The following is a 72,089-nucleotide window of genomic DNA, read 5'->3' as shown; positions in this document are numbered from 1 at the left end:
GAATGTTGTTTTCTTTCCCCTTTTACTGTGATTGTGCAGGTTAGAATATTCTGTGAATCAATAATGTTCAATAACTGAACATTGAATAGTTTAGACTCTAACAGAGCAGTTGCCTTGTTTTCAGCTAATTATTCATTTTTTTTATTTCCTGGTTGTGTTGAATGTTACAGAAACAGGCTCTGAGCAATGTTTCCATTCACTTGTGTTGGAGTCACTGACAGCCACGTGGTCAGTCAGTTTCAGGCTGATGGATCAGTTTCTCTGTCCTATTAGATGGTGCTCACTTGCTCAGTTTCCGATGGCTCACCTCAGCGTCAGTCCATCAGCTACTGAAACCCTGTATCCAGCATTTGTTCCCTCTCACCGTGACTATTCCAATACAGTCCCAGCTTGTCTCCCACATTCTACCTCCATATCCTCATGATCCCCTCAGATTCTACTGTCTGTGTCCTTGCAGCAAGTTGTGTCAGACACCTACCTCAGTTTAAACCCGATCTACATTATGTTCATGAAGAAAATTTCAAAATTTGGTTCACTGCTTTTAAACCTACCCGGGCCTTCACCCTGTCCTCCCTGTGTAGTTCCACACCTCCCTGAGGTATCTGCACTTATCCAATTCCAGCTGTGTGAGGGTTTCTTACTTTGTTCTCCTCCCTGTTGGTGGCTTTAGTTTCAGTTGCCTTGAACCTAAACTTGGTCATTCTCTTCCCCCATTCCCTTCAACGTTCCTTAATTCTCCCTGTTTGATCAAGGTTTTGGTTCCCACCCTTTGTAGCTCGGGAACAGTCCTGTGGTATCATTGCTGAACAGTTAATGCAGAGACCCAGAGAATATTCTGCGGACCCTCATTCGAATCCCACCACGACAGATGTGGAACTTCAATTTAATAATCATCTAGAATTATGAGTCTATTGATGAAATTATTCTCGATTGTCAGGAAAAACCCATCTGGATCACTGGTGTCCTTTAGGGAAGGAAGCTGCCATCCTGACCTGGTCTGGCCTACATGTGACTCCTGACCCACAGCAATGTGGTTGTCTCTTATTTGCCCTCTGGGGAATAATGCTGCGCTCAGCCAGTGGCACTTACATCCCAGTAAATGAATTTTAAACAAAGCTCTCAGTCCGGGGATCATGTGAGAGAGAAGCAGAAGGTGACCATTCAGCCCCTCGAGCCTGCTCCACCATTCAATAAGACCAGGCCTGATCTGTTTGTGATTTGTATTCCATCTTCCACCAACGTCCCTTAACAAGAATCTATCAACTTGTGTCTTAAAATACTCAGTGCGCCCACCTTCTGGGGCACAGAGTTCCAAATTTGCACAGCCCTCTGATGGGAAACAAATATCATCATCGCTGTCCTGAAAGGGTGAACCCAATTTTAAAGCAGTTCCCTCTCGTTCAGGAATGACCCACAAGTGGAAACATCCTTTCCACATCCACCTTATCAAACCGTTCAGGATGTTAGATACTTCAGTCATGTCACCCCTCACTCTCCCAAACTCTAACTATAACAAACCTATCCTGTCCAACCGATCCACATTTTATTTCTGTCACTCCGGGTGTGAGTGGGGTTGAAATGTTATGTTATGTTTATTATGCAGTGAATGTGTTGCTTCACTGTGTGGGGTCTTAGAGTCAACATGAGCCATACTAGCTTTCCTGTCTCACTGTATTACATATATCTTACATCACTGTCGTGTTTCCATCCCTCCCTACCTCATCTAACTAAAAAGAATGACAGAGATCGAGAAAAGTTGTTAGAAAATTTGTTGTTGCATAAAAGGTATTTAATCTGTTTGTACAGATTGCATTGTAATTGTAGTAACCAGTTAATTAAAAGTTACTGACAAAATATTTTAAGAGGATCTACGGTTGGTGGTGGAAATGCTGCTGGTTCATATAAGAGAGGGCTGGGGTGAATACTGTACTTGGTTTTGATGAGAAAGTTGAGCAAGGACAGATTCTTTTATCTTTGTCAATAAGGGGCAGAGATTGCAGCTAGGACAGCGTGGAGCTGTTTTGATCTTGCAGACATTATAATAATATTTATTTGATGTGATGTGGGTGTCACTGGCTGGGCCCAGCATTTATTGCCCGTCCCTAGTTGCCCTTGAGAAATTGGTGGTGAGCTGTCTTCTGCATTCTACCTGCTGTGGGTCTACAGCACAAAACTGTGAGGAAAGGCTGAGGCACTTGGGTCTGTTCTCATTGGAGAAAAGAAGGTTTAGGGGAGATTTGATAGAGGTGTACAAGATGATTAGGGGTTTAGATAGGGTTGACAGTGAGAACCTTTTTCCGCTAATGGAGTCAGCTGTTACTAGGGGACACAGCTTTAAATTAAGGGGTGGTAGGTATAGGACAGATGTTAGGGGTAGATTCTTTACTCAGCGGGTTGTGAGTTCATGGAATGCCCTGCCAGTAGCAGTGGTGGACTCTCCCTCTTCATGGTCATTTAAGCGCATTGGATAAGCATATGGAGGTTATTGGGCGAGTGTAGGTTAGGTAGGCTTTGGTCGGCGCAACATCAAGGGCCGAAGGGCCTGTACTGTGCTGTATTTTTCTATGTTCTATGTAATACCTTGGGGTGGGGATTTTCAGGATTTTGACCCAGCGACAGTGAAGGAACAGCTACATATTTCCAATTCAGGGTGATCAGTACCTTATCGGGGAACTTGAAGATAGTTGTCTTTCCATCTAGCTGCTGCTCTTGTTCTTCTCGATGGAAGTGGTCATGGGTTTGAAAGGTGCTAGTTAGTGATTTCCTGCAGTGCATCTTGTAGATAGTATACACTGCTGCTACAGAACATCAGTGGTTGTGGTGGGGGGGGGGGGGGGTGGATACTTGTGGATGCTGTGCCAATCAAGCCGGCTGCTTTGTTTCGTATGGTATCAAGTTTCTTGAGTGTTGTTAGGGCAGCAATATCCAGGCAAGTGGGGAGTATTCCATCACACTCCTGAGTTGTGTCTGGTAGCTGTTGGACAGGCTTTCAGGAGACAGCAGTTGAATTACTCTTGTAGCCACCGTGTTTATGTGCTGAGACCAGTTCAGTTTCTGATCAATGATTATTCCCAGGATGTTGATCGTGGGTGTTCAATGATGGCAACACCAGCGAATGTCAAGGGATGGTGGTTAGATTATTTCTTATACGTGATGGTCATTGCCTGCATTTGTGTGGGATGTATGTTACTTGCCCCTTGTCAGCCCAAACCTGGATATTGTCCTGATCTTGTTGTACTTGGACTTGGACTGTTTCAGTAGCTGCGGAGGGAATTAATTATTAACGTTCAATAACCATGTAATTATGCAAATTCCTTTTTCTATCAAATGTCATGGACTGTATCTTGTGGTCACTCTGATATTCACTTTGCTTATCTCCTTACTTCCTTCCTGATTCAGACACAAATGTTGGATCATCGATCAGGATAAAATTACATCAATTTCTCCTTCTTCACGGTGCACTGATAGATTTTGAAAATCTAAGTGTTGCTAACATCTAATTATTGTTCCGTTCAGTCGGGGGTATATTTATGCTCAGTAAATGCAATAACGGCTCAGTACATGAAGTAATGTGAAGTTGCGGCAGTATACAAACTCACAATGATTGTGAATATCAATTTTTATTTTAACCATATAAACACAGTTGAATTGTTTTAATTATATTTGACTTCAATGCTCACATTCATTGTATTTCTGATCACAATAAGAGTGAACTATTTCTTGTGACAAAATTATTTAAAATTCATGTCACTTTTTTATGGACGCAAAATAGAATCAACACCCGTTTGTTCCCTCCTTTACCCATCGCAGTCAAGTTTGAATTGTACTATGCTAGCTTGATACAGCACGGAAACAGGCCATTCAGGCAGCCCGGCCAGGTTCCCTAAACTAAACTAGCCCCATTTTCCTGTGTTTGTTCCATATCCTTCTGGACGTTTTCTATCCATGTAACTGTCCAAAAGTCTTTTAGATGTTACAATTGTACCAGCCAACGCCTTTTCTCTCACATCTCATTCCGTGTGAGCCAAACACACTTTGTGAAAAAAGTTGCCCCTCAGATCCCTTTTAAATCTTTCCTCCTTACCTTAAATATAATTTACACTGTAGAATCTTTATGACTGCAATGTTATTAAAAGTTGAGAGGTACTTAGAAACAGCATAATAACATTCATAGTTTAGTCAGTGAACGGAAGCAAATAAATTCAAGATATAGTGAACATTACAATGAACAACGGATACAAGTAGAGAAAATGTTGGATTGAAAAATAATTCAGTAGACACTTAGATATTTTCTAATCAACTCTGATGTGCTTTGACACATCTCTGTTGAAGTTTAGAATTGAATCCATACCTCCTGGTCTTTCAGTACAGACATTACCAGAGCCCTACATAATGTTCCTATGCAAGAAGGGCAGGACTATAATCACATACTTACGGTGGTTACTCACAGGGAAAACTGCTCAAATATTTATTGTGATAATCAGACTGGGTTGTATTCGACAATTCCAGTGTGTAATGGACCAATAAAAGGAATTAGTAATTTCTAAAAATGTTGGAACGAAGCGACAATGATCTGAAATAAATATAAATCTCACGATAATCAAGTAATTAAATATGTTTGAAGCAGTCATTTATGTACTCAAATTTAAACTGCTTTGTAATGCTCATGACTTGGAAGTAAAGCATTAGTCATTCAATGTAACTATTAATCGAAAGATAATTTCCCTCATTTTCACAAAATTGTGATTTCTAAGAATTCAAGATTTATTGTAAAAGAATAGAGCAAACATTTGTTAATTCTGGTTTGCATACACAAGAAACACGTGAAATTAATACAATGTTTAACATGAAAAATACTTAGCTCTTATTGTAATAATTAGAAATATAGAAATGTTAGCATTGAAATGAAATACAATTAATACAAGGACGCAAAAAAACTGTGGATACTGGAAATCAGACACAAAAATAGCTGATAACAAATTTAAGAATGATGAGAAACCCTTACTGCAATGTAATTGTACAATATGTTGGAAAGAACTGAAATATTGATGTGAAAACTAGTTAGTCATCTCTTAATTGATAAGACTGATTAATGATCATTTAATTAAAATGAGAATTCAAATGGAAGAGAATGAGATAGCTACTATGAGTGTTGGGTGAGAAAACTTTGCTTGATTGCAGGTGTGTTGACCTGAAACGAGTGTAAATATTTCATCATGATACTGGCACTAAGAAATAATAGATTCAACTCTCATGATGGTGAGATAATTGAAATTACAATTAAAGAATAATTAATATTGGAACTAAACACTTAAAACGATTCAATATTTTCACAGCAGTTTGTACTAGATATTCAATAAGATCAGTAAACTGAGAATTAAAATATTGGGTTAATTTCAAAACAAAAATCACACCTTCAGAGATTATTCATCAGAATAGTTTTGTCATTGAAAGAAACCTCATTTATTCAAGAATTCTGCATTTTCCTCATTTTCTGTCTTTTTCCCACAGGGATCTGCACTGGAACCCTTCTGTTTGCGGGACAAATATATATAAGTGACATGGATTAAAATCTAATTTGGTGAGTTAATAAGTTTGCAGATGATAGAAAGTTCAGTGCAGTTGTGGATAATGTAGAGGGTTGTCAAAGAATGAAGCAGGAAAAAGATAAATTGCAGATATGGGCAGAGAAATTAAAGGCAAAGATTAATCCATACAACAGTGAGGTGTCTCACTTTGGGAGCTCAAATATTAAGGAAAAGTAGGTAATGGCAGGACCCTGAACAGCTTTGTTGTTCAAAGGGATCTTGGCGTTCAAGACCATGGCTCCCTGAAAGTGACCATGCAAGTAGATAGGGTGGACAGGAAGGCAAATGGCATGCTTGCCTTTATTGGTCAGGGAACTGGTTACAAGAGTCAGGATGGCATGTTGCAACTTTATAAGACTTTGGTTAAGGCATACTTAAAGTATTGTATTCACTCCTATTCGCCACATTATAGGACGGGTGTGGTGGCTTTGGAGAGGGTACAGAGGGCATTTACCAGGATGCTGCCTGGATTTGGAGACGTGAGAAAAACTCAGGTTGCTTTTTTGTGGAGTGGCGGAGGATGGAGGAAGAATTGATGCAAGTCTATTCAATCAGGAGATACGTAAATAGGGTTGACAGTCAAAATGGTTTTCCCAGAGTTGAAACGTCAAAAGTATGTGACATGCGTTTAAGGTTAGGGGAGACAGTTCAAGGGGCATGTGAGGGGCAATTTGTTTTTTACAAAGGGAGTGGTAGGTGTCTGGAATGAACTTCCAGGGTTGGTGGTAGAGGCAGATACATAAGGGCTTTTTAAATGTTCATTTAGATAATTTGGAAGGATATGGACCAAGGGTAGACCGAAGGGGTGAGTTTATTTTGCATTATGTTCCGCACAACGTTATGGGCCAAAGGGCCCATTCCTGTGTTGCACAGATCTTTGAGAGAAAACTCATGTCTAACACATATGACATTTAATCTAATCAATATTTAGTCACTGGTGTCAAAAATAGGAATAAAATAAGTAGAGAATGAACTTGACTCTAATCTAAAGATATATTTTATCATTTGGTATTGCTTTGGTATTTTTTTCTGAATTATCAGCTTTGATGGAGATGTGTTGAAAATGTTTGCAGTTACTGATCTGCTGATCCAAAATGACCCCTTTTAAACTGATGATTGGACTAGAAACCTTTTAGAAAACTTGCAAATATTCGGTAAGGTGAGATGCACATCATAATTTAATCCTATATTTCTTATTGACAATACTCCAATAAAACTTATTTTTACATCTATACCAAAAAGATTGATTTTCCATCCCATGCTCATTGGAAATATCTGAATGCCACTCATTTCAACAATCAAAGTAACCATAGCCTCATCGATTCAGAGATATCTAATGACATTTCACCAATAATTACTGTTTATTTTAGAACATTGTATGTTCAAACAGCAATGTGAGATTTCTCTTTAATATTCAGTTCACTGACAGCATATTAATAATTTAGTTATTGCTAATATCTAATAACTGATCAATCCAGTAAGGGATATAAAAGTGGAATTATGGCTCAGTACATCAACTGATGGAAAGATATTGCAGTGTTCACTCTCCCAATTATTGTGAATATTGATGTATATTTTGATTTGATTTGATTCCATTTTTCTTCAACGTGAAGGCTTATTGTATTTCTGATCTCAGCAAGGGTTAAATATTTTAGAGCTAAAAATATTCAAATTTGTGACTTTTTTTGTAAACACGAGAAAAAAACGTACATGTGTTTGTTCTTCCCTTTATCAATCAGAGTACATTTTGAATTGTTGGAAGTTGTACATTTGTGTAAGGAAGGGGAGCTGCCTGCAGCTGAATAGTCACAGTGAACAATTTTTGTTTTGGTGATTCCACCTGGTGCTAAGCATTCTAATTATCTTTTCATTATCAGAAAAATTGCTTTAAACATATTCAGCAGTTGTATTTTTCATGAATTTACAATAAGCGCCTGATATGTCTATTTATTTGTCCTTCAATTGTCACGATAGTAATTTTTACGTAAGAGCCTATATACTTAGTACCATCATTATTGTGAATTACCATTTCATTCTCAGTCCATTGCATAGAAACAGTCGAATTAATTGCCAGCCCAATTATAGGAGTGGACACTGATTAGTTTTCATTTGAGTAATCACAATTAATTATAATCCCACCCTTCCTTGGTGGGAACATAATGAAAGGAACCTGTGGAACTCCAGTAGAGTGTCTCCCACGAGACCAGGAAGTGTGCGTTGAGTTCCCATCTTCAACAGAGATGCACCAAAACAGCTTCGAATGGTGAATAGAAAATATCTAAGCAGAGTTTGAATTGCTTTTCAATCCAATTTTGGATTTGCTCTGTCTGTTGTTCATTCCAATAATCACAGATTCTGCAATTTATTATCTTCAGTCATTAATAAATGTATGTATCACATTACATTGTCTCTAAATTTTAGATTTGAGGACACTGTAGTTTTTCAAATTTAAAATATCTCACTACTGACATTCATTTTATTTAATCAAAATACCTTACAACTTCCACTTATCTCACTTTGTGTATGATGGCTTCAATGCATTTTGCTAAGCAATTCTACTCAACATAAAGATTTTGTTGACTTTAAATAGTATCTTTAACACTCGCTTATCAATCTATTCCTAAATCAAAGAATCATGGAGTCATAGAAACCATACAGTGTTGAAACAGGATACTTGGCTCAACAAGTCCACACTGACCCACTGAAGAGTAACCCACCCAGACACATTCCCTTACTCTATTACTCGACATTTCCCCTGACTAATGCACCTAACCTACATATCCGTGAACACTATGGGCAATTTGGCATGGCCAACTCACCTAACCTGTAGACTTGGATACTATGACATTGTTATTGAAGTCAATGCTCACACAAAACACTATTCATAAAGCCAGACAATGGTCTCATGATCATTTAATTACTGTTCAGTGGAATAATCTGAGTAACTGTCTTATTGTTCCTGAGATCAATCACCACAGTAAGCATCTGATTATCATTCACTCCAGTAAATACAATGAGTGTCTTCTGAAATTTCTGTTCTGTAATTACAAAAGATACGTATTGCGTACAGCAGTGTTTATTCTTCATTACGAGTGGCCAAGGATTCTAACAGCCATTGATCTTGATCTTATTGTTACTGAGTGCAGTAACCACAGTAAACATTTGGTTATAATTCTTGCCAATAAATACAAGAGCTATCCTCTTACTTTTCAGCCCAGCAATTACACATGATACTTGTTACTCAAAGTAGTATTTATTCTTTATTACGATTGGCCAAGAGCACTAACAGCAAGACTTGTCAATAGTCCTGGTTTGTACATGTTTTCAAACAGGTTTTCAGTCCAATCATTTCAAATAAAAGAGTCATTTGATTTAGTCCAAATGTAGATGTAAACATTTTCGGATCATTTCCATTCAAAGTATTTATTTGGTTATTTGGACCAATCTTGAATTTGCTTCTGTAAATTCAATTTACTGTGTTTTCCATTCATGGAAGGACTCGTTAATTGGTCCTCATTTGCATCTTAAATCTGATGCAAATTTGAAATACTGATTACAGTGAAGATTATATGAATTGTGGGCGGCATGGTGGCACTGCTGCCTCACAGCGCCAGGGGCCCTGGTTCAATTTCCACCTCAGGCAACTGCCTGTGTGAAATTTGCACATCCCCCCGTGTCTGTGTGGGTTTCTTCCGGGTGCTCCGGTTTCCTCCCGCAGTCCAAAAAATGTACAGGTTCGGTGAATTGACCATAGTGAAGGGGTAAATGTAGGGAAATGAGTCTGGGTGGGTTGCTTTTCGGAGTGTCAGTGTGGACTTGTTGAGCCAAAGGGCCCGTTTCCACACTGTAAGTAATCTAATCTAATCTAATCTATAAATGTGTGATCTCTAAAAGAAAGCCATGGAAGGCAAGATAGAATTCTTGAACAGCCTGTATATTTGAATGAAAAAAACAATTCCTTCCAAAAAACAAAGTTAAATAATCACACAAAACCAGGTTATAGTCCAACAGGTTTATTTGGAAGCGCTAGCTTTCGGAGTGCTGCTCCTTCAACCAACTGATGAAGGAGCAGCGCTCCGAAAGCTAGTTCTTCAATATAAACCTGTTGGTTCATAACCTGGTGCTGCTTGATTTTTTAAACCTTGTACAGCCCAATCCAAATCTGGCACCACCAAATCATTCCAAAAACACTCTACATATGTACCTTTTAACAATTCAACAATCCTGCAACAGGACTACAATTCTCAGTTTATCTATTTTAATAAATATCTAATCAATATCTAACAACAACTGGAAAACATTAATCATTTTATCTGTTAAAACACAAAATTTAATTATCAATTCATTGTTATCACGGTATGTGACCTATATTTTCACTCTCCAGTGATGTGAAGTGACCCTTGGACAGAAATTATACATTCTAAATTCACCTACAGCCAGATAAATCGGGACAAACACAAAATTAATCAAACTAAGTCAAACAGCAGCGAGAATCAATCAGTTCCAGGATGACCCAAATTTTCTTACACCTTGACTTCCAGCCAATGGCTGAGCATTATATATCTCTCTTGAAAATGTCAACAATGAAGGGTTTTGGCACCAACACATTGAATGATTTGAATCCAGCTAATAACCACATGTAGACATTTGTCATAAAGTTATTAATCATTAGGCGGCGCGGTGGCACAGTGGTTAGCACTGCTGCCTCACAGTACCAGAGACCTGGGTTCAGTGCCCACCTCAGGTGACTGTCTGTGTGGAGTTTGCACATTCTCCCCGTGTTTGCGTGGGTGTGCTCCGGTTTCCTCCTACAGTCCAAAAATGTGCAGGTTAGGTGAATTGGCCATGTTAAATTGCCCGTAGTGTTAGGTGAAGGAGTAAATGTAAGGGAATGGGTCTGCGTGGGTTGCGCTTCAGTAGGTCCGTGTGGACATGTTGGGCCAAAGGGCCTGTTTCCCCACTGTAAGTAATCTAATCATTTTCCAAATCATGGAAAATATATCAAAGGTCTTGAACTCAAAGTAATCACTGCACATAAAGCCATAAGATGGTCTTCAAGGCCACCTGATAATTGTTCAGTGAAAAACCTTTTGTCAGTTTCATATTGTTCTCAGGATAAGTAAACACATCAGACATCACGCTATCACATCATCCCAAAGATATGCAAGAGATACCTTCTTATAATTTACACACAACATGTTCCCATGCCAATCATCATACTTCATTATTTGTGACCGAGGATGCTGATAGTAACATGTATCGGGATAAAGGAATTCCTAAATATAGGCGAGGTTTCTGATAAGTTCCCTCCAGTCATCATGTTAAGAAAATGTAATTGTGGCTAAGTACATTGTGAACAGATCCCCATTAAACCTTTTCACGTGTTTACTCAGAGACACGATTGAAACATTTCCTCTATAAATGCTGTTGGCTGTATTTCGCTATAATAACCATGTTCCTTCTCGATTTATTTTCTTTGTAATGCTGACACAAATGACTGAATATTGATGACATGGAAAATTGAATGGATTATATATTGTATTTCTACAGAAGAAAAGCTGAGACAGCAAGTACAGATTGCAGGAGTATCTGAGAATGTTGAATGACAAAACAGTTCTGATCAATAATCACTGCATATCGAATGTAATTTCCAAACCATCATGCCAGCATTCTAGTTCTCAGCTCACTGATACTAATGACTGTGTCATCGATATCAGAGCAAACTCGTTTGGAAACATTGAATCATTTAATGTGTCAGCATTCTAAAATAAATTACCAATTCATTGTTAGACCAACATCACACAATAATTCTGTTTAAGTTTAGCAACAAATATCATGAGATTCACATTTCAATTTAAACCATTATTTCTTCGTGCCAATTTTACAAAGGAAAATGGATCTTTTTTACAGGTCAACACATCCATGAACCAAGCAATGATTCCTCATCCAACACTCACAGGAAATATCTGATGCCTTCTCATTTGAATGGTCACAGAAATCATTGGATTAATATTTGGCATTACAAATGAAGATACGTCTAATTGTTTTAGACTCCAATAATTAATGTTCATTTCTACATGTTACAGATAGCAGTATGAAGTTTCTAATTATTTTAAGTTTGCATTGACCTATTTTAAGACAAATTTTTCCTTATATCTAATATTTAATCACTGATGAAATCCCATATATTTGGCTTTAAGTGTGGAATTAAGTCTCAGTGACATAGGCATATTACACGGTATTGTTCCCTCATGGTAGCGAATGCAGATTTGTATTTTAATACTGAAATCCTGGTTGATTTGCTGTTGTAGGGGTGCCCTGCCCCATCTGGAATAGAATGGCCTATGTTGGCTCATACAAAATGTCCGACACACAAAAAGACGCAACCTGCCTTAGAATTAGAACACAAGATGGTGGAGGAGAGATAAACTAACAGTTTGTTCCAATCTTGATGAAAGAAAATAATATTTTGTAAAATCCTACTCCAACTCCATCAGTATGCCAGTCCAGACAGTAATATTCCAGACAGTAATAAGAACATGCCAGATCAGAAAAACGACCTACCCTGACGTTCATGAATGAAAGAATAATTGTCTCAGTGAATGAATAAACACTAGCTGCAGGATACAGTCCAGTTAACTTTCACAGCAGCTATCAGGGCAACAGACAGGGTTTATTTGTCAGAAACAGTTACTATTTTAAAGTTGCTCAGAACATTAAAAAAGAACTTCTAATTGCAGATTCTTGAGAATTGTGGACAAGGCAGAGTGCGAGGATGGAAGGAGTGTAATAATTAACTTTGTAAACTGAAGAAATAAGATACATTGAGAGATACCAATGCCAGGAGATTTTCGGACCTTTTAAACATCATGAAACAATAGGAAGCTGGGGCTATCCACAACAATGTCCACCTGAGATGAGGTGTTCTCCAGGATCGGGTGTCTGTATAAGGAGGGAAGGGCTGTAACCACATTGCATGTGGCCATTGTAATACAGCAAGTGTGTACAATTGCTGCTTTTACTGTACACTTTACAGTGTGTCATGGACCTACATTCTGAGATTGGCCTTGGGGGATGATCCCTGCAAGGCATTCAAAAAGGTCCCCCACAGTAGGCTATTGCACAAAATGCAGAGGAATGGGATTGTGGGAGATACAGCAGTTTGGAACAGTTATTGGCTTGCTGAAAGACACAGAGGGTGGTGATTGATGGGAAATGTTCATCCTGGAGTCCAGTTACCAATGGTGTACCGCAAGGGTCGGTGTTGAGTCCACTGCTGTTCGTCATTTTTATAAACGACCTGGCTGAGGGCGTAGAAAGTTGGGTTAGTAAATTTGCAGATGACACTAAGGTCAATGGAGTTGTGGATAATGAGGAAGGATGTTGTAGGTTACAGAGAGACATAGATAAGCTTCAGAGCTGGGCTGAGAGGTGGCAAATGGAATTTAATGTGGACAAGTGTGAGGTGATTCACTTTGGTTGGAGTAACTGTAATGTAAAGTACTGGGCTAATGGTAAGATTCTTGGTAGTGTAGATGAGCAGAGAGATCTCAGTGTCCAGGTATACAGATCCTTGAAATTTGCCACCGAGGTTGACAGGCTTGTTAAGAAGGCATACAGTGTTTTAGCTTTTATTAATAGAGGGATCGAGTTCTGGAACCATGAGGTTATGCTGCAGCTGTACAAAACTCCGGTGCGGCCGCACTTGGAGTATTGTGTACAGTTCTGTTCACAGCATTATAAGAAGGATGTGCAAGCTTTGGAAAGGGTGCAGAGGAGATTTACTCGGATGTTGCCTAGTATGGAGGGAAGGTCATATGAGGAAAGGCTGAGGGACTTGAGGCTGTTTTCGTTGGAGAGAAGAAGGTTGAGAGGTGACTTAATAGAGACATATAAGATAATCAGAGGGAATGATAAGGTGGACAGGGAGAGCGTTTATCCAAGTATAGTGATGAGGAGCACAAGGGGGCATAACTTTAAATTGAGGGGTGATAGATATAGGACAGATGTGAGAGGTAGTTTCTTTACTCAGAGAATAGTAAGGGTATTGAATGCTGTTTTGCCACCTCCAAACAGACCCCACACCAGGCATATATTTCCCTCCCCTCCCCTTTCAGCATTCCGAAAGGACCACTCCCTCCGTGACTCCCTCGTCAGGTCCACAAACCCCACCAACCCAACCTCCACTCCCGGCACCTTCCCCTGAAACCGCAAGAAATGCAAAACGTGCACCCACACCTCCTCCCTTACTTCCCTCCAAGGCCCAAAGGGATCCTTCCATATCCGCCACAAATTCACCTGCACCTCCACATACATCATTTATTGCATCCGCTGCACCCAATGTGGCCTCGTCTATATTGGGAGACAGGGCCCCTACTTGTGGAATGTTTCAGAGAACACCTCTGGGACACCTGGACCAACCAACGTAACCACCCCATGGCTCAACACTTCAACTCCCCCTCCCACTCCACCAAGGACATGCAGGTCAGACCATTGCAACATGACGGTTAGAGGAAGAGCGCCTCATCTTCTGCCTAGAAACCCTCCAACCATTTTCTCCAGTTTCCTCATTTCCCCTCCCCCCACCTTGTCTCAGTCAAATCCCTCAAAATCAGCATTGTCTTCCTAACCTGCAATCTTTCTCCTGACCTCTCCGCCCCCACCCCACTCCGGCCTTTTACCCTCACCTTGACCTCCTTCCACCTATCGCATTTCCAACGCCCCTCCCCCAAGTTCCTCCTCCCTACCTTTTATCTTAGCCTGCTGGACACACTTTCCTCATTCCTGAAGAAGGGCTTATGCCCGAAACGTCGATTCTCCTGTTCCTTGGATGCTGCCTGACCTGCTGCACTTTTCCAGCAACACATTTTCAGTTCTGATCTCCAGCATCTGCAGTCCTCACTTACTCCTATGGAATGCTTTACCTGCAACTGTAGTAGATTCGCCAACTTTAAGTACATTTAAGTTGTCATTGGACAAGCATATGGACGGACATGGAATAGTGTAGGTTGGATGGGCTTCAGATTGGTATGACAGGTTGGCGCAACATCGAGGGCCGGAGGGCCTGTACTGCGCTGTAATATTCTATGTTCTATGTTAACTGGTTGCGGCATAGGTAAACATCTCCCACTTCCCAGAGTTCTGTCTGCCATCTGTTGTCTTCATTCAATGGAAAACACTCCTGTAGCTATGATGATACTTCAATTCAATACAAACACTTACTTTGTGTGAAATTATTATTTTCAGAGCAATATAATTTCCATGTTAAAATTGGTTTACTTTTATTGTGTGCAAGAAAACAATGTAGGTACATCCATTTGTTCTTTATTTCAACTAACACAAAATTTTAATTTATTGGAAACACTACACTGGGGTGAAAACAAGGATTCTTCAGCTCAAATCTCTTAAATGGCTGTTTCTATTTTTCAAATCCTATGACCTCCAAAACAATATTTATTTAATTTCATAAGATAAGAAGAAAAAAAAACTGCTTTTGAAATGTTGAGATCGTTTCTTTTTCTTCCAACATGAGTTGTCAGTGAACAATAATCACACAATTATCAGTCACTTGGTACAAAATGACTTCTGGGACCAAATGTCATTAACCCGACCTTTCCTTCACAATAATACTCACCTTCCTGGCCTAATTATTGTCTTCCTAATTCTGACATAAATGTCTAAACATTTATCATGGTAAAAATTACATTAATTAAATAGACATGACTCTACAAAAAAAATCAATTGTTGCTGAGTGTTTTTTAATTATTAAAGCCACCTTTTACATTTTAATTTTCAGTTTATTAGTATAAATGAATATACAATCGACATCAGAGCCAAGTGCACTCAAAATATTAAGTCAATTTATCTATCAGGATTTTAGAAACAATTATCAATTACAGTAATTACACAACACTTTAGCTTAGAATTTGTAACAAGCATGTGATTGTCGCCTTGCCCATTATGGTTGGGAACATTATGAAGGAATCTTGTGCAGCTCTGTTACTGTCTCTGCTACCACACCAGTAGGCACAGTTTCAATTCCCACCTTGTACAGAATTCTGATTTGAAAATATCTAAGAATCAATTGAATTGCCTTTCAAATCAATATTCGATATGCTTCCATCTGTTGTTAATTCCAATGATCACAGTATTTGTTATTTACTTTCTTCAGGTCACTAATAACGGAAAGTATCTAATTCCATTCAATCAATATTCCTTGGAAAATATTTGAGAATGTTGCAGTCATGAAGATGAAATATACAAAGGAATTATTTTCATTGATTTTGTTTTGTTCTGAAGAGCTTAGTTCGGACAACACATAGAACTTGATGCTCCAGTGCTACAAATATTAGAAAATAATATTGTTCTTCTTCAGTAAAATAAACAAATTCCACTTGCTATTATTTATCAATTTTTAGTTATTGATCTGTTTGTGAATTGTGTGAAATGTTTAGTTTTCCACTCACCTATTTATGTTGAATGTAAGATTGAAATGCTGTGAAAATATCAGGTTGTGTTCGTTTGAAAATTGACTTTACATTTCTCACTTACCTCATTTATTGCATGATGTCTTAAGTGTGTTTTGCTCAGCAATTCTAGTAAATATTTAAAAATGTCTAATCTTAAATAAGATCCTTCACACCCAAATATCAGTCTGTTCCTAATTCATGTAAATACCTCAGTTTTATTGAAATCAATGTTAACACAAAACAGTGCTCATAAAGCAACACAAAGGTCCTTATCACCACCTGATTACTGAGTAAATACCTTATTGTTCCTGAGACTAATAACAACAGTAAGCATTTGTCTACCAATCCCTGCAGTAAGTGCAATTGATATCTTAGATTTCAGTCCAGTCGTCAACGATGATTTATATTGTTTAAACCAATAATTCTACTTTATCATGGACATTGACTGTAATACAAGAACATTGGGAACAAAAGTTTTGTCATTCTAACAATTTATAAGCTTTTTGTTGTGTGCAACAGACAATTCAAATTATAACCATTTTTGTTGCAAATTCAACAAACGCTTCATTTCAAATTCTTAAAATTCCTACATTTTTGCAAAAAGGTATGTTTCATATTAAAGGATTGCTTTTTCAATTCATGTGTGCTACAAAATGATTATTGCTTTCATTTCATTGTAAGAAAAGAACAGCTTTGATCAGGTCGATTGTTTTTTGTCGTTTCTATTCCGACGTTATTCATCATTGTACAATAATGACAAAATGATTAAAATTGCTTTATATACCACATGTTGTTGACTACATTGTTTGTTCAATTTCCTGTTTACTTTCATGATCTACTAATTCTCTTCCTAATTCTGACACAAATGTTTAAACATTCATCATCATATTAATCATATAAATCAATGTAACACATCTCTACAAGGAGTTCAGTGAATGGAAATTCACAATTCTTGTAGAATGTATATTTTTGTGTTAAAAAAGAAGAATCTTGTTCAATAATCACTGCATGGCTCATTGTTTTCTTCAGTCCATAAAACTAGGTCCTATTCCTCAGGTTACTGATCTTAATAAATATTCAATCAACATCACAGCAAAGTGCTTTTGAAATATTGAATCGTTTTACTTCTTCATGTACAACACTAATTATCAAGACATTGTCATTTCAATAATGGCACAGTTTTTAAGAAAGCCTTTTGAACAAATATAGTAAGATTCACATTTAAATTTAATTCATTGTTTCTTAGTACTAATACTACAGTGTGAAAATGCATTTATTTTGCAGGTCACCTGTCTCACAACAGAACCAATAACTTCCCATCCAACATCATTGCAAATATCTGATGTTTGCTCATTAGAATGATCAGCCTTAATCTCAGCCTTAAAATAAAGGGAACTGTAATTACTTTACACTGAATTAATTCCAGTTCATTTCCAGACATCGCTCAGTCCCATAGCAAAATGAGGTTTCTCGTTATTACTTAATACATTGATAGACTTTGACGATATAATTGTTGTTGTTATCTAATAATTTTTAATATTCATTCAGTCCAGTACATTGTGCAAGTGTGGAATTACGGCACAGTACGTGAACTGTGTAAAGATTTTGCAGGGTACAATGTCACAATCATTGTTAATATCAATTTTTATTTTACCTGTGGAAACATAGTTGAATTCATTTGATTATATTTCACTTCAATGCTAAGATTTATCATGTTTGGAATCACAGTAAGACTTAAGGATTTTTCATGCAACAAAGTCAAATGATAAAGAATTAGCATCTCTTTATTGTTTCATTCAAAAATAACAATAAATTTTGGATTTTAGTAAGTTATATATTTTTGGAAAGAAGGAATGTTGTCTTCAGTCGAATGCTCGCATGGAATCACTAATTCACAGTATCTGCTGTTTATTCTCTTCGAGTTCTCAAGAAAAGAAACTAACTAGTTCTGCTGGTTCGAAATTCGTGGAAAATATTTGAGAATGTTGTGGTCTTAAAGGTGAAAAGGCAAAGTGATCGTAAGTGATCAGGTTTTTTTGTTCAGAAGAGCTTGATTCAAACATTTCGAACACATCCATTGTCATTCTGCAGTATTTCAAATGTGTAAAACAAGTCGCTTTCTTCATTTGTAAAATAAATATATGACACTTCCAATTATTCATTAGTCAGCTAAGTACCTACGTTTGTTATTAAAAATTGCAATTCGTCTAAATATTGTTATGACCTTTGATCAAATTAAATTTCTAATTAATGTTAATTCGTGAATTTTCTCTTTTTTTGTTTTCCATTCACCTATTCATATTGAATGTAAATTTGACATGCTTTGACAATATCGGAGTGTGTTCATGTGAAATATGTCTTTGGTGGTGCTGGAATAGCAGAGTATGTCAGGCAGCATCTGAGGAGCAGCAGAAACCACGTTTCAGGCATAAGCCTTCATCACCTTATTGAATTCTTTGAGGTGGTGACCAAGCATGTGGATGAGGGTAGAGCAGTGGATGTTGTGCACATGGATTTTAATAAGACATTTGATAAGGTTCCCCATGGTAGGCTTATGCAGAAAGTCAGGAGGCATGGGATAGAGGGAAATTTGGCCAGTTGGATAGAAAACTGGCTAACTGGTCAAAGTCAGAGAGTGGTGGTAGATGGTAAATATTCAGCCTGGAGCCCAGTTACTAGTGGAGTTCCGCAGGGATCAGTTCTGGGTCCTCAGCTGTTTGTAATTTTTATTAATGACTTGGAAGAGGGAGTCGAAAGGTGAGTCAGTCAATTTGCAGATGATACGAAGATTGGTGGAGTTGTGGACAGCGAGGAGGGCTGTTGTCGGCTGCAAAGGGACTTAGATATGATGCAGAGCTGGGCTGAAGAGTGGCAGATGGAGTTCAACCCTGTCAAGTGTGAGGTTGTCCATTTTGGAAGGACAAATAAGAATGCGGAATACAGGGTTAACAGTAGGGTTCTTAGTAAGGTGGAGGAACAGAGGGATCTTGGGGTCTATGTTCATATATCTTTGAAAGTTGCCACTCAGGTGGATAGAGCTTGTAAGAAGGCCTATGGTGTATTAGCGTTCATTAGCAGAGGGCTTGAATTCAAGAGTCGTGAAGTGATGTGGTAGCTGTACAGGACCTTGGTTACGCCACATTTGGAGTACTGTGTGCAATTCCGATCGCCTCACTTTAGGAAAGATGTGGAAGCTTTGGAGAGGGTGCAGAGAAGATTTACCAGGATGTTGCCTGGAATGGAGAATAGGTTGTACGAGGATTGGTTGAGAGTGCTAAGCCTTTTCTCATTGGAACGGCAAAGGATGAGGGATGACTTGATAGAGGTTTATAAGATGATCAGAGGAATAGACAGAGTAGACAGTCAGACATTTTCCCCAGGTACAACAGAGTGTTACAAGGGGACATAAATTTAAGGTGAAGGGTGGAAGGTATGGGGGAATGTCAGGGGTAGGTTCTTTACGCAGAGAGTGGTGGGTGCATGGAATGCGCTGCCTGTGGGAGTGGCAGACTCAGAATCATTGGTCACCTTTAAGCAGCAATTGGATAGGTACATGGATAGGTGCTTAAGCTAGGACAAATGTTCGGCACAACATCGTGGGCCAAAGGGCCTGTTCTGTGCTGTATTGTTCTATGTTCTATGTTCTATCATGAATCTCCAGCTCCATGGATGCTGCCTGGTCGGCTGTACTTTTCCACCACCACACTTTCGACATAAGAAAAAAATGTCTGCTTATTTGGAGCAAATACTCTCTGTTTCCTCGGTAATATAAATTTACTGTGCTTTCTATTCACTCAAGTTCTCATTTTAATAGCTCCTCATTTACTTCTTAATCCGATACAAATCTCAAAACTCCGGGCACAATAAAAGCGATATGAATTATAAATTAGTATCTGGACAAGAGAACCAATAAACAGCTACATAGACCTCTTGAACATCCGAGATATTTGAATGAAAAAGCAATGCCTTCCAAAAAAATCTCTGCACGTCTGTCTCCTTTTTCAATTCAATAATCCTGCAAATAGCTTATAATTGTCAGTTGATCTCTCTTAATGAGTATCTAATCAATGTCATTGTAAACCACGGAAAACATTGAAACTTTCATTTGTTAAAATGCAAAGATTCATTCTCAATTTCTTATTAAAACAATAAGTGAACCATATTTTACCTGTCCACTAAGGTCAAGTGACCTGTGGCCCCTAATTGAACATTCTAAATATTCCTAAAGCTTGAGAAATCAGAGCTAAAAACATCAAACTAAAGCAAACATTAGACAAAATAACCAGTTCCAATAAACAGTGGAAAGCCCGGTTAAAGAGCTCACAACGTTTCTGGAGATCCCGTCACAACCAGCCCGAGAGTTGAGCTTTGGAGAGTTTTAAGCAGACTTCCTGGCACCTTAACTTGCAGCCAGTGCCTGAGCGTTAGACACCTCGCTTGGGAATGACGACAAGTGAAGGGTGTTTGTACAAAAACCTATTGAATGCTTAGAATCCAGAATTTTGGGAAAATGTTGTGAAACATTTCCCAGATCATGGAAATCAGCTCAACATTATTGAAATCAAAGTCGTCGGAATGGTCTTCAAGACCACCTAATTACTGTTCAGTGAAAAACACTTTGTACGTGCCTTATTGTTCTCAGGATGAATAATCACAGCAAACATCACTGTCCCACCGGATCCAAAGATATGTAACAGACACCTTATTATAATTTACACACTATATCTTACCCAGACCAATGATGACACCTTATTACTTCTGACTGAGTTTTTACTGGTAACATGTATCGAGATGAAGCAAGTCTTAAATATAGGAATCTTTTTCTGATAGGTTTCTAATCCAAAAATTATGATAAAAATGTGGTTGTGGCTCATTACATTGTCAACAGATCCCCAGTAAACGTATTTATCTGTTTATTCAGAGACAATATTAAAACAAATACCTTGATAAATGCTGTTGACTGTATGTTTCTGTGAAAATAAATCTTCCTTATTGACTTATTTTCTTTACTCATTCTGACTCATATGTCTAAATATTGATGATATGAAAAATTGCATAAATTAAATACAATGCAGAATTTGTTCTTATTATATATTATATTTCTCCAGAAGAAAAGCTAAGAAACCAAGTACAGAAATCTTGAAGATCTGAGAATTTTGAATGACAAATCATTTCGGATCAACGTTCATTGAATGTCTAATGTCTTGCCACATCATCATGGCAGAATTTGTATTCTCAGCTGACAGATTAAGAAATATCTAGTCAACATCAGAGCAAACCCGTTTGGAAATATTGAATCATTTACTTTTGCCAAAGTTCTAAAATTAATTATCAATTCATTGTCTCTCCAAAAATCTCACAGTAATTCAATTTAGGTTTTGGAACAAACATGGTCTAATTCACATTTTAATTTAATCCATTATTTCATAGTGTCAATATTAAAAAGGAATAATAGTTCTCTCATTCCAGGTCAGCACAAACACAAACTAACTAATGATTCCCCATCCAACACTCCCAGGTAATATCTGTTCCTTTCTAATTTGAATGTTCACAGAAATCATTGGATTAATATTCGGCCTTATATATTAAGTGACGTCTGATTATTTTTTGAGTTTGGATTACTTACAGTGTGGAAACAGGCTCTTCGGCCCAACAAGTCCACACCAACCCGCCGAAGCGCAATACACCCAGACCCATTCCCCTACATTTACCCCTGCCCCTAACACTACGGGCAATTTAGCATAGCCCAGTCACCTAATCTGCATATTTTTGGACTGTGGGAGGAAACCCACGCAGACACGGGGAGAATGTGTAAATTCCACACAGTCAGTTGCCTGAGGTGGGAATTGAAGCCGAGTCTTTGGTGCTGTGAGGCAGCAGTGCTAACCGCTGTGCCACCGTGCCACCCATTACACTCCAACAAAAGCTGTTCATTTTTACATATGACGGGCAGCTATATGAGATTTCTAATCAGCTGTTGTGACAATAGAAGAGTTCGTTTGTCAGAAATAGTTATTATTTTAAAGTTACTAAGAATATTAAACAAAGGTTCTAATTACAGATTCCTGAGAATCATAGGGGTAATTTGTAACATAATTAGATACATGTAACCAATGCCTATAAAAAAATTATAGAAAAGCATTTAGACTTAGATGTGCAGTTAGCTAGTTTTAGAAATTAACTTCAAGGTATGATGTTGACTGCCCATTAATTATAAAGTCCTGACAGTAAGAGTAGCTGGATAATTTCACACAATGTAACGAACATTGTAACACAAGTCATATTACTAATCTTATAGCAAGTAAGTAAATTAAAACTAACTGTCTTTTGTATTTCTTTGTACATATATAATTAGGACAGTGAGCAATATGAGAAGTAATTGACTTTGATAAAATAAAATCTAATGAATAGCAGAATTCAAAATGTCCCAACTGATAAGGCATCCTGAGAGGCCCGAGGGAGTGCAGGAATAACTTTGGAATCTGAATTAGTAAGATGTGTGGAAAGATTGCAAAGCCTGGAGGTTATCGTACCTGTTAAACAACATGAAAGGAATTTGGGAATGTCCATTAGAATGTCCATCTGCGATTATGTGTTTGAGTTGGGTGTCGGGATGAGGAGGAGAGGGCTGTAACCACATTGCATGTGGCCATTGTGATGCAGAAAGTCCATAAAAATGCAGATTTTTACTGTATATGTTACAGTGTGTCATGGATCTCCCTTCCGAGATTGGCCTTGGGGGATGATCCCTTCATTAACTGATTACTACATGAGTAAACATCTTCCACATGCCTGAACTCAGCCTGCCTCCTGAGACCTCATTCCCTGGCAGCTATGATGACATTTCAATTCAATACATACATTTATTGTGTGTGAAATGATTACATTCAGAGCGATATAATTTTCATGATAAAATTGCTTTACATTTGCTTTTTTTGGTGTACAAGAAAACAGTTTGATGATATCCATTTGTTCTTTAGTCCAACCAACAATAAGTTTTAAATTATTGTGAAGACTACAATCGAGGAAACGGGAACTAGTCTTCAGCTCAAATGTCACATGATGTGACTATTTACTTTTTCAAACCATGTGCCCTCCAAAATGTTTTTTAATTTCATTTCATTATAAGAAAAAAATGCTTGGAAATGTTGACAATTTCCCTTTTCCTTCCATGTTAGTTGGCAGTGAATAATAATCACACAATTATGAGAATTCCTTTCCGTACCAAATGTCATTGACGCTACAGTTTGTTCACAATAATAGTCATTTTCATGGCCTAAAACTTTTCCTCCTAATTCTGAAATAAGTATTGCAACCTTTATTGTGATAAAAATTACATTAACAAAATTAACATGACTCTTCAAGAAAGCTATTGGAAGCATATAACTCTTGCATTGCCTGCATATTTGAACAAAATCTGTTTTTTTTTCAATGGTTGCTGAATGATTTTTTCACACCATCCAGCTTAGTTTTACGCTTTAATTTTCAGTTTCTTACCCTTAATGAATATCCAATCAACATCAGAGCAAAGTGCTTTCAAAATATTAAGTCAATTTATCTGTCGGTATTATAAAGGCATTTATCAATGACAATAATTACACAGAAATTTAACTTAGACTTTGTAGTGTTTTTTAAAATTTCTTTCATTATTTCTTATTGTCAATGCTACTATATTAATACCCATTTGTTCAGGCCAATCCAAATACAAAACGACCAATAATATCCCTTGTAAAACTCTTTGTAAATATCTGATTTTTGCTCATTTGAAAGATTACAATTACCTCAACCTTTGAAATTCAGAGAGCTCCAATTATGTTTCCCTGCAATATTATTCTTCATTTCTACATATTACTCAGTCTAATATCAAGATGAGATATCTCATTATTCTCAAATTCACGAATATGATTTTTAAGATCCCTTTGTTGCTAATATATCTTATATACAATAATTGTGCAATCCAGTAAGGGGTATAAATGTGGAATTATGCTTCCGTACAATAAATACTGCAAGGACATTGCAATGTACAATCTCTCAATCATTGTGAATATTGTATTTATTTCAAACTTGGAAGTATTTTTGAATTGATTTGATTATAATTTACTTCGATGCTGACATTTACTGTATATCCAATCACTATATCAGTAGATTATAAGGAGGTATCATCGTTCATTCCAATAATCACAGTATCTGCTATATACTTGCTTCTCTTTCCTGATGAAGGGCTCTGGTCCCAAACATCAAATTTCCTGTTCCTTGGATGCTGCCTAACCTGCTGTGCTTTAACCAGCAACACATTTTCAGCTTCTGGTCACTAATAGCAAGATGTATCTAATTCCACTCAATCAATATTCCTCGGAAAATATTTGAGAATGTTGCAGTCATAAAGCTGAAATATACAAAGTCATGATAATCATTAATTTTCTCTTGTTCTGTAGATCTTACTTAAAACAACACATAGAATTTTATGTTCCAGTGCTATAAATATGAGAAAAGATCAATTAATTCTTCAGTAAAATAAACAAATGTCACATGATATTATTTATCTTTTTTTTAAATTACTGATCAGTTTATGAATTGTGTGAGATTTGATTTTAGCTTTCCAGTCATTTATTTATATTGAATGTGACATTGAAATGGTGTGAAAATATCAGGTAGTGTTCATTTGAAAGTTGGATTTGCCAACTCTCACTTATCCCATTGATTGCATGATGGTTTAAGAACGTTTCACTCAGCAATCGTAGTAAATATAAAAAACTGTCAGATTTTAAATCAGATCATTCGCACCCAATTATCAATCTGTTCCAAATTTATGTAAATATCTCAATTTTATTGACACCAATGTTCACGCTAAACAGTACACATAAAGCAACACAAAGACTTCCATCACCATCTGATTATTGTTCAGTAGAATAACGTGAGTAAGTACCTTATTGATCCTGAAACCAATGACAACAGTAGGCATTTATTTACTATTCCATGCAACAAGTGCAATTGATATCTTCTATTTCAGTTCAGGAGTTAAAGATGATTTATGTTGCTTAAATCAATGCTTCTACTTTATCACAGATATTGACTGTAATACAATCATGCAAACAACAAACGTTTTGTCATTCTAAAAATCTTTAAGTTTACATATTTTACATTTGTGTGCAAGAGATATTTCAAATTACAACAATTTTTGTTGTATAATTCAGCAAACTTAAACTTTGAATTTGGGAAAGTCTCCGTTTTTGCAAAATGGAATTCGTTTTCAGTTTATATCACACAGTAAATGACTGTGTTTTTTTCCAAATCATGCGCTCTACAAAATGATTATTGTTTTCAGTTAATTGTAAGTAAAGAACTGCTTTGAATACGTTGATTCTTTTTGTCTTTTCTATTCCAACATTACTCATCACTGTACAGTAATGACACAATTATTATAATTCCTTTATGTACCAAATATCTGCATCATTTGTTCACTTTCATGCTCACTTTCATTATCTATTAACTTTCTTCCAAATTCTGACACAAATGTCTGAACTCTGATCATGTTTTTAAATTTAGATGATTAATATTATGACTCTATGAGGAAACCATTTGACAGAAATTCATATTTCTTGTGTTACCTGTATTTAGTAAAGAAAAAAGAGTTCTATAATCACTGAATGGCTCATTTTTTCTTCAATTCATAAAGCTAGTTACTATATTGTATTCCACAATTTACCAATTTTAATAAATATTCAATGAACATAACAGCAAAGTATTTTTGAAATATTGAATCATTTTAATTGCTCATATAACAACATTATGAAGTCATTTTCATGATAATAATTGCAGCATTATTTAAGAAAGTCTTTTGAACAAGTAAAGTGAGATTCACATTTTAATTTGACCAATTGTTTCTGAGTACCAACACTGCAATATGAAACGTCATTTTCAGGTCAAATTTCCCACGATGGATCCAAGGGCTTCCCATCCAACATTAATTATGAATGTCTGATGTTTGCTTATTTGAATGATCTCCGTAATCACAGACTTTAAATTCACAGACCTGCAATTACTTTTCACTGCAATAATTCCTGTTTGTTTGCACATATTCCTCAGTCACATAGCAAAACCGGATTTCTCATTATTTCTAAATTCATTGATCGAACTTTATAATTCAGTTGTTGCTCATACCTAATAATCATTCAATCCAGTATTTGCTGTAAATGTGGAATTACAGCTCTTTACATAAATAACTAAGTATATTGTAGTGTACAATCTCTCAATCATTGTTAATATTAATTCTTATTTTACCCGCGGAAACATAGTTGAATTCATTTAAATATATTTCACTTCGATGCAAACATTTATTGTACTTCTAATCACAATAAGATTTAAGTATTTTTCATGCAACAAAATTATGTAAAAATTTCTGCGTTTTGTTAAGTGAAATGAAAAAGAATTAGCATCTCTGTATTGTTTCATTAAACAGTGACAATGCGTTTTGAATTTTTTGAACTTGAGCATTTTTGCAAAGAAGGGATGTTGTCTTCAGCTGAATAATTGCATTGAATAACTAATTCACAGAATCTGCTGTTTATTCCCTTCGAGTTCCCAAGCAACCAAGTTAACTAATTCTGCTGGATCTAAATTCCTGGAAAGTATTTGATAATGTTTGAGTCTTATAGATGAAGAAGTCGATGTGATTGTACTGATTTCTGTTATTAGAAAGAGCTTAATTCAAACATTTCAGGCACATAAATTGCTATTCTGCAGTGTTACAGACGTACTAGATTTATTGCATTTCCAGTCAATGTTGGGGAAGCTAAAGTCCCCCATAATGACCACCCTGGTACTTTTGCTCTTACGCAGAATAATTTTGCAAATCTTCTCTTCCACTTCCCTGGAACTCTGTGGAGGCCTATAAAAGATTCCAAGCAGTGTGACCTCTCCTCTCCTGTTCTAACCTCAGCCCACACTACCTCAGTAATGAAGTCCTTATCAAAAGGACTCTCAGCCACCGTTATACTATCCTTGACTAATATGACTTGCATGGACCCATTGAAGTGCTTCAAACTCCATGAGGCAGCCATACTGTCTCTGACCGACAGATTCAGTCTGGAACCTCCTCTGTCCTTAAGACCTTATACACTGCTTGCACTCCTCTGTTTCCCCTTTGCATGTTCCCTTTCCAACCCACCTCACTTGCATCACTCTACAATTGGAGCTGTCAAGGGCAGAAGTCTGTCAAATAGTCTCCCTAACATTTTCTATTCTCCTTTAAGATTTTTAAAAAATCATTCTCCTTAATCAATGTTTTGATCATCCATGAAGCACCTTAGGAGATTTGCCATTGTGAAAGATTCCATACAATGCAAGTAGTTCTTGTTTTTCCCGTACATTAGGAGAAACAGGAATGATGCATTCAAAATTCTAACAAGGAAGTCACTGATAGGTGCAGTGTATAGGCCACCAAATAATAACATCACATTGGGATGGGCAATAAACAAAGAAATAACTCATGCCTGTAAAAATGGTACGGTTATTATCATGGGTGATTTATATCTACATGTAGATTGTTCAAACCAGCTCAATCAGGGTAGCTTTGAGGAGTTCATTAAGTGTACCTGTGATATTTTACTTGAACAGTATGAAGTGGATCTACTAGGGAACAAGCTATCCAAGATGTGGCCCCTGTGCAATGAGACAGGAATAATTAGTGACCTCAGAGTTAGGGATCCTCTCGGAAGAAGTGATCACTGTATGATTGAATTTAATACATATGGAGAGTGTGAAGAGAAAACCTAATACCTGGGTCCTGTGCTTGGACATGGGGAACTACAATAGAATGAGGAAGAACCTGCATAAAGTAGACTGGAAACAAAGATTTTATAGTGGGACAGTTGATGAGCAGTGGAAGATTTTCAAAGACATTTTACAAAGTCCTCAGCAAAGGTATATTCCAGTCAAAGGGAAGGACTGTAAGAAAAGGTGTTCTCTGTAATGGGTATCTAAGGAAAGTGATCAAATTGAAAGGCATACAAAGTGGCCAAAACCAGCATGAAACTAGAACTTGGAAAACTTTATAGGTCAACAGAAAGCCACAGAACAGCTACAAAGATATGTAAGATAGAACATGAGAAAAATAAACTAGCACAAGCTATAAAGACAGATAGGAAAAGTTTATATTAACATACATAATGAGAAAAAAATGGCTAAAGTAAATGTTGGTCCTTTGGAAAAAGAGGAGCATTTAGTTATGGAGGATACTAATATCTTGCCAGTAATTAACAAAGAAACAAAGGTAGGTGAGGATTTGGAAACTATCATTATTACAGAACAGCTAGTGTTGGACTGTTGGAGGTAATTGAGCTAATAATAGAAAATTCTCCTGGCCCTGGCAGAATGTATCCCAGGGTACTAAAAGACATGCCAGGAGAAATAGCAAATGCACTGACAGTAATTTTCCAAACTTCACTGGACTCTGTGGCAGTCCGAGCAGATTGGAAAGCAGCAAAAGTGACACCACTATTTTAAAAAGGAGGTGGACAAAAAATTGGGGAATTATACCCCAGTTAGCTTCTTCTCTGCATCGGAAAAGATGCTTGGGTCTATTATCAAGGAAGAAATAGGAGGGACTTGATAGAAATTGTCCCAAAGTGCAGGTCATGCTTGACAAATCTTTTGAAATTCTATGAAGACATTTCGAGCAAGGTAGACAATGGGGACCCAATGGATGCGGTGTACCTGGATTTCCAGAAGGCCTTCAATAAGGTGCTGTGCAAGACACTGTTGCATAATATAAGTGTGCATGGCGTTAGGAGTAGAGTAGAGCAAGAATACAAGATTGGTTGACTAACAAGAAGCAAAGTGTGGGGATAAATGCATATGTTTCTGGTTGGCAATCAGTGACTAGTAGTGTGCCTCAGGGATCAGTGTTGGGACTGTGATTATTTAGAATTGATACAGATGATTTGGAGTTGGGGACCACATGTAGGGTGTCAAAGTTTGCATATGAGACTAAGATGAGTAGCAGGACAATGTGTGCGGAGGACTGTGGAAATTTGCAGAGGAACATCGATACATTGAGTGAGTGGGCAATGGTCGGTCATATGGAATATAATGTTCATAAATGTAAAGTCATACTGTTTGGTTGGAATAACATTAAAAAAGAGATTATTACTTGAATTTTAAAAAGTTGCATTATTTGCTATGCAGAGGCACCTGAGTATCCTTTTGCATGAAGGTTTTCACCAGGCACAACAATCAATTCAGAAGGCAAATGCAATTTTGTCTTTCGTTGCTGAAGGGATTGTGCTGAAAAGCAGAGGTTATGTTCCAGCTGTATTGGGTGTTGGTGAGGCCACACCTGGAATACTTCATGTAGTTTTTATCTCCTTCGTGGAGAAAGGATGTACTGGTACTAGAGGGGGTGTAGAGGAGGTTAACTAGATTGATTTCAGAGTTGAGGGGTTTGGTTTAACAGAGACTGAGTAGATTGGGATTATACTCATTGGAATTCAGAAGAATGGAAACATATAAAATAATGAATGGAATGGATAAAATAGAAGTAGAGAGGATGTTTCCACTAGCAGGTAAATCTAGGACAAGAGGGCATCAACTCAAGATTAGAGGCAGCAAATTTAGGACTGAATTGAGAAGGGACTTCTTAACCTCAATGGAATTCATTGCCCAGGGAAGTAGTTGATGCTAGTTCAGTAAACGTTTTTAAAGCTAAGGTAGCTTTTTTTCAAAAAAAAATTAATTAAGGAATACGGTGAGAACATGGGTAAATGGTTCTGTGTCCACGAAGTGATCTGCCATGATCGTATTGAATGGCAGAGCAAGCTCAAAGGGCAGGATGGCCTTAGCCTGTTCCTAGTTCTTATGTTATACATTCCTCCCTCACTCGAGACTTGGAGGTGCTGGTGTTGGATTGGGATGGACAAAATTAAAATTCACAGAACACCACATTATAGTCCAACAGGTTTATTTGGAAGCACTAGCGTTGCTGCTGCTTCATCAGGTGGTTGTGTGTTTTTAACCTTGTCCCTCACTCTTGTAACTTATGAACAGCAGCAAAAGCCACGAAGCAGTGCGCATGCACCAGCCAACAATGGTCCCACGATGATTGATGTCAGCGGCGGACCAATGGAAGGACAGGGGCGGGGCTGGAGGACATGGTGGGGAGTTGGCCTTCCGACCAATCAGAGTGAATGAGAGGCGGGACCTGATTATACCACGTGATCATCCTCGCGGACAGCGCGGCTGTGCGGGCGGAGAGCTGTCGGTAAGGAAAGAAAGAAACAGCAGCAAGCGGGAGGGAAATGGTGTCGGTCTGGGCTGAGAGGTTTTACAAACATTTGGTGCACATCGGAAAATACAAATTTGAAACTTACAGTCTCGTTTTTGCAGTAAACGGGAAAATACCTCATCTCGCAATTGACTCGAGTAAGTGCCGCCATTTTTATTCGGGGCAACGATTCACTGGACACGTGCGGCCGCCATCTTTGTAGGGGGCAAAGTTCAGAGGGGAGGATGTGCAGCTCTCCCTGATAGAGAGTCATAGGGCAGGATTTACACAGAGCACATTCACACCCAGGGAAATTGATGCTTTTTTTCTCCGGATTTATTTCATCATTCACTTAAATGATTTGGATGTGAATAGAGGCGGTGCAGTCAGTAAGTTTGCAGATAATACCAAAATTGTTGGTATTGTGGTCAGTGATAAAGGTTGTCTCAGAATACAATGGGATATTGATCAGATGGGCCAATGGGCTGGGGAGTGGCAGATAGGGTTTAATTTAGATAAATGTGAGGTGCTGCATTTTAGAAAAGCAAATCAGAGCAGGACTGACACACTGAACTGTAAGGTCTTGGAGAGTCTTGCTGAACAAAGAGACCTTGGAATGCAGGTTCACAGTTCCTTGAAAGTAGGGTCACAAGTAGATAGGATACTGAAGAAGGCATTTGGTATGTTTCCCTTTGTTGGTCAGAGTGTTGAGTAAAGGAGCTGGACAGGACATTGGTTAGGTCACTTCTGGAATATAGTGTGCAGTTTTGGTGTCCCTCTTATCAGAAGGAGGCACTGAAACTTGAAAGGTTTGAAAATTGCAAGGGTTGGAGGATTTGAGTTGCAGAGAGAGGCATAATAGGCTGGAGCCATTTTCCCTGGAGTGCCATAGGCTGAGGTGTGATGTTGAAGAAGTTTATATAATCGTGAGGGGCATGATAGCGTAAATAGACAAGGTGTTTACCCTGGGGTGGTGGAGCCCAGAACTAGAGGATATAGGTTTAGGGTGTGAGGGGAAAATTCAACAGGAGCCTAAAGGGCAACAAGAATTGTAACATTTCAAATACGTTTGAATAGGAAGGGTTCAGAGGGATTTCGCCCAAGTGCTGGCAAATGGGAATAGATTAGGTTAGAATATCTAGTTGGCATAGACGGGTTGGACTGAAGAGTCTGTTTCAATGCTAGATATCTCTGACTGTGGGATCATAAAGTGAACGCTGCTCTGATTCGCCTCTGAGCTCCTTGATGTCCACTTGTTCACTATCTAGCTTCCTCAGTCTCTGAGTGTATTTTTGCTCTGTTTAGTATTTTACTATTACGTTCACAGACCTTTCTGTAAATGAATTGTCCACTGCTGCCCGGCTCCTGACCATATTACAGAGGAGGTAGTACTGAATGTCTTAAATCGTAGCAAGGTGGATAAATCCCTGGGACCTGTTAAGGTGTATCCCAGACATTTGTGGAAAGCTAAGAAAATGATGGCAGTGCCCTCTGAGATATTTATATTGTCATTGGTGACAGGTGAGGTGCTGGAAGACGTGCCATTATTTAAAAAGGTAGTAAGGGAAGGCCAGGGAACAAGAGACCAGTGAGCCTGAAGTCAATGGCAGGCAAGTTGTTGGAAGGGATTCTGAGGGACAGGATTTACATGTATTGGGAAAGACTAGGAATGATTAGAGATAGTTAACATGGATTTGTGTGTGGGAAATTCTCTCTCTCTCGAACTTGATTGAGTTTTTTTTGAAGACATGACAAAGATGATCGATGAAGGCAGATTGTGGACATTGTCTATATTGACACTGAATGATGTTCCACAAAACAGAGTAGTTAGCAAGGTTAGATAACATGAAATGTTGGGAGAACTAGCCATTTGGATACAAAACTGGCTTGAAGGGAGGAGGCAGAGGGTGGTGAAAGAGGGTTGCTTTGTGGACTGGTGGCCTGTGTGCTGCAGAAACAGATATTGGGTTTACAGAAGACACCAAAATTGGAGGTGTAGTGGACAGTGAAGAAGGTTAGTTCAGAATGCAACAGGATCTTGACCAGATGGGCCATTGGGGCGAGGATGGCAGGCTGGGTTCAATTTAGACAAATATAAGCTGTTGGATTTTGGAAAGGCCAATCAGGGCAGGACTTATACACTTAATGGTAAAGTCCTTGGCAATGTTGCTGAACGTAGAGACCATGGAGTGCAGGTTCATTGTTCCTTGAAAGTACAGTTGCAAATAGGCAGACTAGTGAAGGTAGTGTTTATATTTATTGGTCAATGCATTGAGTGCAGATACTGGGACATCAAATTGTGACTACACAGGGTATTGATAAAGCAATTTCAGGAATTCCGTTTTCAGTTTGAAATTCCGTGTTCTGGAAAGGATATTGTGAATCTTTTTAAAGAGTTCGGACAAGATTTACAAAGACTTTGCTAGGGTTGGAGGATTTGGGCTACAGGGAGAGGCTGAATAGGCTGGGGTTAATTTCACTGGAGAGTCAAAGACTGAGAGGTGACTTCAAGTAGATTTATAAAATCATGAGGGAAATGGATAAAGTGAACAGCCAGACTTCAAAGTTGTGAAGCCCTCGGTCTCTTTGTTCCCGTATCACTACTCAAGGCCCAACTTTTATTGAGTGTAAGTCCTGCCCTCGTTTGTTTTGCCAGGGTGTTATATTTTGCATTTATTCCAATCCAAAAAATATTTGAGTATAAAAGCAGTAGGAGTATAATTAAGAGGGAGATCAGGAGGCAAAAAATGGACGTGAGATAGCTTTGGCGAATAGGATTAAGGATAATCCAAAGGGCTTTTGTAAATACATGAAAAACAAAAGGCTAACTAGGGAGAAAATAGAGACCTGCAAAGATCAGCAAGGCAGCCATCGTGTGGAGCTGCAGGCGATGGGCGAGATAGGAAACCAGTATTTTGCATCAGTGTTTACTGTGAAGAAGTACATGGGAGATATAGAATGTGGGGAAATAAATGGTGACATCTTGAAAAATCTCCATATTACAGAGGAGGAGGAGATGCTGGATGAGTGGCGAAGGAGCTGGTGCAGGGGAAAAGGAAACACATTTTTGGATCATTGTGATCTCCTCTGGAGTAGAGTTGACCTGCATACGAAGGATGGATTGTACCTGAATTGGAAGATGTGAATATCCAGGCAGGGAGATTTGTTAGTGATACTCAGGAGGCATTAAACCAGTGAGGGAGTGGGTGTAAACCCAAAGATAGTGAGAAAAGAGGTACGTCTGAAGCTGGGACAGGTCAGAAGTTAAATCGTCAAGGCAGGCAAGGGCAAGCCACAGAATGAAGTTGGACTGAACAGTTACACTGCATTTACCTCAACGCTAGTGGCCTGACAGGGAAGGCAGATGAGCTCAGGGTATGGTTTTGAACATGGCACTGGGATATTATCGCAATTACAGAGGCATCACTCAGGGTTGGATAGAACTGGCAGCTTAATGTTCCAGGGTATAGTTGCTATAGCAAGGATAGAAAGAGGGGCAGGAGAGGAGGGGGAGTGGCATTTTTGATTCAGGATAGCATTATGTTTTTACTGAGGGAAGATATTCCTGGGAGTACGCCCAGTTAATTTATTTAGGTGGAACTGGGAAAATAGAAAGGGATGATCATCTTATTGGGGTATTCTGCATGGGTTTCATCGGATTGCTCTGGTTTCCTCCCACAGTCCAAAGATGTGCAGGTTGGGTGGATTATCCAGGATGAATTGCCCACAGTGTTCAGGGATGTGCAGGTTGGGTGGGTTGTCCAGGCTGAATTGCCCATAATGTTCTGGGATGTGTAGGTTGGGTGGCCCTGGGAAATGCAATTTTACAGGGGGAACTTAGGAGGCTCTCAGGGTCAGTATCAATGTGATGGGCTGAATGATCTGCTTCCACACTTTTGGGATTCTCCGGTAATTCTACGAGTTTTAAAATAGTTACAGAAAATGATAGACCAGATCTAAAAGCTAAGGTTCTGAATTGGACAAAGTCCAATTTTGATGGCATGAGGCAAGAACTTTCGTCTGCCCCCTCCAGCCTGCTCTACCATTCAATAAGATCAGGGCTGATTTTTTCATGGCCTCAGCTCCACATTCCTGCTCTCTCACCATAACCCTTAATTCCTTTCCAGTTCACAAATCTACATTTTGCCTTAAAGATATTCAAGTTGATAACATCAAATGCTGCACTCGGCAGGGAATTCCACAGATTCATAACCCTTTAGCTGAAGAAGCTCCTCCTGAACTCAGTCCTAAATCTGCTCCCCCTTATTTTGAGGTAATGCTCTGTAGTCTGACCCACCCCCAGTGGAAATAGCCTCCCTTCTTCTATCTTAACTACTCCCTTCATAATTTTATTTGTTTCCTCTCCAACCTCCCATTCTTCTAAATTACAATGACTATAGAACCAGTTTTCTCAATCTCTCCACATACGCCAATCCTCTCAATTCCCAACTCAAACTAGTGCACCTCCTCTGTACTCCCTCTAGTGCCAGTACATCCTTGCTAATGTAAGGGGACCAAACCTGTACACAGTACTCCAGGTGTGGCCTCCCCAGCACACTGTACAGCTGCAGCATAACCATCTCTCTAGCAACGAAGGACAATATTCCCTACACTGCTGTACCTGCAAACCAACTTCCTGTGATTCATGCACAAGGTCACCCAGCTCCCTCTGCACAGCAGCATGCTGCATGTTTTCACCATTTCATCATCCAGTTTGCTGTTAGTCCGACCCAAATGGATGACCTCACATATCCCAACATTGAACTCCATTTGCCAGATCCTTACCCACTCACATAACTGATCTGTCTCCCTGTGCAGACTGACAGTGGCCTCTGCAGACATTGCTTTACTCATCTTTGTATCAAATGTGAACTCTGACACCGCACACTTGGTCCTCAACTCCAAAATATTTGTGTAAATTGCAAACGGTTGTAGTTCCAAAACTAATCCAAACACCCATTTATCCCCATTCTTTATTATGTTGGTGAACCGATCCTGTATCAATGATAATTACCCATTATGCTGTGCACCTTTACCTTATACAGCAGCCTTTTGTGTGGCAACGTATCGAATACCTTCTGGAAATCCAGGTACACCACATCCACCGGTTCCCCCTTGTCCAACACTTTCGTATCCTCAAATGATTCCAGTAAATGCGTTAGACATGACCAGCCTTTCATGAATCCATGCTGTGTCTGCTAAATGGGACATTTTCTACCCAGATATCTCACCACTACTTCCTTGAGAGATTCAAGCATTTTGTCCACTATAGAAGTTAAGCTAACGGGTCCTTTTTGAAAAATAGTGGCACCACATTTGCAGCTTCCAGTCTGTCAAAACCATCCCAGAATCCAACAAATTTTAGTGAATTATCACGAGTTTATTTGTTATTCTCCCCCCCCCCCACCCCATCTCCTTTAGGCCCTGGGATGTATTCCATCAAAGCCAGGAGACCCATCTACCTTGAGACTGTTATCTTTCCCCAAAGGTAGAAGACAAAGGATGGTGGAAGAGGGTTGTTTTTCGGACTGGAGGCCTGTGACCAGTGGAGTGCCATAAGGATCGGTGCCGGGTCCACTACTTCTCATCATTTATATAAATGGTTTGGATGTGAACATAGGAGGTATTATTAGTAAGTTGCCAGATGACACCAAAATTGGAGGTGTAGTGGGCAGTGAAGAAGGGTACCCCGGGTTTCAATGGGATCTTGATCAGATCGGAAAATGGGCTGAGGAGTGGCAGATGGAGTTTAATTTAGATAAATGTGAGGTACTGCATTTTGGAAAAGCAAAGCTTAGCAGAACTGATCGACTTAATGGTCAGGTCCTAGGGAGTGTTACTGAACAAAGAGACCTTACAGTGCAGGTTCATAATTCCGGGAAAGTAGAGTCGCAGGTGGATAGGATAGTGAAGGTGATTGGTATGATTTTCATTATTAGTCAGAGCAGTGAGTACAGGAGTTGGGAGGTCATGCTGCAGTTGTTCAGGACATTGGTTTGGCCATCTTGCAATATTGTGTGCAATTCTGTTATCCACCTATCAGAAGGATGTTGTGTAACTTGAAAGGTTCAGAAAAGATTTACAAGGGTGTTGCCCTGGTTGGAGGGTTTGAGCTGTAGGGAGAGGCTGTTTAAGCTGGGGCTGTTTTCCCTGGAGTGTCGGAGTCTGAGGAGAGACCTCAGAGGTTTACAAAATCATTAGGGGCATGGATCGGATAGATAGACAAGGTATTTTCACTGAGATGGGGGAGTCTAGATCTAGAGGGTGTAGGTTTAGCGTGAGAGGGGAAAAGTATAAAAGGCACCTAAGGGGCAACTTTTTTACACGGCGGTGGTGTGTTTATGGAATGAGCTGCCAGAGGAAGTTGTGAAGGCTGGTAGAATTGCAACATCTATTAGGCATTGGATGGGTGTGTGATTAGGAAGGGTTTAGAGGGATATCGCAAACAAGTGCTGGCAAATGGGACGGGATAATATTCGGATATCTGGTCGGCATGGACGAGTTTGAAGGGTCTGTTTCTGTGCTGTATGTCTGTGACTCACAGCAGGGGATCAGCTCAGTGAGTTTCAGTCTCTTAAAAGGTAAATGTTGGTCTGTTTTATTTTTTTAAAATCTGCAATATTCAGTAGGGTGAGGGTTTGTTACCTTAAATACCTGTATTATGATCTTTTGGTTGAATGTTTTACATATAAAATACAGGTACTCATGTATTAGAGAGTAGTCTTTTGTAAAGCTATAAGACTCAGCCTGTTTCTGGGTCTACAGATTAAGGTGCAGAGATGGCCATTCGTACAGTGATGTGTACTTCCTGGAGGAGATTAGGGAGAGTTGAATGATCCTGATGATAACCTGCAGGAAGTGATGATGCAAATCCTCTTGGATCACATGGATCAGATGGAGCGGTGCTTAATGGTCATGAGAATTTACAAGCGTCAGGGTGTGTGATAGATGGCAGTTTCAGGCCAGAAAACTGCAGGTACAGTCAGGTAGAAGGGTTACCTCTCGGAAAAGTAGGAGAGGGAGGGAGGTAGTGCAGGAGTATCCTGTGGCTATCCCCATCTCAAACAATTACACTGTTTAGGAAAATGTAAGACACTCAGGGCAATGTTACACTGACAGCCAAGTTACTGGTACTGAGGCTGGCTCTAATGTAATGTGAGGTATATCAGGTTCCAGGTGATCAGTGATGATAAGGGACTCTCTAAATGGGCACAGACCACAGTTTCTGCAGCTGATAACAGAATGGGGTGGTGCCTCCCTGGTGCCAGGGTCAAGGGTGCCTGAGAGGTGGCAGATAATTCTTTAAAGGGTAGAATAACCAGTGGCAGGTCATTGGACATTGGTACCAATGACACAGGAAGAGAAAAAAGATAAGGTCCTGATGAGAGAATATAGCAAATTAGCCTGGAATATGAAAAAGTAGGTCCTGGGTCGGAATGTCTGAATTATCCCCAATGCTATGTACTAGTGAGAGTAGGAATAGCAGGATGGAGGAGATGAATGATTGGCTAAAGATCCGGTGTAGGGCAGAAGGATTCTCATCTTTTGGTCATTGAAATCTCCTCTGGAGTAGAAGTGACTTGAATAAGAAGGATGGATTGTCCCTGAATTGGAAGGTGACTAATGTCCGGACAGGGAGATTTGCTAGTGCTACTCGGGAGGCACTAAACCAGTGAGGGAGTGGGGGTAACCTAAAGAGATAGTGAGAAAAGAGGTAAGTCTGAGGCTGGTACAGTTCAGAAGTCAAACAGTCAAGGCAGGCAATGGCAAGGCACAGAACGCGGTAGAACCGAGCAGTTACACTGCATTTACTTCAATGCAAGAGGTCTGACAGGGAAGGCAGATGAGCTCAGGTTATGGTTTGAACATGGGACTGGGATAACATGGGTATTATAGAAACATGACTCAGGGATGGATGTGACTGGCAGCTTTATGTTCCAGTGTATAGATGCTATAGGAAGGATAGAAAGGGGGACAAGAGAGGAGGACGAGTGGTGTTTTTGATTAGGGATAGCATTACAGTTGTGCTTATGGAGGATATTCATGGGAGTACGTTCAGTGAAATTATTTGGACGGAACTGGGAAATAAGAAAGGATTGATCACCTTATTGTTAATATCTGTGTGGGTTTCGTCTGATTGCTCTGGTTTCCTCCCACTATCTAAAGATGTGCAGGTTGGGTAGATTATCCAGGCTGAATTGCCCATAGTGTTCAGGGATGTGCAGGCTCGGTGGAGTATCCATGGGAAAGGCAGCATTACATGGGTAGGGTGGGAATCTCTGAGGGTCAGTGTGGATGTGATGGGCTGAATGGCCTGCTTCCCCATTGTCTTGATTCTCTGATAATTCAAATAGTTTTAAAATAGTTCCAAAAAAGAAAAGACCAGATCTAAAAGTTGCTGTTCTAAATTGGATAAAGGTGAATTGTGATTGAACAAGGCGAAATCTTTCAATATTTCATGGCTATTCCCAGGTAAAGGGACGGCTGGAAAGTGGGAACATAACATAAGGAATAGGAGCAGGAGTAAGCCATCTGGCCCCTCCAGCCTGCTCTGCCATTCAATAAGATCAGGGCTGATCTTTTCATGGCCTCAGCTCCACTTTCCTGCTCTCTCACCATAACCTTTAATTCATTTCCTGTTCATAAATCTACATTTTGACCTAAAGACATTCAAGATGAAAGCCTCAACTGTTTCAACCAGCTGGGAATTCCACAGATTCACAACCCTATAGTTGAAGAAGTTTCTCCTGAACTCAGTCCTAAATCTGATACCCCCTTATTCTGTCGCTATGCACCCTAGTTTGTCCAGTCCACAATGGAAATAACCTCCCTGCTTCTATCTTATCTACTCCCTTCATAATTTTATATTTTTTCTTTACAACGTCCCATTATTCTAAGTTCCAATAAGGATTGTGCCAGTTTTGTCAATCTCTCCTCATAAGGCAACCCTCTCAACTTCAGACTCAAATAAGTGACCCTCCTCTGCATCCTTCCCGAAGTAGGGGACGAAAACCTGTACACAGTACTCCAGGTGTGGCCTCCCCAGCACCCTGTACAGCTGCAGCATAACCATCCCTCTAGCAAGGAAGGACAATATTCCCTTCACTGTCTTATTTACCTTCTGTACCTGCAAACCAGCTTCCTGTGATTCATGCACAAGGACACCCAGCTCCCTCTGTACAGCAGCCTGCTGCATGTTTTCACCATTTCATCATCCAGTTTGCTGTTAGTCGGACCAAAATGAATGACCTCACGTTTCCCAACATGGCCGTGATGGAATGCATCCCCGGGGACTGTAAGAGATGGCAGTGGGTAAATAGCAAATACACTCGTGATAATTCACTAAAATTTGCTGGATTCTGGCACCGTTCTAACAGATTGGAAAGCTGCAAATGTGATGCCAATATTTTAAAATGGACGTGTTAGCATAACTTCTGTAGTGGGGAAAATGTCTGATCTTTCAAGGAAGAAATAGTGAGCTATGTGGATAGGAATTGTCTCATCGAGCAGACACAGCATGGATTCATGAAAAGTGGACGACACTAAGATGAGTGGAAGAGCAATGTGTGCAGAGGCCATTGTCAGTCTGCACAGGGATACAGATAGGTTAATTGAGTGGTTAAGGGTCTGGCAGAAGGGTCTGGTATCTTTCCCAGCACTGCCTCTTTACTGAGAATGAATGATTGTTTCTCTGTCTTCACCTGCCATTGCCCCATAGGTCTGCGACAATGAGTATATGGACAGTATGTTCCTATCAAGGCCAAGGCTGGGAGGTGTAAGGAATGCTGCCTGCCAAGAGGAATTGTGGCTCTGGTCAAGAAAATGAAGGAGGGATATGGCAGGTACAGACAGCTGGGTTTGTGTGAATACCTGGAGGTGTATAGGGGCAGGAGGAGTATACTCGAGGGAAACTAAGAGGGCAAAAAGGGGAAGAGAGAGCTTTGTGAAATGGGTTTGGGGAAAATCCAAAGAGATTCTAGAAATACACTAAGGACAAAAGAGTAACCAGGCATAGAAAAGGGACCCTCCAAGACCAACAAGGCTGAATATGGATCTACAGGAGGCAGGAGAGATACTATCTGCGTATTTCGTGTCAGCTTTTACTGAAGGAGGATATGGAAGTGAGAGAGTTTGGAGAAATAAATAGGGATAACTTGACAAGTGTCCATATTAGTTAGGCACTGGAACTTGTATAATGCATCAAGATTGATAAATCCCTGATACATGATCAGGTGAATCCCAGAACTTTGTGGGAAGCTAGAGAAGTGATAGTTGGGTCCCTCGCTGAGATATTTGTATCACCGAGATGCTGGAAGACTGGCGCCATTATTTGAGAAAGGTGATGAGGAAAGGCCAGTGAGCAATACACTGGTGAGCCTGGAGTCAGGCAAGTTGTTGGAAGGGCTTCTCAGGGATAGGATTTAGATGTAATTGGAAAGCTAGGAAATGATTAGGGACAGTCAGATTGGCTTTGTGTATAGAAATCACTAACTTGGACTTCAGAAAGACATTCAAGGTGGAAGAACTAGCTATTTGGATGTAAAATTGTCTGTGAGTTTGGAGATAGAGGATAGTGGGGAAGGGTTGCATTTCAGACAGGAGGCCTGTGATGAGCAATATGGTGTAAGGATCGGTGCAGGGTTCACTGCTTTTCATCATTTATATCAATGATTCCTATGTGAAAATAGGAGTTATGGTTAGTGACTTTACATAGACACCAAATTGGATCGGGAGGAAGTGGATCGGGAAGAAGGTTACCTCAGAGTACAATGGGACTTCAATCAAATGGGCTGGGGAGTGGCAGGTGGAGTGAATTCCGATAAATGTGAGGTGCTGCATTTTGGCAAAACAAATCAGGGCAGGACTTATACATTTAATGGGAAGGCCCTGGGGAGTGTTGCTGACCAAAAAGTCCTTGAGGTGCAGGTTCATAGTTCTTTGAATGTGAAATCATGGATAGGCAGGGTAGTGAAGGAGGTGTTTGGTGTTCTTAGTGCATTGAGTATTGGAGTTGTGACATTGTTTTGCAGCTCTACAGGACATTCATTCAGCCACATCTGGAATTCTGCTTTCAGTCCTGGTCTCCCTGCTGTAGTAGTGATATTTCAAAACTTGAAAGGATTCTGAAAAGATGTGTAAAGGTGTTGCCAGGGTTGAGGATTTGAGCTATAGGGAGAGGCTGAATAGGCTGGGGCTGTTTTCCCTGGAGAATCAGAGGCTGAGAGATGACCTTCGAGGTACATAAAATCGTGAAGGACATGGATAGGGAGAACAACCAGGGTCTTTTCCCAAAGTTAAGTGAGTACAAAACCAGAGGGCACAAGCCTAAGGTGTGAGAGAAGAGATTTTAAAGGAATCTAAGGGGCAATGTTTTCAAGCTGAACGTGGAATGAGCTCCAGAGGAAGTGTGGAGGCTGGTACAATTCCAACATTTGAAAGGCATCTGACTGGGTATGTGATTAGGAAATGTTTAGAAGGATATGGGCAAAGTGCTGGTAAATGGGACAAGATTAATTTGGGATAAATGGGTGACATGGACGAGTTGAATCGAATGGTCTGTTTCTATGCTGTACATCTCTGGAATCTAACTATTTGAGGATAAATTTGGAGTGCTACGGGTAAATGGGAGGGGAGGAAGGGCAGATTGGCAGCATGTCCAGAGGGAGAGGGTACAGCCCCAATGGGCTGAATAGCTCCCAGCCCCTGTGCTCTGAGATACTGCCCCATTCACTGTGAATGATGAAGCTCATCCCAAGGCAGAGCCACAGACATATACAGCACGGAAACAGACCCTTCAGTCAAACTCCTCCATGCCAACCAGATATCCTATCCTAATCTAGTACGATATGGCAGCAGTTGGCTCATATGCCTCTACACCCTTCCTATTCAGATGCCTTTCAAATGGTGTAACTGTACTAGCTGCCACCATTTCCCCTGACAGTAGCTTCCATACACGCACCACCTCTATATGAAAAAAGTAGTCTCTCGGGTCCCTTTTATATCTTTCTCTTTTCACCTTAAACCTATGCTCTCTAGTTCTGGACTCTCCCATCCCAGGGAAAAGACCTTGTCTATTTATCTCATGAATGCCTCCCATGATTTTATAAATCTCTGAGGTCACCTCTCAGCCTCCCACACTCCTGGGAGGATCCCACCACTCATGTCACAATGGGGCCTGGCTGATTGACGGCAGCTTCAGACCAAAAGGAGGCTAGGTGTAATCCTCCAGCCAATGGGAGTGAATGAGGGGTGTTGCCAACAGCCAGTATGTGACCATGAGCTTTGCACGTGCAGTGTCACGGTGAGGGGGTGGGAAGAGACCCAGTGAGTGTGAAGGGAGTGGGAGAGAAATGGAGTTAGTGTGGACTGGGAGGGTATATAAACACACGATGTAGGCTGCTAGACCTGAAATAGAAACTCCCAGTAAATGAAAACCAAAAGAACTGTGGATGCTCAAATCAGAAACAACAGCCAGAAGGTACTGGAAAAGCTCAGCAGGTCTGGCAGCATCTTTGAAGAGAAATCAGAGTTAATATTTTGGATCCACTGACCCTTTCTCAGAACTGATGTTACAGGGAAAAAATGTCGGTTTATATGCAGAAGGTAAGGGTTAAGGAGTAAATGATGGGTGGTGATATAGTCTAAAGAGAGGTATAGGAGCAATTGTACAAAGGAACGGATAATGATCTGCCTGGGGGAGGGTGAATAGATGTTAATGGAGACAGTTAGTGGCTAACCATAGGTAATGTGTAATGGCAGGCTATGTAATAACAAGGCCTGGTGTGTGGGGTGGGGGACTAGGGCACGAGGACGTGGGAGACTTAGGACCTAAAATTAATGAATTCAGTTTTAAGGCCAGAGGCCTGAAGGGTCCCCAAGTACAAAGTGAGGTGTTGTTCTTCCAGCTTATGTTAAAGTTTGGCGCAGGAGAAGCACAGCAGGTCAGACAGGATCCAAGGAGCAGGAGAATTGACATATTGGGCCTAAGCCCTTCAGCAGGAATGTGAGGGTGGGGAAGAGGGCTGACAGATAATAGGATGGGTGTGTGGGGCTGGCGGGAAGGTAGTTGGGAAGGCGATAGGAAGATGCTGGTGGAGGGTAATGATGAGATGGTGGAGTGGATAATTGGGAAGGAAGATGGACAGGTGGGACTGTTCAAGAGGGTGGTGCTGAGTTGGAGGGCTGGATCTGGGATAAGGTGGGGGGGGAGGGGAAATGACGAAATGTTAATTCTGTGGTTTGAAGGGTCCCAAGATAGAAAATGAGGTATTCTTCCTCCAGGAGTCATGTAGCTAGGATTTTCTGGTGGAGGTGGCCCAGGACATGCATGTCCTTGGAAGAGTGGGAGGGGGAGTTGAAATGGTTGACCACAGGACAGTGGGGTTGGTTGGTGTATTTCTCCCAGAAAGGTTCCCTGAAACATTCTGCAAGTTGGCGTCCTGTCTCCCCATTGTAGAGAGCAATGAACACAATAGATGAGGTTATTCAATGTACAGGAAAATCTCTGCTGGATGTGGAAGGGACCTCTGGTGTCTTGGATGGAGGTGAAGGGAAGGTGTGAGCACAGGTTTTACACCTCTTGCAATGGCAGGCAAAGGTGTTGGGAGTGGAGGATGGGTTGGTGGGGAGCATGGATCTAATGTGGAAGTCACAGGGAATGGTCTCTGAGGAATGCTGAAAGGGGTGTGGAGGGAAAGATATCTCTGGTGGGGTCTGATTGTAGGTGGTGGAAATGGCAGAGAATGATGTGTTGTATCTGGCTGAAAAGTGAGGACTTGGGGGTTCTCGCCTTGCTGCGGTTGGAGGGGTGGGGTTCAAGGGCAGAGGCGCAGGAAGTGGTGGAGATACACTGAAGGGTATTGTTGACCACATGGGAGGGGAAATTGCAGTCCTTGAAATACAGGGCCATTTGGTGTGTTCTGGAGTGTTCTGCATCAAGCTTCCCTGGAACACTGCAGTAAGAATCAGACAGATGTTGGCCAGGGAACAGGCTCGTGTGTTAAAGTGGCAGGCAACTGGAAGCTCAGAGTCTGTTTTGGTCTGAGAGGGAGCACAGATTTGTCCAGATTGCACTTCGTCTCTTTGTAGGGAGTGTCCGATTTAGTCCCAATCACCCACTTCATGATGTTAACCTGTAAACTCGTTATTTTCAATTCTCTGCAACTCCTTATGAACTCAAATTCCAGTACCTTTTTAGGTGGAATGTTCCAGATTCTAACAACCGTCTGTTCATCCAGAAACTGCTGAGGTGCATGTTGACTCTGGGGCTTCAAAGGATTGAATTGAAAGATGAGGTACTGTCCCTCAGCTCCCATTATGATGCATTGGAACAGTACAGGAGGATGAGGGCAGTGTAGGTGTGAGCAGATAATGAAAATGACAGGGCTGCACTGTGGGTGCTGCTTGGCTCAATGAGAGTGTTTTGGAGTTGGGTGTAAACAGAGCGAGGTGGGACAGGGAGAAGGTGAAACTGAAACTCATTTTTATTTCAGCCCATTCAGAAATTCACATGGTCCCAAAGGAAACAGTCAGTTTGTAAGTGATACCTGGGGAGATTTTGTAACAGTTTTTAAGCTATAACATATCAGCTTAAGTAAAGAATACGGGAGTTTGATTATAATGGATATATTTGAAGGGTAGGGATATTGCTCGCTCATTTAAATTCTCTAAATGAGAATAACTAGCTGAATCTAGAGAGCCTGTGTGACAGGAGACCTCAGACCCATGGTGTGCTCCTCTTGTACAAAGTGGGAAAATTAGGGATGTTTCCAGTGTCCCTGACGGCTGTGTGTGCAGGAAATGTGCCCATCAACAGCTACTGGGAAACTACTTTTCAGACCTGGAGCTGTGAGTGGACTCACTGTGGAGCATCTTCACGACTGAGAATGTTATGGACATTATGATCAGTGAGTTAGTCACACTGCAGGTGATGGTTACACAGGCAGAAAGGGAATGGGTGACCATCAGATCAAGTAAACGGCTCAGAAAGGGAGTGCAGGAGTTCCCAGTGGTTATCCCCTTCCCAAACAGATACTGGATACTGCTTGGGATTCGTGTGTGTGTGTGTCGGTCTCGGGGGAAATCAGCAACAGCCAGGTTCATGACACCGTAGATAGCTCTGCTGCCCAGAACGGGAAGAAAGAGAGTGACAGGGGATTCAATAGTCAGGGTGAGAGACAGGCACTTCTCTGGCCACAGCCATGAATCCAGGATGGCATGTTATCTCCCTGGTGCCAGGATCCGCGATATCATGGTGCAGCTAGAGGAGATTCTGGAGCTGGAGGGTAAACAGCCTGTGGTTGTCGAACACACCGATACCAAGGACATCATGAAACAAAGGGATGAGTGCTTGAAAGCTGGATATTGGGAGAGCAGGGACACGTTATCATGCAGCTCCTGAAATGAAATTATGTCAGACTTGCTCCCAGTGCCATGTGCTAGTGAGAGCAGGAATAAGAGGGTAGATCAGCCGGATATGGGGCTGGAGAAATGGTGTACCAGGGAAGGGTTTAGGTTTTTCAGGCATTGGGAGCGTTTCTGGGTTAGGTGGGACCTGTACCAGCCTGACCGGTTGCCCCTGGGCAGAGCTGGGTCAAATCTCCTCGGGGGGTGGGGGGCTATTGCCAGTTCCATTGGTGAGGTATTAACTAGTCTGGCAGGGGGATGGGAGCTGAAGTGTCAGGTTAGATGGGTCAGATTCAGGACAGAGAGTGGGAGGTAGAATATTAGTGATGTCGTCAGCGGCTCCGAAAACCAAAGGAAAGGAGGATTAAATGAGGATTGAGTCCCTCGTCATCCATCAGTCCTGCCATCCCAGGAATCAGAGTCAACAAAATCTGGAGCTGTACAGCTCTCTGTCTCCAAGTGCTTCAGCAAAATGGTGGGAATCTGCAACAAAACCAAGAAGTGCTGGAGATCCCCAGCAGATCGGGCAGCATCTGAAATGGTGACACCTGCAGGAAACATTGCAGCTTTGGTCATCTTTTTCGCTGTCCACTAAACCTCCAATTTTGGCATCATCTGTAAAATTACTAATACCTCCTGTGTTTACATCCAAATCATTGATATAAATGACGAAAAATAGTAGATACAGCACCAATCCTTGTGACACTCCACAGGCCTCCAGTCTGAAAAACATCCCACCACCACTCTCTGTCTTCTCCCTTTGAGCCAAGTCTGTACTCAAATAGCTGGTTTCTGCTTTATTCCATGAGATCTAACCTTGCTAACCAGTCTCCCATGAGAAAGCTTGCCGAAAGCCTTACTAAAGTCCACGTTGATCATGTCGACCAGTCTGCCCTCCTCAATCATTTTTGTTACTTCTTCAAAAACCATTCTACCCCCTGGAAAACATAACAGTTACAGCACCAGAGTAATCAGCCCACTGTGTCTATGCAGATCATGATGCCATTCCAAACTAATTCCATCTGCCTGTACATGATCCATATCCCTGACAACCTATGCGTGCTTATGTGTCTGTCCGAATACCTCTTAAATTGTGTTTGTTTCTGCTTTCCCCATCTCCCAGGAGAATACATTCTAGTCACTTATCAACATCTGCTCAAGACACTTGTCTGACACAACTCCCTTTAAACTTGCACAGATGTTGTTGGAAATGCTCAGCAGGTCATGCAGCATCTGTGAAGAAAAATCAGTTTAAGTTTCGGGTCTGGACACCCTTCCTCAGATACGTTAACTCTAATTTCTCTTCACACCTGCTGCTACACCTGCCTGAGCTTTTCCAAAAACTTCTGATCCTCTTCCTGGTTTACAGAATCTGCAGTTGTTTCGGTTTTCATATCCTTTAAACTTTCCCCCCTCCTCTAGAATTTGTCATTTCCACCTTGGAAAAAAAAATCACATTATTCGTTTGGTCTCCCCTACTCTGGGGGAATAAAATAAACCATCACTATTCACCCTATAATTGCTCCCTCATAATTTTATAAAGTTCAATAAAGCCACCTAAAGTGTCCAGTGCTGCAGGGAAATAGCCTCAGCCTATTCAGCCTCTCCCTTTGGTTCAAATGTTCCAATACTGGCAACACCCTGGTAAAACTTTTCTGAACTCTTGCAAATTTCCCAACATCTTTCCTATAGCAGGGAGACTGGAATTGAAAGCAGTGAGCATTGCAAAAGTGGCCGAGCCAATGAACTGTGCAACTGAAACCTGATCTCCCAACTCCTATCCTCAATGCACTGCCCAATAACAGGTAGCATACCGCACACCACCTTCACTGACCTGTGTTCCTTCAACCACACTTTCAAGGAACTATTAACCCACACTGCACTGTCTGTTTGTTTGTCAACACTTCCCAAGAACTTGCTATTAAGAGGTTGAGTCCTATTCTGGTAACATCTTTCTGAAATCAGGGAGACTACAATTGAATGCAGTATTCTAACAGTGGCCTCACCAATGCCCTACTCATCCACAACGTGACCTCCTAATCCCTATACTTAGTGACAGGATCCCTACAGTGGGGAAGCAGGCCTTTGGGCCCATGAGACCATATCAAACATCGGAACAGTATTCCACCCTAACTCTGTAATCTACCATTACCCAAAGCTAATCCAGCTAACCTGCATGTCTTTGGATTTGTGGGAGGAAATTAAGAGCACCCAGAGGCAGCCCATGCAGACACGGAGGGAGAATGTGCAGACACCACGCAGACAGTGGAATCGAATTAGAGTCCATTTATTGACCAGCGCATTCCATTAAAGGTCAGTGTCCCAAATGCCACATTCAGCACCTGATCTCCCTGAAACTCCACTTTCCAGGAACTATGCAGTTGTTCTGAGCCCTTCAGACGGAATTAAGCTGAGGAGGAGAAAACAGGAACAGGGTTGAGTTGTAGATCTATAAAATAACTCTCCATCTTCCTCCTCTATGTTCCCCCGTCTCCTTCCACTCTATCTGTTCCCCCCCCTCTCTATCGGTCAGCCATTTGTTGGTCACCACCACCCCTATCGCGCCCCCACCCCATCGTGCTATCAGTCTGTCGCGCCCTCAGTCTTTCCCCTCTCTGTCAGTCGCTCCCCCGTCGGTTGCACACCCATCTTTTCCCTCCCCTCCCTCCGTCGCTTGCACCCCCTTGGTCTGTTCCCCCTCTCTGTCGATCGCCCCCCCCAACCGGCAGGCACCCCCTCTGTTCCCCCCATCTGTCCCCCTCCTCTCTAATCCCACTTTCTGTCCTCACCCATTTCTGTCCCACCACTCTCGATCCACCCACCCTCTGTCCCATCTGCCCACCCCCTCCCAGTCCCCTAGTTCTGTACTCCCCCACCGCAGGGAAATATTTTCTCGATTTACCCTATCTATGCCCGGCCTGATTTTAAAAATCTCTTTCCACTCACCGTTCAGCCTCTGACGGTCCAGGGAAAACAGCCGATCCGACCCTGGCAACATCCTGTAATTCTTTTCTGACCCCTTTCAAGTTTGAGAACATCCATCTGATAGGAAGGAGACCAGAATTGCATGGAATATTACAGAAGTTTCCGAATCAATGTCCTGCACAGCTACAACATGACCTCCCAACCCCTATACTCCATGCTCTGACCAATAAAGGCAAGCAGACCAACTGCCTCCTTCACTAATCTGTCTACTTTTTACTCTACTTTCAAGGAACTATGGACCTGCACTCCAAGGACTCTTTGTTTAGCAGCACTCCGTAGGAACTTACTATTAACTGTATACGTCCTGTTAAAGTTTGCTTTTCCAAAATGCAGCAGCTCACATTTTTCTAAACTGAACTCCTAGCCCATTCACTCATTTGATCCAGATCCTGTTGTACCCTGAGGTAATCTTTTTCACTGTCCACTACACCTCCCATTTTGGTGTCATCTGCAAACTTACTTACAATACCTCCTACGTTCACATCCAAATCATTGATATAAATGATGAAACATAGTGGATGGAACAGCGATCCTTGTGACACTCCACTGGTCACAGGCCTTCAGCCTGAAAAGCATCCTCTGCCTTCTACCTTCGGACCAGTTCTGTACTCCATGTGATCTAACCTTGCTGACCAGTCTCCCGTGAGGAACCTTGTCAAACACATTACGAAAGTCCATGTAGATCATGTCCACGCTCTGCCCTCATCAATCCTCTTTGTTACTTCTTCAAAAAAACTGAGTCAGATTCATGAGACATGATTTCCCATGAACAAAACTGTTATTAATATCCAGGATTTAACTCTGTACATCGGGGTCTGCGTTGCTCAGTTATAGGTGTTAATATTCGGGATGAAGTTCAAGTACACCAGCATTTTGTCTGTGTCTGTGTATGGAGTCCTGTTATTAACGTCAACACAGCTTTTTGAAAGGCAGTCCCCGTATCCCTTGCCCACAAGTCGGTGTGGACTTGTTGGGCCGAAGGGCCTGTTTCCACACTGTAAGTAATCTAACCAGGAAATGGTGGCAGTGTCCTTACCTCTGGACCAGGAGGATCAGGCTCAGAGTTGAGGAACAGCATCTTTGAAGAGGATGATTAGAAAACATGCCCAAGCCACCAGGCCATACTGTCTCCCAGCTGTCTCTGCCTGAGTCTCCAGACAGAACCTTCCTGTAGTTTCTCTCCTGTCAGACTCTCCCATTGCTCAGTTTGTCCAGGATCCCCTCCTGATGCTGCACTGCTCCTGTCCCTCACTGACCTGTCCATCCCCCAGTGTCCTCCACATTCATTCATTGTTGACAATCCCATTACCCCAGCTCTCCAGCCCCACCCCTTCCCCTCCATAGAGATGGCTCAGTGGTTAGCACTGCTGCCTCACAGCACCAGGTACCCGGGTTCGATTCTGGCCAAACCCGGAGTTTGTGCATTTTCCCTGTGTCTGATCAGGTTTCCTCCGGGTGCTCCGGTTTCTGCCCACAATCCAAAGATGTGCAGGACAGGTGAATTGGCCATTCCAAATTGCCCCTCATATTAGTTCCATTAGTCAGGGGTAAATATAGGGTAGGGGAATGGGTCTGTGTAAAGTACTGTTTGGAGGGTCGGTATGGACTTGTTTGGCCGAAGGGCCAGTTTCCATATTGTAGGGATTCTGATATATTGGGCAGCTGCTGCTGTCAATCACCCGGACTCCTGTATGATCGGGAACACGTGCTGTAGGAGGGGAGGTCAGTGCACGGGCACAGTGCTGGGCAATTGTGGGAGTATGCAGAGTACGGGTCAGTGCCAGGGAGGGAGGCTGTGGGTGTATGGGATTAATTTATCATTGGCATCTTCCCCTCCCTGGGAGCAGGACCCAGGGGAATGGCCCCTTTCCCGGCCCCCCCGAGATGTGATCAGACTATCAGTGGTGCAGCGTTTTGCAGAAAGTTATCAGAACTCTTTTGTGAAGATTCAGGGTTTTTATGGAAAGGAACAAGGATGGGCCTGCAATTCGAGTTCTAATTCGGTTCATTTTAGTAAGACGGGTTTTGGCCAGAGTGTGCAGAAGCAGTATATGCAGGATGGTTCTCATCAGAGGATTCTCCAAACACACCCACACCCCCCACTCCCGGTGGACTCAGAGTCAGACAGGAGCTAGGAAACTGAATTCAATGACAGGAGAGAGTGTGTGAGAACTGGGTGTGGAGGAAAGGAGTGAGGAGATGGGTTGGATTTCAGTTCACAGAAGAAAGAAATTGTTAGACTGAGAGTTAATACTTTGGGGAACAAGAAACTACAATTTAATACTATAATTGTCTTACAAAGATCCATCCTGTATTAATATGGTGAGTTGTTTTCTCAGGTGTAGGATACTGAAAGGGTGGATTTGCAGATGAGAAATTCAAATTGAACTTCCTGTTCAGATCTGATAGTTACTTGATCCGTGCCGATCTGAATATTCATTGCCCTTTGCATGCGGAAGGAAAGGTGTGTATCCTGTCCGTGGGCGAATATTCCAAATCTCAGTGTGACTGGAAAAAATATTGAGGTACAGCCAAGTCCATGTTAGCGTGGGTGACTGTGGAGAGTGAGTTTGTTTGTTTTTGAAAGTCTGAAAGACCATGGCACATCTCCCAGTAACAATTAAGCTACAGATTTGCTTTGTAGAAGAACAAGTCTTTAAGTAACCATACAACCAGAAAGACACAAGGATACCTGCACCTAGGGAAACACGATGAAAACGGGATTGTTGTAAAGGAGTTCATTCTCGATCATGGATTGTAATCCATTGGCGTTGTCACGTCGGTTCCAGTGCCGTGGGGAAACACTGGAAATATGATGAATGCAGTGTAGGTTTCAGTTATTAAACTGTAAAAAGTGCAGAACAATTTACAAGGATGTTGTCAGGGCTCAGGGGTCTGAGTTATAGGGAGAGGTTGGACAAGCGAGGAGTTTTTTGTTTGGAGCAGAGGAAACTGAGTGGGTACTGTTCTAGAAGTGTTTAAGACCATGAGAGGCATGGATAAGGTGAATGCATTCAGTCTTTTTCCCAGGGATTCAAGGTTTGGAGGGCATCAGTTGAAGGTTAGAGAGGAAAGAATAGAAGGGAAGCTGAGGGGCAATTGTTTTACCCAGAGGGTGGTATGTATATGGACTGAGCTGCCAGTGGAAGTGGTTGAGGTGGGTCCATTAACGACATGTAAAAGACATTTGGACAAATACATGGATAGGAACGTGTCAGAAGCAGATGGGCCAAGTGCAGGGAAATGGGGTTAGCGTGGATGGACATTCTGGTCGGCAGGGGCCAGTTTGGGCCAAAGGGCCTGTCTCTGCTGCAGGATGCTATGACTCTAAGTGCATCTGCTATTTCTCCAACTACCTCTGTTGGTATCCAGGGATGTACTCCATCAGGGCAATGAGACCTGTCTACCTTTAGCTCCATTAGCTTGCCCAGCTCTAACTCTTCCATGATAATGGTTGTTTCTTGGCCCTCACCACCTTCAGTCTCCTTATCAATTACTGGCATGTTCTTCATATCCTCCACTGTGAAGACTGACTGCTGTGTACTCATATTCCTGAACCCTGCTGGATAGGAATAACTAGGCACAGATCTCTGAGAGGTCTCCTTTCAGTCTTTATTGATGAGACATGGCAGTTACCTGGATAGTGTACATGCAAAACACCACCAGGCAGCATCAGGTAACTCCCACCTGTCCGCTGTATGGCTCCCATTCTTATACCTTTGTGGTTTGGGACTTTGAATAGAGACTCTCTCTCAGTATTATCTCCATGGCAACAGTCAGTTAGAAAGTCTAGTTCAGTTTCGCACTTTGTGGTTAAAACATACACCCCTGTGGCTCCCTCAAGTATCTGAAAGACACTTCAGTTTCAGTGGGGCTTTCTATCAGGATTCTGATATGGAGGAGCCGGTGTTGGGGTGGGGTGGAAAAACTTATAAATCACACAACACTAGGTTATAGTCCAACAGGTTTATTTGTAAGTGCAAGCTTTTGGAGTGTGCTCTGATTTTTAACTTGATCAGGATTATCTCTATGGTGACAGTGAAGTGCGAGGAGAAAGTGAGGTCTGCAGATGCTGGAGTATCAGAGCTGAAAATGTGTTGCTGGAAAAGCGCAGCAGGTCAGGCAGCATCCAAGGACCAGGAAATTCCTCGTTTCGGGCATAAGCCCAATGACGAAAGGATTCCTGATGAAGGGCTTATGCCCGAAACGTCGAATTTCCTGTTCCTTGGATGCTGCCTGACCTGCTGTGCTTTTCCAGCAACACATTTTCAGCTCTAACAGTTAAGTGCTTCAACAATTACAGAGGTTATATGTTCCCCACACAGTAGGTTCCCCTCTCGCAGTGTAAACTGCTATTCTGGCCCTGGGGACAGCTACTCATCACTTTTCTCCCCAGTCCAATCTAGCTTTCTGTTGATCTTTAAAGTTTTTCTAATCTCCTAGTTTCTCCGTGGTCTTTGCCAATCTGTATGCCTTCTATTTCAATTTGATGGACTCCCTTATTTCCTGAGCCACTCATGGCAGATTACTCCTTTTCCTACAGTCCTTCCTTTTCCCTGATATATACTTTTGCTGAGCACTTCGAAAAATTCCCCCACTGTCCGTCAACCTTCCCACGGTAAAGTCTTTGCTTCCAGTTTACATTAGAGAACTCCTGCCTCATCCTATTGTAGTCTCCTTTGTTTAAGCACTGGATCTTGGATTGGATCTAATCTTCCAGCTTTCCAGCTGTGTTCTAAGTTCAACCAGATTTATCAGAAGTCTTCTATCAGATTACGAGGTGAGGCGAAGTTTCCTGGGTGTTTTGCGTTTCATTGTCAAAAACCTTGGCTTTGTATTAAAGTATAGGATGGATGTTCACAACAGAGTATTCTGGACGGTGTGAATGTACTACACAGTCTAAACCCATAAATCACTGTCTCCCCTGAGTTTAAAATTGCAAAATCATTATCTCCTACATGCTTCCTCACTATCTAAGTTTGGAACGCTAATCCACCTGACTATCCTGCCTTTTCTGAAAATCTCCTTTGGTGAAGGTGGTGAGTTTTGGATTCAGCTTTCCAGTTATTACTAGTAAGATGATGAGCACTGGGCACAGGAGAGGCAATGCATCCCTTCGAATTAGCCCCACCATTTAATACGGTGATGATTGAGCTCACCTCAGTCTCAGCTGGATTTTCCCACCTGCTCTCTCTCACCCTTCATCTCATTGCAAATTCAATATCTGTATCTTTTCATTAGATCTGCTCATTGTCCTGGCAACCACCGCATTTTCAAGAGGGAATGCCACAGATTTGCAATACATTGAGACAAGTACATTCTTCTTCAGGAGAATATAATAGAGTCCCTATAGTGCAGAAACAGGGTATTCATCCATCGAGTCCACACCAGCCCTATGATGAGCATCCCATGCAGACCCAAACTATCCTTGTAACTTGCATTTCCCATGGCTAATGACCTAAACGGCACATACATGGACACTGTGGGCAATTTAGCATAGGCAATCCACCTCACCTACACATCTTTGGACTGTGGGAGGAAGCTCGAGCACCCTAGGAAACCCACGTAGACATGCTGAGAATGTGTAAACTCCACATAGTCGCCTCTGGCTGAAATAAAACCCGGGTCCCTGACGCTGTGTGGCAGCAGTGCTAACCACTCAGCTACCTCTGCTTAAAATCTGCTACCCATGTATTAATCGCAATTGGCTGAATCTATATTCCTTATGTCAGAAATCAGGTTGTGGAAGCAGTTGTCTCAGTAAAATCCAGTAACAGCCCATGTATGAATAGAGATCCTATATCCAACACCCTCCAGCACACACTTTTCATTCACTATCCAGAAACATGTCTCCAGTCGCTTCATGGGGACTACAACTCCCACAACATATCAGCTTGTAGTATTAACGGGTTGGGTGGGGTCAAATTGTCACCACACCCAAATGGGCCCAAGTTCCATCCCCAACTTGTCATAATGCTGGGAATCAACCAATGGGAAACAAAGAAGGATCTGACCCATTCTCCTAGACTGAAGGACCATCTTCTGTCCAGCATCTGCTACCTCCATTTCTGTTTCCTTTAGATTTATTCTGCTGTAACGTTATTGACTTGCAGTAACTGAAGTGAAATGGAGTAAACCCAGAAAGGGTGCAGAGTCTAACCAGAACAGGAAGTGGTGGCATGGATCTGTTTACCAGTAACTCCATGAGAATGGGGAGCGTGTACATTAGGGGGTAGCAGAGTCAGAATGGTGGGAGAGAGTAAGTGGGCTGGGGCGTTACAGCTTTGGGGGAAGAAAGAGAAAAAAGATATTCCAGAGAAACTAGAATTGTCTGTTCTGAATTTCTAACCTGTACATGTTCGTTTATTCAGGGTGCTTAATGGTGAAGATTTGCAGACTGAAATCTCAAAATCATGTGCAGATCGTGATTAAGGTAACCAACATTTGAAGAACCAAAGATGGAGAATAACTTGGCCAAAATCCTGCACACTCTCCTCACAGCATTGTCTGTCTCTCTGCACCAAATGGACTGTGAATGGCTCAAGACAGCAGCTCACTACCATCTTCTCAAGGGTAACTAGAGATGGGGAATAAATGCTGGCTGAGCCAGGAATGCCCATATCCTGGAAATGGTTTCTGTCTCTAGTTGCTGAAACCCAGTTGATGTTACTGCAGGATGATGAGGGATGCTGAGTGTATCCTCCAGGAGGCAGCACCATCACATTACCCCTGCCTACACCCACACAGTAACACCGCAACGTCACTGGAACAAAAGGCAGTGAAACCAAAGGAGGACTTGGATATAGTTTTTCAAGTTAAAGTCATAAAAGGGGATTGGAACCCAGCAGGAACAGGAGACTGAGCTGGATGGTCAGCTGTTTCCCATTGAATGGTGGAGCAGGATTGAAAGGCCTCCTGCTGCTATCTCTCAGGTATGTATATCGCCATGGAGCCCGGGTAGGAAGAAGTAGGCAGGGCAGGGATTCTCTAGGCGAATGCACTTCCACATCCGGGTTCAGTGAGGGATGGTTTAATGGATTTTATTTAACATTTGTCTTTAACACAAGGTTTGTGAATTTGGTTTTAAAATATTGTAGCTATTTATTCCACAATAAATATAACCAAACGAAAAGAAATGAAACTATCTGAATATAGCAATATTTAAAATTTCAAACGCCCTGTAAAACAAATCCTGTCTACTCCTGGACACCATCACTTTGCAGTTACTCAAGCTCCAGGGAAATATTCCCTCCCTGTCTGAACCTTTGGTTTGATTTAACTGCTTTTCAGTTCTGGTTCTGTGAGCTGTGAAGTGTTCTTTATTCCCCATTTCTCTGACCCTGAAGTGTTATCACACTCAGCTGAGCAACCTTCCCACCATCAACATCATCATTACACCATTTTGCTTCACATATAATCACCAGCAGTAAACCACCCGTGTAACCAATTGAATATTTACAAACAACGCCCCTTACAGGCAAAGCAAACCATTACAAATGACGAAGTGGGAAGGGACCAACTCAAAGTAGAGTTGGGGGTGATGAGGCAGCGATGGATATAAAGCACTGTATCCACTGCAGTGCCCGTCTCTATCTAAAGGCATTGGGAGAAATAATACACACCACATGCTCCTTCTCCAAGGACACCCTGCTGTGTCACGTTTATCCTCAGTCATAGCATAGAATCCATACAGTGTGGAAGGAGAGAACTGGCCCATCAAACCCCACCAACCATCCAAAGAGCATCCCATCTGGAGCATTCCATCCCTGTAACACTGCATTTCCCATGGCTGATCCACAGAGTCTGCACAATCCTGGACACTGTGGGCAATTTAGCACGACTGATCCACCTAACCCGCAAATCTTTGAACTGTGGGAGGAAACCAGAGCACCTGGAGGGGACCCACACTATCCTGGGGAGAATGTGCAAACTCCACACAGGCTGTTGCCCAAGGCTGGACTCCAACCTTGTACCTGGTGCTGTGAAGCAGCCGTGCTACAATCACAATTTAAATCAAAACAGATGAGCCCTGCTCATTGATGTTTGTGGAGACTCATTGCCCAGAGAGACATCCTTAGATTCAGAAAGAGACAATATGAGTTCAGTCAACTCCTGTCGAGTTAATGTGATTAAGAACAACATCAATACTCCAACAGTATCATCAGACCTCGTACCTACTCTATCATTTACGATTTTTAACCCATGGGAAGTTTGTTACCAGCTTCGATGACAGCCATAATACTCTGACCACTTTGACAGAGCCAGTGCCAGTCAGTTCTAATAGTTATCAATACATTGTGTCTAAACAGGATGCCCCACAACAGGAAGTGCTCTGACACTCAATGCCCGTAAGTCATGGTCATTTTCCTAAAATCACTCACGTCTGGCAATATCATTGAAGATATTTTATACAGTAACCTTTCGGTCTGAATTGCCAGTTCCAGTCCATGAAGCAGCCAGTTACATGCCAGTGAATTGAATTCTAACAGCAGCATTGCCCTGGCAGGAGAGATTGAGGAGCTTGAAGCTGTCTTCTCTGGAGTATCTAAACATGAAACACTTCAAATGAACAAAAATCTTCAAGAGCTCGAGAGGATAGATACAGGAAGGATGTGCTAGGCTGGTGTGCCTGGAATAAAATAAGCACTAACTACGGTATCTTTACCCAGCATCCCCTTTAGCTGCATAAATGTTGAAGATTTATTTGCTGCTCTAATTCAACTCTCTCGAGCACTCCCATTTTTCACTGCTGTAATGTTGATGACTGTGCAAATGTATAAAATTTAATTTAATCCATCCCAAAGCCTCTCTGTACCTGTGTCTCACTTGTGTTCACCGAGATGCTCATTCAATCTGACCTCTTTACAAACCCTGCTCTGATATTTCCTTAGAGGGCTCAGAATTAATTATTCACAGAATTGTTACTGTACAAAAGGAGGCTGATTGGCTGATCAGCTCTCCAAAGGATCACCCTCACTTAATGCCATTCTTCTCCCTTTACCCCATAAACCTTCCAATAACACCAGCGAGTTCACAACTAACCACAGCGATTGGATTTGTTTTGTTTGCTCATGGGATGACGGCATCACTTGCTGGGGCAGCATTTGTCATCCATTCTAACTGCCCAGGAGATGGTTCAGAGTCAACCCCATTATTCAGTGTCTGGATTCACATGTCGGCTGGACCAGGTCAGAATTAACACAGTTTCCCAGGCCCAATGACATGAAGATTGATTTCTGGTCTATTATCCTATTTCAGAAATGATAATGAATAATGTTTGCAGTTGAATTAAAAGTGAAAGACCAAAATGTGTTTTATTCTGATTGAGCCCGTCCTCCTGTTTCTCTCAATTATTATTGACAGTCTCATCCCCCACACCAGAACCTGTTCCAGAAAGTGTTACAGAAACAGCAGAATGGTCAGCTGCAGCTGGTCAACTGACCTGTCACTGGACCCAAAGGTTCACTCTCCACAGATGCTGCCAGACCTCCTGAAAATTTCCAGCAATGTTTCGTTTTGTTTCCGATTTCCCAGCATTTGCAAATGGTTAGTTTTTCAATATTCATCTTGTGTATTGCAGAGGAGTTTATTGATGAGTTTGGAGAGTTTTGAAAATTGCAAGTTAGACCACAAATCAGCCATGATCATCCTGAATGGCAGAGCAGAATTGAGGGGCTGAATGGCCTCCTCCTGTTCCAATGAAAGTTGTCCATCTGCAGCTTGTGGTAACATTTCCCCTCACTGCTCACTTCACTCCCATCTCTAACACACTGTTACTGACTGAACAAACCTCCTGTGTTTGAACTAAACCTGCTCATGTTCAGTGGTTCCCACTCCTGCCGCCCGGGTTTAACTCTCACCGTGGAATGTTGTCTCGGGAATGCCCACATGGAGTCTGTATCCCCTGAGATCCAAAATACCCATTTATTTCCTTCTTCCTATTTCATCCTGGCTATCGAACTCTCGGTTTCAATCCATTCTCCTGTCATGGTCTTCAACATGTCCATGTGGGTGGACTAGAGGCAGCTGGGATTTAATGAAGGGAAGTGGGGATTAGGCGGAAGCACGAGGAGAGGTGACAGCAAAGACAGTTCTCATTGTAACGGCAGAGTTTCTCCCTGACACAGAGTGTGGTGAGGCACCTGAGTTTGTGGGGGAGACAGATTCAATCAGGGATTTGGGAAAACACAGACACTGACTGAGCTGTCCATCTGATTGTTAACTCAGACAAAAAGACAGAAAGAATGAGGCACGTTTAAATAGCACCTTTGATGACCTGGGGCAATGAAACATGCTTCAAACCCAATGATTTCAACCTCAAATCTCTGAAAATACAGACACAAAGCTTCCTACTTGTACCAGGCTGTCTCTCCAGCGTCCTTTATTTCTTGCGAAAAGAGTTTTGAGCTGTGTAGCCATTCCTGGTGATTGTAACCTCGGTGTCCTTGTAAGATGTATGACTGAACCTTTATTTTCCTGTTCCCTGTGAGCGACATCAGCAGCAGAAACAGGTCCTGACTTGTGCGGGTTTCGGTTGGAGTATTTGTATTGACAAATTCATTCTCACCCTCACATACAGTGTGAAATTGCTGAAAAACAGAAGGAAAGGATTGAGCGAGAACCAACAGAAACACAAAGGCAGTGTGTGTACCTGAGTTGAATGAACCTGGCATGAGGAAAACGTGTCGACAATCACAACTAGTTAGAATCACAGAATCCCTGAGGCGCACAAAGAAACTATTCAGTCCATCGAGTCTGCAATGACCCTACCTCCATAACCCCACATTAACCATGGTTAGCCCAACCCACCTAACCTACACATTATATGCCATGTTAGCACGGCCAATCCAGCAAACCTGCACATCTGTGGGAGGGTCACATATTATGTCTAAGTGCTCAGGATTGTGGATGAAGGCTCACAAATACTTGACTCTGACACAAATGCTCCTTTTTTTTCCAGAATAAAATCTGGGGGAAACTGCAACCGGAAAGATTTCTGATTATCTCATGAGGAAGAGAATTCAAAACTTGAGCCATTGACCCAGGGGGCGCAGTGAAAGTCACAGAGGTCAGGGAACCATCAGAAATGTAACAGGTTGTGAGCAAGGTGGGGGTGAGGCAAGGACAAAAAGTCAGTCTGTCATTCGGGGGAAGACAGGAGAGATTAAACAGCAGAAATGGGAGTCCCTCAAGGCCACGGGGAATGGAGTTAGGGCTGGGTAAGAAACAAGGAAACAAGGTGAGCAGCTGCCAAAGAAATACGTTGAAAAAACAGATTATAACAACAAAGGGAGCAGAGTTCACAGTCTGAAATTGTTGCTGTCATTGGTGAGTACAGAACGCTGTAAAACCTGGATCATTCTATTACAGCCAACACATACAGGATGGACTAAGTAGCCTCGATCTGTGCTGTAACTTACTGACAAATTTAGTCTGAAGTTTGGAATTCAGGTCGGGTCATATTCATAAATTCTCAAATTGGACTTGAGTTTAATATTCTGGAGAAATGTCAAATAAATCACAATGATCCCATTCTGCAGACTTTAGTCCATAGTCCTGCATGTTCCAGCGTTTCAGTTACATCCATGTCCTTTTATTGTAATGTGATGCTGGCTACTGCCTCTACCAGCCCATCAGTGAGTTCCTGCCCCACATCATACACTCCCCTTCTTTCTGAGAATTAGTTTCAATCTAAAACCTCCAGTTTCTGACCTCTCTGTTATGAATAGCTCCTTCCTATTCACTCGATCTGGATTCCTCAGCATCTTATCACTTCAATTAAATCTCAGCTCATCCTCCTCGGAAATCATCCCCAACTTATCCAACCTTTCCTCAGAGCAGACATTCTCCAATCATGGAAACATTCTGATCAATCTCCTCTGTACCCTCTCTGGTGAGAACACATCAACGTGGGGACTCGGAGTGAGTGCAGTACCTTAACCACAGATTAACTCGTGTTCCTGACATTTCCAGTGCCACGTCCGTGTTCTTGTGGTTGTTGCTGATACAAGAAGTGTCCTGGTTTTCCCACATGGAACTGGATGTGCACTCCATGGGGCTGGGATTCCCTACCATTTGTTAACTAATCCTAAATTAACTTCAGATTAAAACAAGATTATCAGTTACCCAGCAATCAACTTCTTCCATTATTCTCTAGTCACCTTACTTTTAAAAATTATTACTATCTAAACACAACAGGCTTTAATTTGCTGAACAAGTATTCAGGTCTCTTCACTGTTAGAATAACTTGAAGATTATTACCTTCAGCTACATTTGGTGAATTGAAAACTGATTGTAAATATATGAATATCAAATGGATTTGAGTTTGATGATAATTAATCTAGTCTGACATTCATGTTGATTAATATCAATATAAACAGCAATGGGGTTGATTCATACCTGCCCTCTGGGTAATTAGGGATGGGCAGGAAATGCTGCTGGGCCAGAGATACCCTCATCCTGTGAATGAATAAAGGAAAATAAAAGTCTCTACCCAGTGTGAATGTGTACATGTTCAACACTGCTGTGAACATTTCCAAAGCTAAGTTCTCTATATGCAATAAAAAACTTTATGAACTGCCAATACCATTATTCATTACTTGGTGTGAATAAGAGAAAAAAAAAGTCCTTCAAGTTGTGATTATGAGTAAATTCATTGGTGTCTCAGCAGGATGGATGCCTGAGTGAATCCCTCCACCCCCACCTCCCCCCCCCCCCCCCCCCCCCCCCCACAAACACACACGCACACGGAGCAGGTGAACAGCTTCTTCCCAGACTGTCTGGTTTGGCCAGTTTCCAGGTGGGATTGGTAAAGACTTCCCTTCTGGCATTCCCGACATTTCCACAGTCTGTCCCTAGTGTGGCTGCACTAGTGTTTTGATTTCAGATAAGTGCTGGCAGGCTGTTATACACACCGTTACATCCTCCTTTCCCCTCCCCCCACCCCCTTTTAGAACCCAGTATAAAGCAGTAAACATTATCTCCTGCTGTGGAAGGACAGTCTGTGTTGGACTGAGTAGGAACACTGAGCAGATTTACCTCAATGACAACTTAATCGGTGACCAGATCAAGTTAAGCAACTCCAAATCAAATGCATTATAGCACAGAGAGAGGCCCATCAAATCCAAGCTGGCTCTCTGTAACAGAATCCAATATTCTCATTCCCCATACGTCCCCCAAACTCAGCAAGTTTATTTCCCACAGATCTGATATAATTGTTATTATCAATCATTCATCTTCTCCTCTGCTTGCACCACCATAATAGGCAGCATGTTCTGCATATTTCCAGCCAATACAGTCAGCAGAAACACTTGCTCATCTCCCGCTGTCTCAAAACCTTACATCTGATCTTAATTCTTGTGCGATCACCTATCGAATACAAATATTTTCATCTGCTAATCTAGGTGTGTTCTAATCTTATACAGCTCTATCAAAAATATATTCAACTAGTTTACTTCAAAGAAAATACAAATTTCTTCAAATCAAATCAGTGACTGCATTTTCTTCATCAGTGAACCACACCAGTAAGTCTGTACTCCACACTCTGAAGATCACTCATATCATTCAATATTGATGTCTAATTTGTTCCACAAATCCAGACGATGCAAGTTTTCTGCACAACAGCAGTAGTTTTATTATTGTGCAACCGGCGAGAGTTTCAAAGTGTCTCTAAAGTAGCCACGTGTCTACTTGCAGAAACTGTTCTTCATGAATCTCTGCCTTACCCACAGAGACAGTATATTTAATAGGAATTAGACAAAGACATATCAGTCACATGGGCGATTGCCATTACAGAGTTTAAAGTAGGTAATTATGACCTTACAAAGCTTGATGAATGGCGATGTCCTGTGATAAAGTGTGAATGGATTACAGAAACTGATTATCGTATTGTTCATGATTATGTGTTGATGGGAAGAGATTAAGGCAGAAGGGTTCTCCCTTCAGTGAATGGGGAATTCACTTACCTATGCTAATATGGAGGGGAGGTAAGACAATGGGAGCGGGAGGCAGTTCAACAGGGTTGTGCCCAGGGCTCTCAGTCTTGTCTGGAAAGGGCAAATTCCTCTGTCTGGGGTTACGGGGGAATCCACATGTGTGGCTTAGCTGTACGTTCTATTTCGAAGGTACAGTCCGCCTCCCCCTACTGAGGTGTTCTGTCTGTATTGTAAGAGTACAGGCCTCGTACTGTTACAATGCAGCAGTAAGTCCTTTGGCAGGAGAATGTTTAACCCTTGAGTCGCCAATGCATCCTGAAAGAAAGCAAAGTATGGAACTGGCCCCTCTGTGGTATTTTAACTTCCCCATCCTGACCAGGAATCTGGTGACAAGAATTGGATACAATGATTGACTGTGACCTAACTAGAGCTTTGTCAATGGTCAGCATCTTTTCCATGAGTTTGTTATCATTTGCTCTATTAATGAAGCCCAGTATCCTATACGTTTACTCAAAACACTTTATGTTCTCTCTCCTTGAATGATCGGTACACATTGGCCCCCATCCTGCTGTCCTGCTCCCTGTGTCTGTTCCAATCAAATATATGTTCCCTTTCTACATTGCTTCTCTCAAAATGCATCAACTTACTGTGTGTTGTAAAGAAGAGACATATTCCACTCAAAATATTATCTCCCACTCCACACATTCTACCCCCTGGAAAACAGAACAGGACAGCACTGGGATAATTGGCCCACCATGTCTGTGCGGATCATGATACCATTCCAAACTAATTCCATCTTCCTGTACATGATCCATATCCCTACCAACCCATGCGTGATTATGTGTCTGCTCAAATGCCTCTTAAACATTGTGATTGTTTCTGTTTTTACCATCTCTCAGGCAAGTACATTCTAGTCACTGACCACCTTCTGCATAAGAAACTTGCCTGACACAACTTCCTTTAAACCTGCACAGATGTTGTTGGAAATGCTCAGCAGGTCATGCAGCATCTGTGAAGAAAAATCAGTTAATGATTAGGGTCACCCTTCCTCAGAAACGTTATCGCTGATTTCTCTTCACAGATGCTGCTAGACCTGCTGAACTTTTCACAAAAATGTTTTTGTTTCTGGTTTACAGCATCTGCAGTTGTTTTGGTTTTCATTTCCTTTAAACGTCCCCCCTCTCCCCTTAAACCTACGGCCTCTAGAATTTGTCGTTTCCACCTTGGAAAAAGATTCAGGTTATTCACTCTGTGCCTCTTGAGTCACCCTGCTGCCACTGACTTTCTAGTGACAATTCAAGTCGTTCCAACCTCTCCCAATCCAGACAACATCCTGGTAAACCTGTTTTCAATCTCTCCAAAGCCTCCACACCCTCCTTATGCGGTGAACAAAACAGCACACAATACCCCAAAGGTGGCCTAATTACAGGTTTATAATCACCCCCCTGACAGAAGAAGGCGAGCCTGCCATCCACCTCTTTCACCACTTTCAGAGAGCTGTGAACGTGCACCTCAAGATCCCTCTGTATATCAATGCTGCTCAGGGCCCTTCCGTTTAGTGTATACATTCCTCTTGCAATGTGCCTCCCAAAATGCATCACCAGACATTTGTCCAAATCAGATATATCTGTATTTTCTCCGTATAACCTTCTAACTGATCTTTCTTGCTGTGTCCTTTGACAACATTCTTCACTGTTCACAGCTTCATCAATTGTACCATCTACAAACTTGCTAATTCAGTTGTTGACATTTTCTTGCTAATCACTGATATATGTTGCAAACAACAGATGTCCCAGTTCTGATCCTTGTGGAACAGAGGCACTGGCCACAGACCTCCAGCCAGCAACATGTCCCTGCACAACTGTTGCTGGGAGAAGTATCAAAGAGGAGCCTGAGTTTAGCAGCGCGGTGACCTTTATTCAGCGCTCCTTACTTAAGCATGGTGGGAGAGTTCCCTCTCGAGAACTCTGTGGCTTCCCCAGCCAAGTAAGGCTGGGTTTCCTTCATGCTTTCCGGTAATATTTTCTCCCGACCCGATCTCCTGGGTTTGGAATGTCAGCTCGGATATTTCTGTGCTCCCTTTCCCAGTTTCTGATTCTCTGTCCCTCTGCAACTTCCCCTCTCAGCTCATGCAGTTGCTTTGCCAGTTCATTCAAGAATTGTTTGACCCTATCCTTGCCATTGGACATCTCGGGCACTCCCAATGCCACACCCTGTGGCACCTGCGTAGTCCGTCCGGTCACTAATACAAAGGGGGACTGCCTTGTTCCCTTTGCTGGGGTTGATGTCAATTTAATTAGGATGGTGGGGAGTACTCTAACCCATCTCTGTCTGTCTCTGGGAGGGCCTTAGTCAGACTAGCTTTCAGTGTCTGCTTCATTCCTTCTGCTGTCCCTGAGCTCTGGGGGTGGGATGGGAGATGGGATTTCTGTTCAGTACCAAACAGGCCACAGAGCTGTTTAACTATGTTCCCTGTAACATGTGTCCCTTGGTCAGAATCTGCAGGGGAATGCTTCCACCCACTGCGTAAACCTGTTTATTAAGACCCAGCAGGATTTCCTTCCCTGAGATTGGGATGGGGGTGTATGTAAAATCTGTAATTGTTCCCATGGGCCCCTGGGTCCTTGCTGCTGCCTCCATTTTATCCTGATTGCTTTCCCTGGCTCATATAGTGTGTACAAGACTACACCCCTTCAACAAAAAGCTGCTGTATCTCTCCCTGTTCCAGGCCACCCCCTGTAGTGGAGCATTGTATCCTGCCCAATATGGGCTGACCCATGATATGTTTTTAATAATGTTTGTCTTATACAGTGTGGTGGCACTGCTGGATCATCCAGGTTCTGTCTTGTCCAATTACTGCCCCACCCTTTTCCCATTCCTCTTTCTCCTGTTGTGGGACTGTTTCTGGATTTATCTTTAAACCTTCCTCTCTCACTTCTGCAGCTACTGCCATTGCCATCTCCTCAAATGTCTTCACTGTATCAGTCAGTATTTTACCTGCCTTAGCCACATACTCACTGCCCTGTTGGTGTGGGGTTTGCACTTCCCTGTGAGATCTAATCTTCGTTATTGTTGCTTCACTGGGAAAATTAGCTGCTTCCACGAACTCTCTGATCGGTTCCTCATGCTCTATGTGGCCCCCAGACAGGGTGATGTACCCTCACCGAGCCCAGACCAACACATGGTTATGAACAATTCCAAAGGCATGCTGACTGTCTGTGTATATGCTGACTCCCTGACCCCTGGCTAATGTCCGTGCTTCTGACAGGGCTTGTGATGGTTCTGCCAATTCTGGCCTCCACAAAAGGCCTCCAATAATTAAACAATCTAAAGTTTGCCTTACCCCTTTGCGATGTGCAGGTGGATAGTTTTAAAATCATGGTCTTTCGTTCTAATGGGATTATCCCCTCTGCCTTCCTGATTTGATCTCCCTGATATGATGTCCCAGGTACGCCTCTCCCTACCTTCCCAGTTGCACTCTCTGTGGGTTAATTTTAAGCCCGGCCTGCCTGAACTGTCACAATACTATGTTTAATATTTGGATATGTTCTTTCTCACCAACTGAGGTAATGAGGTGTTGGTAAGATTAAATAGACTAAATCCATCAGCCATACATCGGTGGGATATAATGGAATATTATGGGATCCCTGAGGTAACTGGATCCAGGTGTACTGTTTTCCTTTGATAGTAAACACCAGCTTATTCTGCCATTATGGACCAGACCCCATTCACAATATCAAGGGCTGAGACTATATCCTGTTGCGATTTCAATCCATTAAATACAGTGGTGTGGTTTGCTACTGTAGGATACTCTTTAGAGGCGGATTTACTGAGGGAGGTATAATCAATAGTGAGGTGGGATGAGCCGTCTGGATTCAGTGAATTAGTCTGGGATACTGTCGGTCTGACTGTTCCCTGCTTCTCTCAATCTGTTACTGTCACAATGACTGCCTCCTCAGCCCCAGCTTTAATGGGATCCGGTTAGTGTGAGGAGTGAGAGGGCCCTCGATCTTTACAGGATCTACAGATAACAACCCACATTCCTGTTTGAGTTCCCCACACTGCTGTTTGGGTCCTAGCTATAACTCCCCAGATTCCCTGACTGTCCCAGTCTCCCTGCAAGGTATCTAGCCTGAAGATGCCGCCTCTCCTTTGCTTCCTGTCCCGGGCCTGGCCAGGTTGTTCCCATATTACAGTTTGTGTCTCTACATCAATAGTTGCTCCTAACTGTTCTAAAATGGCAACTCCCAGAGTGGTCCCTTCCTCACTTTCACATTCCCATATCTGAATATATTTTGCCATATCGGTGATCTGCATCGGGACAGGTTTATTTCATCCAGCTTCCTCGATTCCCTCTCCAACTGCTCTCATTTTAGTAAATGAGAGGGTGGGGGCAAATCCATATCGGTAACTGATATAGCTGCTCCTGTATTAATATTTATTAATACAGCAAACACAGCATCAATAAATATTCATGGGCTATGCATGTGCTTACATGAACACAGGCCACACACAATGTGAACACCTATCTCCCTCTCTCTGCCTACGTTCCTTGGCTATGTGCCCTTTCCTGCTTCCCTTGTAACATTGTGGGTCTGATTATCCTCCCTGTACTGAAGCTATTCCTCTATGTTTCTGCGTTTGCCTCAGCTCTCATGACCAATTCAGCATTTGGTTAGAACTATCTCCCACTGGGAGTCCCATGTTTATAATTACAGTTAAATGGGGTCCCATGTCATCTTTTAAATACATCAACCTGATTTCTTCATCACAGGTTGGCATTTGGTAATCCCCCATGGTCCTTACACACCTCAGGCTTCCTCTCTGTATGATCCTCGATATTACCCTTGGGTCCCTGAGACACCAAGGTTATTTTAGACCATTCTGCCTGCCTCCTCCCCAGTGTGTCCCTGTAATATCTGTAAATGCCTGGAGGCACTGGTCAGCAGTGCACTGGGGGGAACCGGCTCACACCCCCATCCTCTCTTTGCAGGGGCAGGTTCTGCTGTACACGTCAGGGCATCTTGGACTGAGAGATCTTGGCTGACAACATCTTCGGTGAGACTGTGTACCTCAATTAATTCATCCATATTGTCTCAATAAGGCCCATTAATACCATTTCTCTATTAGGCTGGGTGTTCATTCACCAACACCTGTCATTCAGCTGGGTAAACGGTTAAGGTTTGGTTTCTGTCAGTTCCCTTTGTTGCTCCCTACTGTCTAGCCACGTTGAGCTTTGATGCCGAGCGGTGCCATGGACACGGCCTTCTGGGCCTTACAGGGTGGTGGGTCATCCCACCCATTGCCGTCCCTCTGTCGATACGTGGGCGCTTCATCATCTAACCCATTCTAGCCAGTGTCACCTTCCTCAACTGCCTTCTAAGGAGAGCGGGGCACTAGGTACATCCCCCACTGTGACTGCCAGCTGGCCCTTTGGCTTTAAGGCCTCACGTCTGAGAGCCACCACCTTCACTTGTTCCTGTTTCTCATAATAATGTAACACATCCTGGGTCATTCCTGGAATAAAAGAGAACAAAATGTGAATTTGGTTTGACTTGAAATATTTATAACTTGACATTCACTTTACAGATCTATAGAGGTGAAAATTCTACTGTGATTATTTAAGTGAATTTAACATGATCATACAGTGAAAATAACTGATAATCAATGACAATGAATGAACTGGATAATATGTGATCATTTGTACCAGTTCTTACAATGAAAATTCGATTTTATTTTAATGCTTATCACCCATTACACCATGGGCATTGTTATTAGGGAATAAAGTAATGGAAGGATATCAGAGAAAATAAATAGACTTTAATTTTAGCTTCACTGCAATAATGAACCAAAACAATATTTGGAAATATGGTTAAACTACATAACAAAGTTTCCAGTGTCATTATTAACATGAAAACTATTTTAGTTTGCAAGTTGTTTGGCTCTAAGAATAACTGGAAATGAAATGTGATTATGAATTGACCATTTAAAATGTACTTTGAAGAGAATAGTTAGATATATTTTTGGAGGAAATTAGGGAAGGAAATAAATATATATACATTGATATTAATAGTTTAAAAATGTTTGGAAGTTGACTGGGATTATTTGATTGAGAGAGGCTGCATGATTATAAAGACTAATTCATCTTTTTCATTGCATTGTTGGTTTCACTAGAATCTGTTGTGGTCTAAGCTCTTGTTGTGTGCAATGGGCTGTCACTAATAGCTTCATTAACCTGCGAGTCTCAGATCAGGTTTCCTTTGTCTGTAAGTCAGTCTGTAAGTGCGCGACACACCTGCTTTTCTGAGGGGAAACAGAGACTCTTTTCAAAGGAAATAAGTGGCAGATCACACACCAGAGGCAGGGAAGTGTTTTTCTGAAGAATTTCATTGTCTATCTATAAACCGATGGTACCTGTGTTTGTCAGTTTGTGGAGAATTTAGCCCCTTTGTTCTCAGCTGTTTTATACAAGCAGTAGCTTCATTATGTCTTTGCCAAGAATGTTGTTTACTTTCCCCTTTTACTGTGATTGTGCAGGTTAGAATATTCTGTGAATCAATAATGTTCAATAACTGAACATTGAATAGTTTAGACTCTAACAGAGCAGGGCCTTGTTTTCAGCTCATTATTCGTTTTTTATTTCCTGGTTGTGTTGAATGTTACAGAAACAGGCTCTGAGCAATGTTTCCATTCACTTATGTTGTAGACACTGACAGCCACGGGGTCAGTCAGTTTCAGTCTGATGGATCAGTTTCTCTGTCCGATTAGGTGGTGGTCACTTGCTCAGTTTCTGATGGCTCACCTCAGCGTCAATCCATCAGCTGCTGAAACGCTCCATCCAGCATTTGTTCCCTCTCACTGTGACTATTCCAATACAGTCCCAGCTTGTCTCCCACATTCTACCTCCATATTCTCATGATCCCCTCAGATTCTACTGTCTGTGTCCTTGCAGCAAGTTGTGTCAGACACCTACCTCAGTTTTAACCTGATCTACATTATGTTCATGAAGAAAATTTCAAAATTTGGTTCACTGCTTTTAAACCTACCCGGGCCTTCACCCTGTCCTCCCTGTGTAATTCCGCACCTCCCTGAGGTATCTGCACTTATCCAATTCCAGCTGTGTGAGAGTTTCTTACTTTGTTCTCCTCCCTGTTGGTGGCTTTAGTTTCAGTTGCCTTGAACCTAAACTTGGTCATTCTCTTCCCCCATTCCCTTCAATAATCCTTAATTCTACCTGTTTGATCAAGGTTTTGGTTTCCACCCTTGGTAGCTCGGTAACAGTCCTGTGGTATCATTGCTGAACAGTTAATGCAGAGACCCAGCGAATATTCTGGGGTCCCTCATTCGAATCCCACCACGGCAGATGTGGAACTTGAATTTAATAATCATCTAGAATTATGAGTCTATTGATGAAATTATTCTCGATTGTCAGGAAATACCCATCTGGTTCACTGGTGTCCTTTAGGGAAGGAACCTGCCATCCTTACCTGATCTGGCCTACATGTGACTCCTGACCCACAGCAATGTGGTTGGCCCTTACCTGCTCTCTGGGTAATAAATGCTGCCCACAGCCAGTGGCACCTACATCCCAGTGAATGAATTTTAAACAAAGATCTCAGTCCGGGGATCATGTGAGAGAGAAGCAGAAGGTGACCATTCGGCCCCTCGAGCCTGCTCCACCATTCAATAAGACCAGGCCTGATCTGTTTGTGATTTGTATTCCATCTTCTGCCAACGTCCCTTAACAAGAATCTATCAACTTGTGTCTTAAAAATACTCAGTGAGCCCACCTTCTGGGGCAGAGAGTTCCAAATTTGCACAGCCCTCTGATGGGAAACAAATATCATCATCGCTGTCCTGAAAGGGTGAACCCAATTTTAAAGCAGTTCCCTCTAGTTCAGGAATGACCCACAAGTGGAAACATCCTTTCCACATCCACCTTATCAAACCATTCAGGATGTTAGATACTTCAGTCATGTCACCCCTCACTCTTCCAAACTCTAACTGTAACAAACCTATCCTGCCCAACCGATCCACATTTTATTTCTGTCACGCCGGGTGTGAGTGGGGTTGAAATGTTATGTTATGTTTATTATGCAGTGAATGTGTTGCTTCACTGTGTGGGGTCTAAGAGTCAACATGAGCCATACTAGCTTCCCTGTCTCATTGTATTACGTATATCTTATATCACTGTCGTGTTTCCATCCCTCCCTACCTCATCGAACTAAAAAGAATGACAGAGATCGAGAAAAGTTGTTAGAAAATTTGTTGTTGCATAAAAGGTATTTGGTCTGTTTGTAGAGATTGCATTGTAATTGTAGTAACCAGTTAATTAAAAGTTACTGACAAAATATTTTAAGAGGATCTATTGTTGGTGGTGGAAATGCTGCTGGTTCATATAAGAGAGGGCTGGGGTGAATACTGTACTTGGTTTTGATGAGAAAGTTGAGCAAGGACAGATTCTTTTATCTTTGTCAATAAGGGGCAGAGATTGCAGCTAGGACAGTGTGGAGCTGTTTTGATCTTGTAGACATTTTTAAAATATTTATTTGATGTGACGTGGGTGTCACTGGCTGTGCCCAGCATTTCTTGCCCATCCCTTGTTGCCCTTGAGAAATTGGTGGTGAGCTGTCTTCTTGAGCCGCTGCAGTCTACCTGCTGTGGGTATACAGCACAATACCTTTGGGGTGGGGATTTCCAGGATTTTGACCCAGCGACAGCGAAGAAACAGCTATATATTTCCAATTCGGGGTGATTAGTATCTTACCGGGGAACTTGAAGATAGTAGTCTTTCCATCTAGCTGCTGCCCTTGTCCTTCTCGATGGAAGTGGCTATGGGTTTGAAAGGTGCTGGTTAGTGAATTCCTGCAGTGCATCTTGTAGATAGTATACACTGCTGCTATGGAGCATCAGTGGTGGTGGGGGGTGGATACTTGTGGATGCTGTGCTAATCAAGCGGGCTGCTTTGTTCCGGATGGTATCAAATTTCTTGAGTGTTGTTAGGGCAGCACTATCCAGGCAAGTGGGGAGTATTACAACACATTCCTGACTTGTGTCTGGTAGCTGTTGGACAGGCTTTCAGGAGACAGCAGTTGAATTACTCTTGTAGCCACCGTGGTTATGTGGTGAGACCAATTCAGTTTCTGATCAATGATTATTCCCAGGATGTTGATAGTGGGTGTTCAGTCATGGCAACACCATCGAATGTTAAGGGATGGTGTTTAGGTTATTTCTTATACGTGATGGTCATTGCCTGCATTTGTGTGGGATGTATGTTACTTGCCCCTTGTCAGCCCAAACCTGGATATTGTCCAGATCTTGTTGTAATTTGCCTTGGACTGCTTCAGTACCAGAGGAGTTAATTATTTATTAACGTTCAATAACCATGAAATTATGCAAATTCTTTTTTCTATCAAATGTCATGGACTGTATCTTGTGGTCACTGATA

At 41.7% G+C, this 72,089-nt stretch overlaps 2 long non-coding RNA genes across 2 annotated transcripts; one reads left to right on the top strand and one right to left on the bottom strand.

The window, feature by feature from the left end:
- The first annotated feature begins 30,275 nt into the window (after positions 1 to 30,275).
- LOC132822438 (uncharacterized) lies at positions 30,276 to 57,347 on the top strand. Its single transcript, XR_009645449.1, has 3 exons — positions 30,276 to 30,314; positions 55,079 to 55,639; positions 57,017 to 57,347. It is a non-coding gene; the product is annotated as an uncharacterized LOC132822438 (long non-coding RNA).
- LOC132822432 (uncharacterized) lies at positions 48,013 to 59,186 on the bottom strand. The gene is made up of 3 exons (XR_009645441.1): positions 59,061 to 59,186; positions 48,669 to 48,764; positions 48,013 to 48,132 (listed from the first exon to the last, which is right to left on the bottom strand). It is a non-coding gene; the product is annotated as an uncharacterized LOC132822432 (long non-coding RNA).
- Positions 59,187 to 72,089: the final 12,903 nt, after the last annotated feature.

This window comes from Hemiscyllium ocellatum, chromosome 14, assembly GCF_020745735.1.
Source record: "Hemiscyllium ocellatum isolate sHemOce1 chromosome 14, sHemOce1.pat.X.cur, whole genome shotgun sequence".
Taxonomy (NCBI): domain Eukaryota; kingdom Metazoa; phylum Chordata; class Chondrichthyes; order Orectolobiformes; family Hemiscylliidae; genus Hemiscyllium; species Hemiscyllium ocellatum.
This window is presented reverse-complemented; position numbering and strand designations above follow the sequence as displayed.